At 41.1% G+C, this 72089-nt stretch overlaps 3 protein-coding genes, 1 long non-coding RNA gene and 1 pseudogene across 5 annotated transcripts in view; 3 read left to right on the top strand and 2 right to left on the bottom strand.

Annotated features, from left to right (window-relative positions):
• LOC137094826 (potassium-transporting ATPase alpha chain 1) overlaps positions 1-21811 on the top strand; it is a 34943-nt gene extending 13132 nt beyond the window's left edge. Inside the window, exons 7-23 of the mRNA XM_067460704.1 lie at positions 404-521; positions 1085-1353; positions 1870-2068; positions 4188-4297; positions 4867-5001; positions 6665-6857; positions 8398-8573; positions 9355-9491; positions 10415-10565; positions 13304-13472; positions 14503-14657; positions 16745-16868; positions 17363-17508; positions 17683-17816; positions 19545-19646; positions 21267-21358; positions 21783-21811. Coding sequence (XP_067316805.1) covers positions 404-521; positions 1085-1353; positions 1870-2068; positions 4188-4297; positions 4867-5001; positions 6665-6857; positions 8398-8573; positions 9355-9491; positions 10415-10565; positions 13304-13472; positions 14503-14657; positions 16745-16868; positions 17363-17508; positions 17683-17816; positions 19545-19646; positions 21267-21358; positions 21783-21811 — 2439 coding nt within the window. The remainder of the gene's footprint in view (positions 1-403; positions 522-1084; positions 1354-1869; positions 2069-4187; positions 4298-4866; positions 5002-6664; positions 6858-8397; positions 8574-9354; positions 9492-10414; positions 10566-13303; positions 13473-14502; positions 14658-16744; positions 16869-17362; positions 17509-17682; positions 17817-19544; positions 19647-21266; positions 21359-21782) is intronic.
• Positions 20680-20786, top strand: LOC132782207 (U5 spliceosomal RNA; annotated as a pseudogene).
• A 3532-nt stretch (positions 21812-25343) lies between the features above and the next one.
• LOC137094687 (BOS complex subunit TMEM147) lies at positions 25344-36727 on the bottom strand. 2 transcript variants are annotated; one of them, XM_067460702.1, is made up of 8 exons: positions 36640-36727; positions 32893-33050; positions 31971-32040; positions 31364-31429; positions 29964-30100; positions 28098-28182; positions 27094-27215; positions 25344-25650 (listed from the first exon to the last, which is right to left on the bottom strand). In XM_067460702.1, exons 2-8 carry the CDS (start codon positions 32967-32969, stop codon positions 25530-25532), a joined length of 678 nt encoding a protein of 225 aa, XP_067316803.1. In that variant the 5' UTR covers positions 32970-33050; positions 36640-36727; the 3' UTR covers positions 25344-25529. The 2 variants fall into 2 exon arrangements, with proteins under 2 accessions (XP_067316803.1, XP_067316804.1); XM_067460703.1 differs by having other exon boundaries at positions 36552-36640.
• Positions 36728-36783: 56 nt separating this feature from the next.
• LOC137094825 (uncharacterized) lies at positions 36784-43458 on the top strand. The gene is made up of 2 exons (XR_010908730.1): positions 36784-36868; positions 43020-43458. It is a non-coding gene; the product is annotated as an uncharacterized lncRNA (long non-coding RNA).
• Positions 43459-48631: 5173 nt separating this feature from the next.
• LOC132780242 (glyceraldehyde-3-phosphate dehydrogenase 2) lies at positions 48632-69488 on the bottom strand. The gene is made up of 11 exons (XM_060783841.2): positions 69401-69488; positions 60769-60972; positions 59199-59295; positions 56948-57054; positions 54690-54780; positions 54350-54468; positions 53629-53710; positions 52328-52479; positions 51383-51545; positions 50875-50972; positions 48632-49049 (listed from the first exon to the last, which is right to left on the bottom strand). The coding sequence occupies exons 2-11, from the start codon at positions 60795-60797 to the stop codon at positions 48974-48976; spliced, it is 1014 nt and encodes a 337-aa protein (XP_060639824.1). The 5' UTR covers positions 60798-60972; positions 69401-69488; the 3' UTR covers positions 48632-48973.
• Positions 69489-72089: the final 2601 nt, after the last annotated feature.

The following is a 72089-nucleotide window of genomic DNA, read 5'->3' as shown; positions in this document are numbered from 1 at the left end:
CTCTCACACCAGAAGTGACTTGCAGTTTCTCAAGTTGCTCCTGACCCAAAAAATATAATAATATTCAACAGTGAGGGGGAACAAGTAGTACTCCAGGTATTATTGAACTCTTCATCTATTATAGTTAGTGGTGAGGATGATGAAAACCGTATTCCAACAACATCTAGAGGGCTTTACAGTCACCCATTCATAATACACAGTATACGTCAGATTGAGTCCTGATCTAGTTATATGTAGAATGACTTCAATTGTTCCCTATCAAGGGAGTGTATTTTGTTTGAGAATGAAAACCAAAGCCATATGCAAAACTCTTCTATATGAAGGGATGTGTGTGCACGATTCCATTGGTTGCACATGAATTTGGCTTTAATGTATGTCTCCTTTGGGTTATTTCTTTCCCCAGGTAGATAATTCCTCTTTGACAGGAGAATCAGAACCCCAAACAAGAGCCCCAGAATGCACCCATGAGAGTCCCTTGGAAACCAGGAACATTGCCTTCTTCTCGACCATGTGCTTAGAAGGTAAGAAGGAGTGATTTCTGTAGAGAGAACGCTGGATTCATGTGGGAAGCTGGTTCATGGTCACCCCCAGTCCCTGTGGATCCACAGACAAAGTTTGCAGGGGAGAAAATATGGAGACTTAAGGTGCAAAGAATTTGGAAGGTACCATTTTCCCCTTTGGCAGGAAAGCATTTCTTTGTGGGGGTGATGAATAATGAATATTCTTCATGTTCCTAAGATGGAAATCCTCCAGCCTTGTGGACCAAACTACACAAGACACCTATTTTTTATTTGGATTTGCCATTTACAAATGCACCTGGGTGTCCTCCAACTTTGCCAAAAGTGAAGCAAAGGCCCACAATAATCACCAGAACTCAATGAATGATGTGGAGACATCCAGCAGTAAATTCAAGATGAGTCCAAGTTGTCCTGCCCATGTTGACTTGCCCTTGGTTATGTTTTGTATGAAACTCACCCCATGCTTTGAAATGTAGTTCCCCAAAGCAAAATGTGAAAAATTATCCTGCATATTTACTATTTTTGTGCAGAATTAGGCAACCAATATCCTTTTTTTCCACCCTTAGGCACAGCTACAGGCATCATCATTAGCACTGGTGATCGCACCATCATTGGACGTATTGCTAGCTTGGCTTCAGGAGTAGAGAATGAGAAAACGCCCATTGCCATTGAGATCGAGCACTTTGTGGATATTATCGCTGGCTTGGCCATCTTTTTTGGTGCCACCTTCTTTGTTGTCGCTATGGTGATCGGCTACCCCTTCCTCAAAGCCATGGTGTTCTTCATGGCCATTGTGGTGGCTTATGTCCCTGAGGGTCTTCTGGCAACGGTCACAGTAAGTATTCCTCTCCATCCAGGTGACAAAAACATCATGTGCTAGATCAGTGGTTCTCAACTTGTGGGTCCCCAGATGTTTTGGCCTTCAACTCCCAGAAATCCTAACAGCTCGTAGACTGTGTTGTTGAAGGCTTTCATTGCCAGAATCACTAGGTTGCTGTAAATTTTTCAGACTGTATGTCCATGTTTCAGAAGCATTCTCTCCTGACATTTCACCTGCATCTATGGCAATCTCTGAAGATGCCTACCACAGATGCAGGTGAAACGTCTGGAGAGAATGCTTCTGGAACATGGCCATACAGCCCCAAAAACATACAGTAACCCAGCTGGAAAACTGGCTGGGATTTCTGGGAGTTGTGTGCCAAAACACCTGGGGACTCACAGGTTGAGAACCATTGTACTAGATGGACAAGTGACCTCAAAAGACAGCTTCATTCACTCATAATATCATATGATATTTTCATCCCAAGTTACCTTCCCCCCCCCCTTTTTTTTTCTTCTTCTTCTTCTTCAGGTGTGTCTTTCCCTCACAGCCAAGCGTCTGGCCAGGAAAAACTGCGTGGTAAAGAACCTGGAGGCTGTAGAGACGCTGGGCTCGACTTCCGTCATTTGCTCTGATAAAACTGGAACCCTTACACAGAACCGTATGACAGTCTCCCATCTTTGGTTCGACAACCACATCCATACAGCAGACACGACAGAAGACCAGTCAGGTATAGAGCTATATTTAGCAAAGAGAGTCATGCCACAAGGACACAAGACAGAGCTGGCTGTTGAGGCAACATAAATCTTACTTACTTACTTACTTACTTACTTACTTACTTAGGTTATTCCTTGTTGTACGAGTAGGATAGTCTTCCAAGATCAATGTACTGGTGGGTCCGCAGGTGACTGTGGAGTCCTATCCTTAATCTGCATCTTCGCCTGCAGTGAGGGCATTGTTTCCAGGTGGAAAGCGATCTCGTTCAGGGTTGGCTTGATGCGCCTTCCTCTTGGCACGTTTCTCTCTTTTGCCCTCCATTTGTGCCTCTTCAAATTCTACAGCACTGCTGATCACAACTGACCTCCAGCTGGAGCGCTCAAGGGCCAGGGCTTCCCAGTTCTCAGTGTCTATGCCAGGGTTTTTAAGGTTGGCTTTGAGCCCATCTTTAAATCTCTTTTCCTTCTCACCAACAATCCGTTTTCCATTCTTGAGTTTGGAGTAGAGCGACTGCTTTGGGAGACGGTGGTCGGGTGTCTGCACAACGTGGCTGGTCCAGCGGAGTTGATGCCGGAGGACCATCACTTCAATGCTGGTGGTCTTTGCTTCTTCCAGCACACTGATATTTTTCTGCTTGTCTTCCCAAAAGATTTGCTGGATTTTCCGGAAGCAGTGCTTATCTAATCGTTCCAGGAGTTGCATGTGACGTCTGTAGACAGTCCACGTCTCGCAGGCATATAGCAGAGTTGGGAGGACAATAGAATCATAAACAACATAAATCTATCTAAACTGGAAAAGGAGGGAGGCTTTTTATTTTACCCTAATACTCTAAAATAGTGGTTCTCAAACTGGGGTCTCCAGATGTTTGTGACCCACACCTCCCAGAAATCCCAGCCAATTTACCAGCTGTTAGGAATTCTGGGAATTGAAAACCAAAATCATCTGGGGAACAGAAGTTGACAAACTCTGCTCTAAAAGCACCAGATCCTCCCTGATCTTGGAAGATAAATAAGGTCAACTCTGGTTAGTACCTGGATGCTAAGGAAGTAACTGGAGAAGCCACCTCTTGAGTATTCCTTACCTTTAAAAAAAACCTTATAAAATTAGTGAGGTTGCCATGAGGAGTGGCTTAAAGAGCTGGTCATGTTTAGCCTGCAGAAGAGAAGGTTGAGATGAGACATGATGAGGACCATGGATAAACATGTGAGGGGAAGTCATAGTTAGGAAGGAGCAGGCTTGTTTTTTGCTGCCCTGGAGACTAGGACGCAGAACAATGGCTTCAAACTACAGGAAAGGAGATTCCACCTGAACATTAGTAAGAACTTCCTAACTGTGAGGGCTGTTCAGGAGTGGAACTCTCTGCCCCGTAGTGTGATGGAGGCTCCTTCTTTGGAGGCTTTTAAACAGAGGCTGGATGACCATCTGTTGAGGGTGCTTTGAATGTGTTTTTCCTGCTTCTAGGCAGAGGGTTGGACTGGATGGTCCGCGAGGTCTCTCCAACTTTATGATTTTACGATTCTATATGTTGACAGGTGACATGAAGGTGTGTACACACATACTTTGATTCAGAGCCTTATTCCCTGAAGTATATAATGTATAACCTCAGAAATCACACACGGGCCATAGGCGGAACAAGACTTAGTGAGGATTTGAGCCACTTCTTTCTCTCTCATATTTTTGCCACCCCCTATCTCTCTGTTTCTGTATCTGTCTTTGTCTGTCTCTCTCTCACTCCCCCCACCCCAACACTCTATTCATTCTCTTCACTAAAACTTGGGAGGAATATCTTGGTATTGAAAGCCCCCCCCCCCCTCTTGTTGGAGATTTTTGAATTTTTAATTTTTTGAGGTTGGGGGACTGCATTTCCCTGAAGTGGTGTTTGCATAGGAGCTACCCAAGCAGTCCAAGCTCTGTGAATACCCAGCACTATTCACAGCTAATATACAAAAACTTGTGCAGAAATAATATGGCCCTCCAGATGTTGCTGGACTGCTGTTCTTGGCATTTTTCACCACTGACTATATTCAGCAGGGATAAAAGGACTTAGTGTCCAATAAGTCTGGAGGGCTGTATGATTCTAAGCTCTTTCATAGAACCTTGTTAGATACCACAATTCTCTCTTTCTCTTCCAGGACAGAGTTTTGACCAGTCATCAGAGACATGGCGAGCACTCTGCAAAGTGGTGAGCCTTTGTAATCGGGCCTTCTTCAAGTCAGGCCAGGATGATGTACCCATTCCAAAGGTAAGGAATATCCAAGGCAAGTGAATATGGGTCTTCAGATAATGCCTTTAGCTCCTTCTTTGGAGGCTTTTAAGCAGATGCTGGATGGCCATCTGTCAGGGGTGCCTTGAAAGTGATCGTCCTACTTCTTGGCAGGGGGTTGGACTGGATGGCCCATGAGGTCTCTTCCAAATTGATGACTCTATGATTCTATACTTCCATGCTTTGGCTGAAGCTATTTAGACATGGATCTAGTCAACATCTATCTGGGAGACCAAGGCCCTCAACCTTGACTTCTGCTACCCATCCTGCCTGATGACCTAAATTGTGTCAGGTCTAAGACGCCTCTTATTATTACCCCCCCCCCCCAAAAAAAAACAGACATCATGTCAATATATTTTGTGGTGCTTTCTAACATTTAGAGGTCCTTCATGAACAGAAAAGCTTTGTTTGGTGTATCTATGTGGCACTGCTTGGAGGCAGAAGTCTAGAAATCATGATGTGTTTACCCCATTCATGCAAAATGCAAAAGGTCAGAATTTCAAGAGTAATCACCAGTGTCTTTGTTGTTGTCCTTTTCCAACCCACAGAGGATTGTGATTGGAGATGCCTCTGAGACTGCCCTCCTGAAATTTTCTGAAATCACCCTTGGCAATGTGATGGAGTACAGGGAGCGCTACAAAAAAGCCTGTGAGATCCCTTTCAACTCTACCAACAAGTTCCAGGTTAGCAGCTGCCACTCCCTTCCCTGGGTTCCATGAGCTGGACCAACTTCTGAGACCAATTGAAAGCCCTTTCACTGTAGCTCATAATTCATTGGAAAGGCAAAGAAAGGACAACTTGGGTCTTCTGAAGCAATTGCATCTGAACCATTGGCAGGGGTGCTTGAGGAATTTGACACTGGTCAATTCGCATACAAGCAAAGCCAATCTGCAGCTCACCATCTGGAATATAAGGCCTGGATTTTATTGCTACTCCGACCTGAATAACTGCATTGAATCAGTCAAATTTACATTAGCATGTGGTCACTATTGAGTAGTTGGCACAGTGTGCCTATTCCAGTTGGGAAAAAGACCAGAAAGAATTGAACAAAATTTTCTAAATTTCTCAGAGCTAAACTAAAAAAAAAAAAAAAAAAAAGGTCCAGAGATAAAGTACATTTTAATATGTATTTTAGGATGAAATACATATATGGAAATGTACAGTAGAACATACCAACTGAAGAACACTTTGAGTTAAGAGCTGTCACTCGGCCTGAGTTTCACTTTGACAGAAGAGTTGCATTTTGAGTTAAGAGCTAGCACCAGAGGGAGCGCCAGTACAAGAGTACAGGGCTTTAGGGCTTCAAGGGAGCAGCCTCTGTGCCTCGTGTCCATTTTGGGAAATTTCTTTCTGCTTTACTCTTCTCCGCTTTGAGGAACTTTGGGTTAGGTGATTTTGTGTGGTTTTTATTCCTGGTATAGTTATTTTGTGTGGGTTTTTTTCCTTCATGAAGAGGGAGAGAGAGCAAGAGAGGGAAGGAGGGAGGCTGGAATGAGTACAGTATGAAGAAAATGATGCTTCTGCCTCTTCACTTTGTGCTTCATTGCCACAACATTGTGCTTCTACCATTTTAAAATTGGTCTTTCTTTTTTATTGTTTCATGTGAATGTACATTTATTCATTATTGGGAATTTATAAAAAATGTTATAACAAAATTGGGGGGGGGGGATTTGGGGATCAAAATAGATTAATACCATTTCAATGGGAAAATCCACTTTGAGATATGAGTAATTTGAGTTAGTAGCTCAGTGATAGAGCAACTTGAACTCTTAAGTCAAGGTATCACTGTACTCTATGAGATAAAAAGGTTTTTGCTAGAAATCATGCTAAAAACTATTTGTTTAATAGCAATTACACTGATAAATAATAGTAACCAAACAATCATATGGAAATGTTTTTGGCATTGGGAGTGGTAGCATTTATTCATGTGGAAATGGGATGGAATAGACCTGAATGGATACATGCAGTACTGTCAGAGAACAGAGGACAGAATGTCAGTGGAAAGTCATATCTTTGAACATTTTTATGAATTATTTTTTGAAAGAATTCTTTGTAAATTGAAATTTAGTATAACAAGAAAAAGACTGTTTCTTTCCTCATTTTGCACTGCGAGTATTAGTATAACAAGAAAAAGACTGTTTCTTTCCTCATTTTGCACTGCGGGTATGTTTTGGCTTTATGTTTTGAATAGAGTGGGTAACCAAAAAATGTATGTAGAGTCCTATCAGGTTGGGATTTTACCCTATCCCTGGGCTTCAGTTTTGCACCACTCAGATGGCCATTAACACAAATTACCTATTTTTCTAATGACTTCTCATGCACACCCATGTTTTCATTTTATTGCAGCTCTCCATCCATGAGTTAGAAGACCCTCGAGACCAACGCTACTTGCTGGTGATGAAAGGTGCTCCTGAGCGCATTTTGGAACGCTGTTCCACCATCATGATCAAGGGCCAAGAGTTGCCCCTTGATGAGCAATGGAAGGAAGCTTTCCAAACAGCTTACATGGACCTTGGTGGACTGGGAGAGCGTGTGCTTGGTAAGTGGAGCAGGGCCATGGCAAGGAGTGAACTGAGGACTCCACAGAGGGAAGTCTGTGTTCTGTCAGGACTGGCTCAAGACTCGAAAGAGCTCTTGCTAAAGAAAGGAGCCCTCCTTTATTGAGTTGCCTTCTGGGCCTATTTGGGAACAGCAATACTCTTGTGAATAGCACTGAGCCAGCTTTTCAAATACTTCATAATTCTTGGAAGGGAGGCTAACATCAGTAGCATTATAGGAAAATCTAAGAGACAGCCTCAAGTTCCCTTGCCCTTGTCCTGATGGTTAGTACAGTATGACTCCCATAACTTCAGGACTGATACTTGTAGTGTCACCTACACACATCTAACAGACTAAAACTTTCTAGATCTTTCAGGTATGGTATGGTTTTGCTAGATGTAACCTTTCTAGCAAGACTCTACAGTAACTTCCAGCAGAAGTAGTTTCAATACAGCTTGTTATTATCCATGGTTTCCTATTTCATGATAAGTTCAGGTACATATTCCTCATGGATATGGAAGTCATACTATACTATAACTGGTCCAGGGAATCAGCCACCAGGATTTCACAAGATGATGCCATTAAGCACCCACCATGTTTGTTTAGAGCATACCATTCAGGTAAAAAAAACCATGCACAATACATGTGTCAAATAACACTTTGTTGGGCAAATGGGATTATTAAAAAAAAAATCTTCCCCATCAATGTATAGCAGCATGACCCAGCACCAGTAGCCCAAAATGATAAAAAGAACAAAAACACACAGACCAATTTTATTTTCTTTGTAGTAAAATAATATGGTCACACTATTTTCAATAACAAGATTTCCATAACACAAATAAAGTTCTTTATACTTCCTTCTTTACTTCCACACTGGGCTACGTTCTCATGCAGATAAACAGCTTCACTCTCACAGAGCTTCTTCTCAAACTTATGGTGTGAGAAGAAGCTGGAGCTTCACACATGAGGCCTTCCACTTGGGGCTTCTTTCACCAAAGCTTCTCACACCAGGCCTTCTCAAATTGAGGCTTACTAACACTGAGACCTACCTCATACTGAGGCCTTTCTCCCACTGGGACCTGCTCAAACTACCTCAGACTGACACCTCTCACACACTGAGGCAAACTAACACAGAGGCCTACTAAGCTAGAGGCACACCTGTTTATATTGAACTGCATCTTTTGCTGAGTCGTTGCATCCATTTAATTCGTTCAGTGCTTATCTCACATTTTTGTAATTAAAATACCTAATTAATTTTTAATATTTCTGACACACTTCTCATGGTAATTATCTTGGTTTGAGATTTGCCTATGAACTGGAGACAGGGGGCAGATCCTAATATTCACATCCAGGTCCTGAGATCTGGTGACCCTAAGCAAGGGTGGCTGGGAACCCAGGGAGCTTGAGAGGAAAGGATACTAACACATAGCAGCACAAGTTCAATGGTGTACTATAGCAGCAACTCTGAATAGTAGCAGAAGAGTCATGGTGGGATTTATGGCAAGGAGTAGGTCTCACCCCGTTCTCTCTTTTGCCCACAGGATTCTGCCACATTTACCTTCCTCAAAATGAGTTCCCTCGTGGCTACAACTTTGACTGCGATGAAATGAACTTCCCCACCAGTGGGTTGTGCTTTGCAGGCCTCATCTCCATGATCGATCCACCTAGAGCCACGGTGCCGGATGCCGTCATGAAATGCCGCACCGCCGGGATCCGGGTATGCTGGTGTCTGTTCTGAGAAACTTAAATTTCTAAGGCAATCCCTCCACAGGAAACTCATTAAGAAAAACTACCACAAAGGCCTAAAAACACCTGGGGGGGGGGGGGAAGAGTTGTTCCCACTTCATTTCACTATGTGTTGCATTAGGAATGGAAGCCTTTATAAAAACCTGGTTGAGACTGACTGGACTCATTTTAAAATTCTCAGAGGAACCAAGTATGTTGCTGTAAGTTTTCTAGGCTGCATGGCCATGTTCCAGAAGTATTATTTCCTGATATTTCATTTGCATGTATGGCAGACATCCTCAGAGGTTGAAAGGTCTGTTGGAAACTAGGAAAAAATTGGGTTTACATATATGTGGAATATTCAGGGTGGGAGAAAGATGCAGGCAAAATGCCAGGAAAGAATGCTTCTGGAACATGACCATACAGCCCAGTAAACTCACAGCAACCCAGTGATTCTGACCATGAAAGCCTTCGACAACACATGGAACTAATTGTGTTCACCTCTTAAATTTTAAAGGGAATTTTGCTCAACCATATCCTCACATTTGCTCCTAAGTGACTACTTTTTGCTACAATTGTAATGTGAAAGATCAGCTTCTTGGGCCAACAGTCTGATTACTAAATTATATTAACTATTTAGTCAGGCTTATTATATATATATGCAGGCTACACACACACACACACACATATGAATTGATAACTAAAAGTAGCATCCTACCCAGCTTTAAGAAAGATTCTTAATCCTCTTGCATCCTTCCACCTTCCATTCCTAGGTCATCATGGTGACAGGAGACCATCCCATCACTGCCAAGGCCATTGCTGCCAGTGTGGGCATCATCTCAGAGGGCAGTGAAACAGTTGAAGATATTGCTACTCGGCTACGTATTCCTGTGGAACAAGTCAATAAGAGGTAAGCATCTAAACATGTAGTCATCAAGTTTTAATACAGTATCCAACTGCAATGTCACGGCTGTCATTAGAGTCCAAGTACCAGGGCTTTTTTTAATCAACTGGGGTGGCATGCCGTCCAATTGTCTATATTTGGCAGGGAAACTTAGATACCCTAAAGACACCAGGTCTCTTCTGATCTTGAAACTAAGCAATGTTCACCTTGGTGCTGCTTTGGACTATGCCCTCATAAACCTTTAGTGTTGGTCATAGTGGCTGTGAATTCCAGGAAATGAAGTCCAAAATGTTTGAAGAGACAAAATTTATTTACCCCTCTGCTGTCTATCCACATACACACACACACACACTTTATTTATATTCTGCCCTATTTCCCCAAGGGGACTCAGGGCGGATTACAATACACATATATGGCAAACATTCAGTGTTCTACAATTAACAAAAACAGACAGTACATAAACAGAGGTAAAGGCTTCCCATCTTTTTCTGTCTCAGGCATCTGGAGCTGTGCTCGACTCTAGTCACAGGGAGTTGTTGTTGCTCCATCTTCCATGTTGTCCTTAGACGTTCTCCTGATCGAATCTCCAGCATGTGCACATGGGCACCTTTTATTACCTCCCCGCCAAAGCAGTACCCATTTATCTACTCACATTGCTGTTTTCGAACTGCTAGGTGAGCAGAAGCTGGGCTGACAGGAGGAGCTCACTCCAACCCGGGCTTGAACTGTCGACCTTTTGATCGGCAAGATTTTCTGGTTAAAGATATTAACTATCTTTCTGGATTGTTAATAGCCCTCACATATGTTACCAGAGAACATGGTACAACCAAGAGAAAGAGGGATAGCACTATATGCGTAAGAGTGTCATAGCAAGGTTACCATTTAATATATGAGCCTGAGGTTCTCACTTTCTCTGCTTCCATATCTAGGGATGCCCGGGCATGTGTGGTCAATGGGGGTCAGCTGAAAGACATGGAGACTGAGGAGCTGGTGGAGATCCTGAAGATGCATCCGGAGATGGTCTTTGCTCGTACCTCTCCTCAGCAAAAACTCATCATTGTTGAAAGCTGTCAGAAATTGGTAAAACTGGAGGGAGAGCTGCGTGTGTTGTTTATTTTATCAGTTCCTTCTTTCTCATACTTTTTTAGTCAATTGATTTTTCCAAAAAATATTAGAATGCATGACCCACAGTTTTATCCTTATGACACTTTACCAGAGTAAAATGCCAGCAGAATCACTAAAATTTTAGATTTTCAAAAATGCTTTGAAAAATTAAATGATAATGAGGATGGATGGATAGTGACCAAAATGTCTCAGTAAGAACCAAGCATCCTTAATGGGCATGGATTGATAATAGGGCTGGGCAATTCGTTTCGTTAATTCGTAATTCGTTAAAAAATTCGTTAATTTTTGAATTACAAAACGATTACAAAACTTATTTTTAAACCTGGAAGTGTTTTTAAATATCAAAACGGCAGGCGCCAAAAAATTTTGTATTTCCGTCCATTTCGGAAATACGTAAGATGGCCGCCTGGCTTGCTGGGAGCTCTCCTCTCTCGGCGCCGGCTGAGCAAGCGAGCGAGAGGGCGAGCGAGAGGGCGAGCGGCGAGCGAGAGGGCAAGGGCGAGCGGCGAGCGAGAGGGCGAGCGAGAGGGCGAGAGGCGAGCGAGAGGGCGAGCGAGAGGGCGAGCGGCGAGCGAGAGGGCGAGCGAGAGGGCGAGCGGCGAGCGAGAGGGCGAGCGAGAGGGCGAGCGAGAGGGCGAGAGGGAGGTCTCCTTCTCTTTCTTTCCTTTTCTCTTCTTTCTCTCTCTCTCACCTTTCGCAGGGGGGTTCTGAGCTCTCTTCCAAAGAAGGCTCACTTGCTTCCTCTTCTCTCTCTCTCTCTCTCTCAATTCGAGGCAGGAAACCCCTCCATCCTGCAGCCATCTACACTGCAGCCTGGTTGAGGTTTGGCACCACATTGGCTCAATGCTGTAGAATCCTGGGAGTTGTAGTTTGGCAGCCTGGGAAAAAGAGCCCCTCCTGGAAGGAACCCATCCTAGCGAGAGGGCGAGAGGGCGAGCGAGAGGGCGAGCTGCGAGCGAGCGGCGAGCGAGAGGGCCCGCCAGAGTGAGTGCCTGCCTTCCCTCAATAATAATTTCTCCTCCCTATTCTACTAAATTAATAATTAAATTTTAAAAATATTTTAAAAATATTGAAAAAAAAGGCGCCATCTTTACAAAATGTTTTGTAAATATTTATGAAATTTCGTAAATACCGAACTTTTTTTTTGGAAAATTTTGTAATTATTTTAAATATCGAAACAAAAAAACACCCCAATTACAAATCGATTTTAGAAACAAATTTTTGCGTTGTTACCCAGGCCTAATTGATAACTGAATGTTAGTGAAGAAAAATGAAGGAGGAAATGGCGCATCTTGAAAGGAAGGAATGGGTGAGTGGGTGAATAGATTACAAGTACCCTTTGGCATTCTATAGAGCAGTGGTTCCCAATCTGTGGTCCGTGCACCACCAGTGGTCCACAAGAACGAAAATATGGTCTGTGGCCTCGCCATTACTACAGTGTTGCCTCGAAACCATGCAGCAATGAAAATAACTGGTCTTGCAAAACCTTCTTATAGTGCCAAGACAACGGGGATGTCAGAAAGGAAGAGGCTGGCTATCCATGGAAGATTACTACCACATCAGCTCTAGATTATTAAATATAGTTTTCTGTGGGCAAACAGATGGCGACTACTGGATGGCATATGTTCTGTATCAGAAACTAGAGCTGATGTGGTCTATCCGATGCAATTTTCTGAATCAGCACCCCAAATGACCAAACTGAAGTTGACCAAAAACTGATTTGTAACCCTTTTGGTACTAATGTTGGAGAGTGGTCCCTGGTCAAGTGGTCACTGGTCAAGGTGGTCCTTGTTCAAAGTGGTCTCTGGTCAAAAAAAGGTTGGGAACCACTGCTATAGAGGTATTCCTTAGATAAGAAAGATATGTTCTCAGTTATTATTTCTTGGGACCAGAAGCAGCAATAATAAGGCAAGGGAAAGGAAGGGTTCCTACATAACCAAAAGAAGAGCGGTTTAATAAGCTTCAGTAAAGTTTTTTTATCAAAGTAACAATATGGATGTATGACATGGAACAATCAGCTCATGTCTTGCATAAGTAACAAAAACCTTTTTATCCATCTAGAGGCCATTTGAAAGTTTCCTCTAAATGCCCCTAGGGACGTTTTTTTTTTTCTTCATCAGCTTCCACCTTTCTTCTGATTTTCATGTTGGTGGCCAGATTTCTAGATCTGTGCTGGGAAAGGGAGTTAACGTGCTGCAGTAATTCCCAATCTGTGGTCCGTGGACCACCAGTGGTCCACAAAAACTAACATATGGTCTGCGGCCTCACCGTTACTACACCGTTGCAACAAGAGCGACTGGTCTCACAAAACCTTCTTATAGTGCCAAGTCTTATTAAATATGGTTTTCTGTGGGTGAGCAGATGGTTACTACTGGAGGGCATATGGTCTGTATCAGAAACTAGAGCTCATGTGGTCCATCCAATGCATTTTTCTGAATCAGCACCCCAAATAGCCAAACTGAATCTAAAGTTGACCAAAATTGATTTGTAACCCTTTTGGTACTAATGTTGGAGAGTGGTCCCTGGTCAAAAAAGGTTGGGAACCACTTACATACTGGGAGGAGTTGATGACGCAGGCTTATCTATTCATGAAAGCTTAGTAAGGGATTCTGGAGGGAGCTGCTATTGACCATGCATGTATTTTCTTTTACATTTCACTTTGTATATCCTAAAATCCTTCTTCTTCTTTGCAGGGTGCAATTGTGGCTGTAACAGGAGATGGGGTCAATGATTCCCCAGCATTGAAGAAAGCCGATATCGGTGTGGCAATGGGCATTGCTGGCTCTGACGCAGCTAAGAACGCAGCTGACATGATCTTGCTGGATGACAATTTTGCCTCTATCGTCACTGGTGTTGAGCAGGGTCTGTTCTTATAATATAATATAATATAATATAATATAATATAATATAATATAAGGGGCAAGGAAGCTATGGGAAGTATTTTGTGTGTTCTGCTGACACAAAATGCATAAATGAAAAACATTGTGTAGTCTGAAAACTGATGATACAATTGAATAAATGAGAGGGGAAAAACACATGATTTTCTGACAGTCAATTTAAATGAGGCAGCAGGATGATTATGTTTATCATTATCATTGATTGATTGATTGATACAGTGCCATCAAGTATACTTGGCACTTACAATAACACAAGCAAAAATAATGGGTCCTATTAGAAGCATACAATCTAAAATATGTATGTGTACACATACATAAACAGAGGGAAGGAGGAATAATAGAACTATACAAGACAATTGAAAAATACATCCTCTAGATAAAATGTTAATTAAAAATACAAAAAGCACAGTGACAGTCATGTAATTATAATATACAAGATGACAACGGAAATTGTTCTTGCATTCAAATAAGTGTCACTGAATTGGGATCTACACTGGTACCTGAGCCATTGGTTGTTGCTGTGAGATGTTAAGAAACCAGGGCAGATCAATAAATGAATTCTTGCTGCATAATAAACAACAGCTATGAATGCTGTAAAGATTCTGAAATTGATATAAAACAGAAGCAAAGAATTGTGTTTGTCTATTACTCTATTTTTTTCATATCAGGAGTGACTTGAGAAAGTGCAAGTCGCTTCTGATGTGAGAGAATTGGCCATCTGCAAGGCTGTTGCCCAGGGGATGCCCGGATGTTTTGATGTTTTACCATCCTTGTGGGAGTCTTTTCTCATGTCCCCGCATGGGGAGCTGGAGCTGACAGAGGGAACTCATCCATGCTCTCCCTGAATTCGAACCTCTGATCTGTCATTCTTCAGTCCTGCTGGCACAAAGGTTTAACCCATTGTGCCACTGGGAGCTCCTATTACTCTGTTATCATGGTTTATCTTGGTAACCTGACATGTTCTGATTTTTTTCTATTTCTTTCTTTCTTCTTAGGACGTCTCATATTTGACAATCTCAAGAAATCCATTGCCTACACCTTGACCAAGAACATCCCAGAACTGACACCATACCTGATCTACATCACTGTCAGTGTGCCCCTTCCTCTTGGTTGCATCACCATCCTCTTCATTGAACTCTGCACAGACATTGTGAGTGAAAGTTTCATAACTCAGAACTTCAAAGAAGCAAGAAAGGGGAATAGGTCTTCTGACCCTTTCAGTTGAACCCAAATATCGTTTTTAAACTGAATGTTTCAGAGTGTTCCTCTCTCTTGGATCATCTCAAGTGTATTTACTATTTATTCAAACTATTTATGCTGCTTTTCAGCCATGTTGGCTCTCAGAGTAGCTCAAAAATTATTACTATGACAGTTCCATGTTTTCAAGCTTAAAACACAAAGGTGGGGCAGAGAAGGAAAAATAAGTGGTAGTAGGAAAAGGTATTTCTGCTGATGCTTCCCTCTCCTTGAAGCCAGAGCAGTGGCATTTGGGATGGGGGGGGGGGGGCTTTCATAAATTTCTGCCTTATGATCACACAGATAATATAATAAAGAAAATGAGAAATTATTTTGGAAAAACGGCATTGTGATGTTCACAAGCATTCATGTAATATCACACAGGTAAGGTAACTCAGCTGTTAAACTGATAAACCATGTCTTTGAACTGCCAGGGACAAAGACATGCCACTGCACAAAAAAACATATACTTAGCTAGCAGAGTTTTGAAAATGTTTCTTTGAAGTTGCAGTTGTGCCAAACATATACTCTCCCTTGAAACCTCTTAGTTTAAAAATATGCACCCAGAGACAAAAAAAAAAGGTCTTATCTTGTTTACTATCTTGTTTACTCATAAACATCTTATATTAATTCAGGATACAGGCACATTTATAAACAGGATGTAGTTTCTCTGTATTGAGAATACAGGGCATCATCGTTAATCAATAGTACATAGTCCAAAGTCTTTTAGTATACATGTTATCAAAGTCCAAACTGTATAACTGTAATCACTGCTTCTCAAAGCAAATGTATAGTAAACTGTTCCTGCATCAATCCAAAATGACGTCTGCTTCCATTGAAGTCCAAAAGGATACTGATAATAAAATGGAGTCTTGAGTCTGAACAGGCTCAGTACAATCACATGTCTGTAGCCCCTCCCACACCAAAGAGATCAGTCAAACTGGCAAATCTAGATAGATAGATAGATAGATAGATAGATAGATAGATAGATAGATAGACAGACAGACAGACAGACAGACAGTCAATACAGGTTAGCAAATACATATATTAACAAACAAATAATGAAGGCTTGAAAGGTTGCTATTTCCAACAAATTATGCAGAAAGCAAAGAAACTAGGAGCTTTTTGCTTCCAAACATGGGGAGCCTCCACAATCAAATCAATGGGCAGAAAATTAAACACAAATAAGTGAAGCTTCTTCATTCAACAATGCATAATTCATATATTAAATGTGTGGCCAACATAGTTGGGTGCATTGGTTAAATATAATTGAAGAAAGAGGTGGAAGCATAATTAGCTGAAATGAACAATTGGCTGGCAGAGAATTTGTCTAGTCTCTTAAAATCTATATAAATAAAAATGTAATGTTCGTTTGTGGGATTAACATAACTCAAAAACCATTGGACGAATTGACATGGAATTTGGACACAAGACACCTATCAGGCCAATGAGTGACCATCACATAAAATTATGGCAGAAGAGACTTAAAAAGTCAAAAAATAAAAATACCGTACATTACAATGCATGCACATAACCACATAAATATACATATCCAAATACACACAAAACACATATACACAGACTAGGCCACAGCAGTGCGTGGCAGGGGATGGCTCGTTTTGTAATAAAAATAATGAAAGATACATCTGATTTCTTTTTTTTTAAGTTACAGGACATTCAGGATCAGAACGGCTGTGAACATTTCCTCACATATAGATTCACTCACACCAGTCCATACACAGAAGCCTGTTACATGCCATGTATCAGCTGTGAATTGACTAGGGCTGTTCATTGAGGTAGCAATAAATGGCACGAAATGTTGATTGGTTTCTTTAATGGTTTCACCCCTGATTGTGGATTAATCTATGGAACTTCTATCCAAAGGTTTAGGGATCATTTGTGGTATGCAGTAGTCTCTGCGGGAACTGAAACCAGGATAACAAGGTTCTGCTGAGACGTCTGCATTATTTCTGATTTCTCCACTCCTGTTTCATTCCTCAGTTCCCTTCTGTGTCTTTGGCCTACGAGAAAGCAGAGAGTGACATAATGCACCTGAAGCCACGCAACCCGCGACGGGACCGCCTGGTCAATGAAGCCCTGGCTGTGTATTCCTACTTCCAGATTGGTATGTATAATTAAGAGTTGAAGGTAGAAGCTGGTACTTAGAGAAAAGAGAGGGAGGATACATTTCCTGGGATTTGTTCCTATTGCTGTAAGGAAACAGCAATGTAGGCTTAGTTTGGTTCTTCCTTTGGCATCAAGGAAATCATGGTGGTGTTTGAGGACCAGCAGCCCTCCAAATTTGGTTGGGCTATAACACCCATCCTCCCACATTAGTGCACACCATTGGTGTGATGTTATAGAGGTCATAGTACAACTATCTCTGGAACTACCCTTTAATGCTTGTTTCTCTTCTGTCGTCTCCCGTTCCTTAAGGCAGTGGTGCCATTAGGGTAAGACTTTTGAGTTCCTTTCAACAGAATGAGCAGCACAATAAAAGTCCCGAAATGCTGCAGCCTGCCAACTTTTGAATATGTGAAGTATAGCTTTAAAGACCCCACTTCATTTGGGATTGGCTAAACTCTGATCCAAATCCACCTGTGTTTTGCCACCAACCAGGAGCCATCCAGTCATTTGCAGGCTTCACGGACTACTTCACTGCCATGGCCCAAGAGGGGTGGTACCCACTGAAGTGTGTGGGCCTTCGCGCTGACTGGGAGAATGACCATCTCCAAGATGTCGAAGACAGCTATGGGCAACAGTGGGTGAGTAGAGAGGCCACTTCTGACCTCCAGACATGTGGTTCCCAAAAAGGAAACAGAAGATACCGCTTCTCCACTCCAAAAAGTAGTGCTGTCCCTAGATATGGCTCTTATGGGGAGAAGTAGAGAAACTGAGAAAGGATCGCTCAATGCATTGGCTGTTCTTCCCCCTTGCAGACATTTGGGCAGCGCTTGTACCAGGAGTATACGTGCTACACCGTCTTCTTCATTAGTATTGAGATGTGCCAGATTGCTGATGTCCTCATCCGTAAAACACGACGTCTTTCTGTCTTCCAGCAAGGATTCTTCCGGTAGGTGGGAGCACCATACGCCTCTGTCAAACCCTACTTGCTTCAGATGCCTGACCACCCAGATTTTACAAATTCATAAAATTACTGTATATACTCGAGTATAAGCCTAGTTTTTCAACCCTTGTTTTAGGCTGAAAAAGTCCACCTTGGCTTATACTCGAGTCAAGCTTATTTATTATTTTACTCTGTTGTTGTTGTTATTGTTGTTATTATTATTACATTTATTATTTTGTGTTATTTATTATTATTATTTTACTTTATTATTATTACATTTATTATTTTATTTTATAATTGTAAAATTAAATGGCTCGGCTTATATTCGAGTCAGCTTATACTCGAGTATATACGGTAACTGACTTTTTTCCTTTTTTGAAGTGAACTCTCTAGATAATAATATTATAATGTAATACAATATAATACTATTAATAATAATACAATATAGTAATTGTATATTATCCATTACATGTAATATTACTGATAATATTGCAGTATAGTGGTATAGCGGACTATAGTAATATATAATACTAATATTGTGCTATGCTAATAATATATTATATGTACATATAATATTGATCATAATATTATGTAATACAATATAATACTAATTATAACAATATAATAATTATATATTATATATTACATGTAATATTACTAATAATATTGCATTATAGTGGTATAGTACAATATAGTAATATATAATACTTATATTGTGCAATGCTAATGATATAATATATTGTATATACTTGTAAACCACTCTGAATCCTCTTTGAGGTGAAAGAGAGCAGGGTATAAAAATAGTAAATAAATAAATAAAATAGATCTAAAGTACACCTGACATGCTGACTATAGGACTCTGAGACTTTTAACTCATAAAATAACTTTCTTAAGCTTTTCCGTAACATAATCTCATTTAGACTTAAGTATTGGAAATCTTAATAAACACCTAAGATAAGAGGGGAAAATGAAAGATTAATGTAATTCTGTATCTCTTTTTTAGACAACTATAAATCCGACTGAGAAGACATGTGTAAGATCGTGCTGTTAATAGCCTCAATAATCCAATTCTCCAAGTCTTCTCAGAGTTAAGCTCAATTGAGTTCAGTTGCCATATATATTTGTATATAATTAAACCACGTGTTTAAGTTAAAGGAGTTTTGGGGGCCAGAAGTATGGATTTTGATATTTGTGGTTCTATTCTATGATTCTATGATCTGTCCAAATGTATCTCTCTCTATGAACCACCTTGGAGATTTAAGATCATCTGGGGAGGCCCTGCTCTTGGTCCCACCTTCTTCGCAGGCACGACTGTTGAGAATGAGAGATCGGGCCTTCTCAGTGGTGGCCACTCAGCTGTGGAATTCCCTCCCCATTGACATTAGATCTGCCCCCTCCCTCCTGGCCTTCAGAAGGAAAGTGAAAACATGGCTTTGGAATCAGGCCTTTGTTCAGTAAAGGGAGCACTGCAATAAGAGACTATGAATTAACATTGACGACTCTGACTGGCTCTGAATGATGACTTGGATTGTGTGATTTTAAGTTGTTTAATGTGATGTTTTTAATTGGTTGGTTTTTAATGTTTTAAAGTGTTGTTTATTTTTCGATGATATGTGCACATGCGGCATCAAATTGTTGCCTTTGTAAGCCTGCCCTGAATCCCCTTCGGGGTTGAGAAGGGCAAGATATAAGTGTGATAAATAAATAATAAATAAATTCCTTTCCTTTTTTCAGAAACAAAATCCTGGTGATTGCTATTGTGTTCCAAATTTGCCTGGGCTGCTTCCTCTGCTACTGCCCTGGTATGCCCAATATCTTCAACTTCATGCCCATACGGTAAGAATTGAATTTAATTGAGATTGCACTGGAAAAGACCCATCGGTACCTCCAAATCATTAATCTAGGACACTCCACAGAAAAGACTATGGCTGCTTCATCGGAAAAACCCAATTACTTCCTCTAGCATTGGTTCTCTGTAGGTCAGTCTGAGAAAATGGCAATGACCCAAGTTTGTTGAATTGGTTTCAGATCTTAATCAAGACTTGGATTTGGATGTTCTGCATCATAGTCAAATGTTCTAACCACACCACACTAGCTCTCATCTTTCTCTACCCTTGTTTCATGACATATCTTAGGAGCCACAGTGGCTCAATGGGTTAACTCTTCAGCTGACTGAACTGCTGACTTAAAAGTTGGTGGTTTGAGTCCGCAAGATAGGGTGAGCTCCTGTCTGTCAGCTCCAGCTTCCCGTGCAGGGACATGAGAGAAGAATAGCAATACATCCAGGTATCCCCTGAGTAACATCTCTGCAGACTGCCAATTCTTGCTTCTGACACGATAAAAAAACTGACTTATCTTTCTGCTGCCTTATCTCTGTCTTTGACCTTCATTCCTCCAACCTTCCTGTCTTCAGTAGTAAAAAAAAAACTTCCTTAAATGGATCTGCCTCTACACATTGTTTTATGTCTTCCTGCATTACATCTTTAAATCCTTCAAAACATAGCACATTTTATACCAAATCTTTCAAAAAACTCTTAGTTTGCAACTTAAACAGAAAAATCCTCTAATCACTAGATTTATTTCCATTTCCCATCTCCTGTTCGGTTGTCATCGCCTGTGAAATCTTGTATTCCAAACTTATTGAGAAAGGGATTTTGTCTCATACACCTTGTGAGACATTACATAATTATAAAATTATTACTATAGTCTTAAGATGTTTACTTTTGCTATGTAAACTTTTGCTATGTAATTATTATGTATAGTGATTGTGCTACAGCTTAGCCCTCCCTGTCCCTATCCAGTATCAACAATGTCTAAAGAGCTATATACTGCCCATATTTTTATCTAGTACGCCATCCAGTACAGCTTCATACACTGGTTTCTCTTCAGATCGTATAAATCTTTCGCTTTTTACTAAAGATTTCCGTGGAGCTTCAGAATTGTGTATCTTAGGCCTTACAAATATGCATTTTGTGGCCCTCTGGATGCTGTTGGATTGTAACTCCCATCATCCCTTACTTTTCATGTAAGGTACAGTCCAGCAACTTGTCTGATAGGCCTAATATTGCTCCAATATGTCATTCAGCACCATGGAGAGCAATCATAATAGCCTGGTGATCTAGAGACTAGAAGTGGTTCTCAACCTGTGGGTCCCCTGGAGTTCTGGCCTATAACTTCCAGAAATCCCAGTCAGTTTACCAGCTGTTAGGATTTCTGGGAGTTGAAGGCCAAAACAGCTGGGGGCCAAGAGGTTGAGAACCACTGGACTAGAAGAAAGCATTGGGCTGCCCATCTCAAGCATCCTAGACTACAATTTAAGATGAAAGCCTGGTTCTTGCATTAATGATACTCAAATATTTTCCATCTAACACAAAACAGTCATAATTGAACAATCACCCAGATTTTTATAGCAATGTGCATCAAACTAATTTTCTTCCATTACCTGGACCTTTCTAGATTCCAGTGGTGGCTAGTCCCCATGCCCTTCGGCATTCTCATCTTTGTCTATGATGAAATTAGAAAACTGGGAGTCCGAAGACATCCTGGAAGTAAGTTATTGGTGGAAATGGGAGGTGAAAAAACGAACAAAGGATTGGTCCCCCCATGTAGATATAACAACTGCTGCTTCAGTCCACCAGCACAACAGTGGCATCCAGCCTGGGCCCCTAAATGTTGTTGGGGGCCAGCTCTTATCCGGGGGCCATGATGGCAGTTAGAAGATGCAGAAGCAAAGGAAACCCAAATTAACTGATTAACTGAATAAGCAGGTCAATAATATAGGAAAATCCATCCTTCCAGCAAGTTCTCTGCCTTTGTCTTTTCTCAGCTTCAAACTGCCAAGCTAAGGTAAAAATGCACATATTTTCTAAGACACTAGATAGATGTTAAAGATGGCAGAGGCCTATTCACTCAAGAGTTCTTCACCACTTTCTATGGCTCTGAATTCACCCCATTCATTCTGTCTTCTTCCAGGTTGGTGGGACAAAGAACTCTACTACTAAAATGTTATGGACAGTCAATTTCTTCCTGGTGTCAACATTTCCCCAGGGCAAGAGGCAAGAAACAACAAGGAATCAAGGATGTGGCTCTGTCGTTGATTTTCGGCCGTGTCCAGCTTGCTTCATCTTTTACCTTTTTCAGAGATAGCTTTATTTAAAAAAACTGTTTGAGATTTTAGTGTGCAAAGGAGGAGGGGAAATTAACAGGATTCTGTGTCTGCTAATGTGGCAGCCAAGTTGGTCCTGACCACAGAATTCTGCATTATGAGAATGTCTATGACTTATAAAAATAATTATTAATAACCAAGTTAGTTAACTCAAGACAAAGATTTAAAAATTCAGCAAAATGGATGGGAGGGTGGACAAGACTGAGCCTTACATAACTGCATCCTTCCCTAGGAAGAGCAGAATTAAAAATAAAATTTCATGACACAAATGGTTGCTGTTTAGCCTCATTTATCACAGAATTTGAGAGTTGGAAAAGAGCACAAGGGCCATCCTTGCAGGAATACACAAAGCCTTCCTTAAAAATAGTCAGCTTTTGTTTACATACACCTTTGAGTCACAATTAATTTCACAGATGCAGTAATATAATGAAGTCGACTGAATGAAAATGAATCCATAAACAAGTCACTAGTGTTCAGCTGCTGAATTGCTGATCAAAAGGTTGGAGGTTCGAATCCAGGGAGCAGGGTGAGCTCCCACTGTTAGCCCCAGCTTCTGCCAACCTAGCAGTTTGAAAACATGCAAATGTGAGTAGATCAATAGGTACCGCTTCTGCGGGAAGGTAATGGCGCTCCTTGCAATCATGCCGGCCACATGACCTTGGAGGTATCTATGGACAACGCCGGCTCTTTAGCTTAGAAATAGAGATGAGCACCACCCCCAAGAGTCAGGCACAACCAGACTTAAAGGGGAAACGTTTTCTTTTAAGGCATGTGTAATCCATAAAAAATTGTTCTAAACTGTGTTCAAAAGTAGGGTTGCTAGCGCTTCATTTCTAAATTTTGGGGGTAAAAATTTCAGAACTCTAATGAAACTTATTTATTTGTCGTGTCAGAGCAACCAGTCCATTATATTACATTTCTAACAGAACAAAGCAAACAAATAGAAAAATACAAAACTTGTGAGTTTGTTAGTTGGTTAAATGTCCTTTGACCAGTATCTGGCCACTTGTAGTGCTTCCAGTGTTGCTGCAAGGTCCTCCCTTGTGCATGTAGCAGGGCTCAGGTTGCATTGCAGCAGGTGGTCAGTGATTTGCTCTTCTCCACACTCGCATGTCGAGGATTCCACTTTGTAGCCCCATTTCTGAAGGTTGGCTCTGAAACTTATGAATCTTCCTAAGTGCTTCGTTAATGGCCATCACGCACGTGCAATAGTGGAAACATCACTGTCAGTGGGGAAAATTGACGAGTTTTTCTCTCCCTCATTTACCACAGTTAACTCACCAGATCATTTGACTTATCCATGGAATTTTGGCAAATTTTCAAAGTTTTCATAAATAACATTTTTTTAAAAAAAGCTATTTCATCTACTTGAATTTTATATACAATGCACAAGATAACGAGGGCATCAATCCCTGGAAGTTTTATAAAGATTCACACATCTACAGATTTTTGGGGATTTTTAAAAGTTTAGACCAAAATAATTTATCCCCCCAAAAAACGACAACAGCAATCCCCTTGAATGTCTGTCTTAATGACATACAATCACAACTTAGCACAGATACTATTACTCACTTAAGTCCTTTTTGCAGATATTTATTTTATTTAGACTAACTCTAAACGGCAACAGGTGAGGCTAGCCCTCCTTGGGTCCTTCAGTCTCATTCGAGTTCTAAGCAGCTTTGCATTCTGGGAAGTGTCGTTTACGGCAGGGCCTTTTGCAATTCTCTATAATTGGGAGCCTGATCTTTTCAAACTACAGTTAAGGTGGCTGTGATTAGTCACGCCCACAGATCCCTTCTTTATGGCAGCGCCAACAAAGATGGGAGGGGGCAAAGAAATAAAATTTATGTTATTTTGGCTTTTCCAAAGCTGCTTAATGGTTATAGTGAAAATTAGACTGACCTTAGGAGACATCCGGACATTATAGAAAGCTGAAAGAGCAAGTAGAGAGATTTCGAGAGCAAGTAGTTGGTTTTAAAATCTATTTGCTCTATCTGCTTCCAGTTTAAAGACTAGGCATGACTTGGAGCAAACAATTCACTTTCTTGTTTTTGTCACTTTGTGGAATAGGGCTGACTGCTATCTGAAGCCATATTTTCCATGATCCCTGGGAGTAAGTCTGATTTGCAAAGAGCTGACCCCACAAAGTGTGCCAATGTGATTTTCTCTTGAAAGGGCAGCACTGAGCCCTACCGATCCTCCCCAGGGAAGCGCAATGGACATGTTAAGACAGAGGTCCTTAAACTAAGGCCCGAGGGCTAGATACAGCCCTCCAAGGTCATTTACCCGGCCCTCACTCAGGGTCAAGCTAAATCTGAAACAACTTGAAAGAACACAACAACCACAACAATCCTATCTCATCATCCAAAAGTAGGCCCACACCTCCCATTGAAATACTAAGTTTATATTTGTTTAAATTGTTCTTCATTTTAATTATTGTATTGTTTTAAGCAGTTTTTTGCACTACAAATTAGATATGTGAGTGTGCATAGGAATTCAATCATGCTTTTTTCAAATTATAATCCCGCCCTCCAACAGTTTGAGGGACTGTGACCTGGCTCTCTGTTTAAAAAGTTTGATGACCCCTGTGTTAAGACATTGGCCAAAGTAACTTTACATTTGGGAAGTCTGACTTGGCAACGGTGGTCCATGCTCTGGCTACATCCCGTATTGACTACTGCAATGCTCTCTACGTGGGATTGCCTCTGAAGACTGCCCGGAAGCTGCAATTAGTCCAATGTTCAGCAGCCAGATTACTAACGGGAGTGCACAATTCTTTTGTTGTGCCAGCTCCACTGGCTGCCAATTAGCTTCCGAGCACAATTCAAAGTGCTGGTTTTAACCTACAAAACCCTATATGGTTCCGGCCCAGTTTACCTGTCCGAATGTATTCCCCCCTATGAACCACCAAGATAATTAAGATCTTCTGGTGGGGCCCTGCTCTCGGTTCTGCCACTTTCACAATCACGTCTGGCGGGAACGAGAGACAGGGCCTTTTCTGTGGTGGTCCCTCGGCTATGGAACTCTCTCCCGATTGAGATCAGATCTGCCTCCTCCCTCCTGTCCTTCAGGAGGCTGGTGAAATCCTGGCTATGGAAGGAAGCATTCCCAGAGTAATGGTTGAAACCGGCTACAGAACAAAGTTATCGACCACACATATGGACTGAGTTGGACATGATTTTATCTTGGCGATTTGGCTTACTTGTAATTTTAATCGATATGTATTTTAACTCGTTATTATATGATGTTTTTAGATTGTACTATTAGCATTGAATCCTTACTGTAAGCCGGTCTGAGTCCCTCTACGGAGGTTGAGGAGATCAGGATATGAAAGTTTGAAATAAATAAATAAATACATTTGCAAACCATAAAAAAACAAACACTATTTTTATTGTCATCATTATTAATGCTGTGCTTGAGACTAAATGCCCCATTAGAATTGATCTCTCAGCAGGCAAGATGAAACTGTGTGTCCTCTTGGCAACCACGACTTGGTTGTGCAGCTCCAGGACACAGAGCTCTTGGAAAGAGGTGGAAAGAGGAAAGATCAACCCTCAGTTACTGTGCACCAGGGTGATAAAGAGAGTCAGGGAGCTCAAGGAAAGGAGGCCGGTGATCACAGCTTTAACTAAGAGGGCTGTCCAGCTGCCCAGGAGGAAGACATGGACAAAAGATCTGTAAAGAAAGAAGAGAAGGAGATGCTGATAAGGATGAATGCAATATTCCTGCTTCTTGGCAGGGGGTTGGACTGGATGGCCCATGAGGTCTCTTCCAACTCTTTGATTCTATGATTCTATGTTAGGGAAGAAGCAAAACAACAAAACTGGAGATGGAAAATCACCACATTTGAAAGGTTTGTGTCAAACCAGAAAGGCAATCTAAAATATTCAATATGGGTCAATATAGATCTCCCAAAAGTCAAAGCCAGCATGGCCAATGGTGAGGAATGGTGGAAGTTGACATTAGAAACATCTGAAGGGCCAGTGGCTCTCCCTCTTGCTTTAATGGGAGATCTGAATCTAGGCTATTTCACACAGAGATATTGCAATGTGCAGGGCCCCAATTTGGATTCCAGCCATCCAAATCCAGCTTTCCAACCTCAACATCCCAAAATATCTGACAGCATTCTAGAAACACCAAACACATGCTCATTCCTAAGCAGAAGCTTAAAAATTCAAAGAATATCTTGAACAGCAACAAATTTAGTGGAGCTTGAAAACTGTGGTTATAAGTGGGATTTTTCCTTTTCTCATGAGAAGAGGTGGCACAGTGGGTTAAACCTTTGTGCCAGCAGGACTGCTGACCAACAAGTCAGTGGTTCGAATCTGGGGAGAGTGGGTAGAGCTCCCCTCTGTCAGCTCCAGCTCCCCATGTGGGGACATGAGAGAAGCCTCCCAAAAGGATGGAAAACATCAAACATCCAGGCATCCCCTGGGCAATGTCCTTGCAGACAACTTGCAGTTTTTCAAGTCGCTCCTGACACATAGTAGTAGTAGTAGTAGTAGTAGTAGTAATAGTAGTAGTAGTAGTAGTAATAATAATAATAATAATAATGGATTGAAGAGAAACAACTGGAAAAGCTGACACGATATGAGGATTTAAAGATCAAACTGCAAAGACTCTGGCACAAGCCAGTAAAGGTGGTCCCAGTGGTGATTGGCACACTGGGTGCAGTGCCTAAAGACCTTGCTTTAATGGGAGATCTGAATCTAGCGATGACAAAATTACCATCTGCCAGCTGCAGAAGGCCACCTTGCTGGGATCTGCATGCATTATTTGACGATACATCACACAGTCCTAGACACTTTGAAGTGTCCGGCGTGTGATCCAATACAACAGCCAGCAAAGTGATCTTGTCTGCTGTGGACTCATCTTGTTGTGTTTCAAATACTACTACTACTACTAATAATAATAATAATAATAATAATACTCTATTTATAGACACACACCCCCATCCCCAAGGGGATACAGAGAGATTTACATAAAAAAAGGCAAATAATCAATGCCATAATCAAATTAAACTAATCCACTTGTTTTCCATATTTTAAGTGGGCAATGCCCATCATCTGACAAAAGCTACAGCTGCCCCCAGCTCCTTGTGCACTCCCAGTCACTCACTCCATGAAGAAAGCCTTGTAAACACTGATTCCCAAGAGGAAAGTGAGAGGCAGTCGGTAGTGTTTGGGCAGATCGTAGCGTGTGAACATCCACACCAAGGCAGCCATGGCAATATAGTGGACCTAGAGGCAGACAAGTAGCAGGAAGGAAGGGGGAAAGGGAGTAAACAGAAATGAATGATCTCTATGGTTTTTATGGCAATTCTATTGAGCAGTGTATTTTGGACTCTAGTCACAAGAGACCCCCTCACGAAAAAAAAACGTAAAATTGAGCATCCCTGTTCAAGATTACAAAGGCTCAACCAACTTCAATTTACTGGCCACCTTCTCTGGTTTTCTTCCCCATCTACTATCATTCTGTAGAAAACAACCATAGTTAACCTTTAGTGGTCTTTCTGGGGATTTTTCTCCTTATAAAAGCACAGCTTCCCACTTATTCCTCCTTGCCTCCTGTATGCTGTTTTGGCTCCACCCAGAACTAGGATTACAATTCCATTTTCTCACAAAACTCTCCCAAAAACCACTTTGAAAAAATATAGTGAACTGAAATAATAATAATAATAATAATAATAATAATAATAATAATAATAGACGAAAAGCAACTGGAAAAGCTTACACAATATGATGATTTAAAAAGAGAACAGCAAAGACTGGCACAAGCCAGTCAAGGTGGTCCCAGTGGTGATAGGCACACTGAGTGCAGTGTCTAAAGACCTTGGCCTCACTTAAAAACAATAAGCGCTAACAAAATTACCATCTGTCAGCTGCAAAAGACCACCCTACTAGGATCTGCACACATTATTCGCCGATACATCACACAGTCCTAGACACTTGGGAAGTGTCTGATGTGTGATCAAATACAAAAGCCAGCATAGTGATCTTGTTTGTTGTGTATTCGAAGGAGACCCCAAAGAAATAAAACTCATGCCTTTATTTGTTTTTTCCCCATCAGCTATGATCATACTTTAGGGAAGTTCACAATAAACAGTAAGAATTGGAACTTACCAGACTGATATTGGAGTCAATGCTCATCTGGATGTATTTCCAGTCAAATTCAATGCCACGAGCTCCTACCCACAGCGGGATACATCTGCCAGAGACATGAAGGTTATCAGGAACAGATCTTGCCAGGCAAACACATTCCCACATCCAAGAACCCCCCTCAGCAATCAGTATACTACAGGTAAACATCTTCCCCAATTCAAAAAGAAACACAGACCATTAATCATAAAGGCTCACTAAATTTTATTTATTTATTTATTTATTTATTTGATGCACTTATTAACCGCCATTCTCAGCCCTTACGGGCGACTCATGGCGGTGTACAGTACACATAAAAAGACAGTTACAAAGGCCAGTATCAACAACATATAACTATACAACAAATACAAACTACATAAAAATCCGCTTCGTCTCTTAGTAGAATCATAGCCAGTCTCATCTTCCTTATACCATTCCAGTTCTCATTACCGTAATGTTGTTGCTTAGCACTTAATTAAATGCCCTCTCGAACAGCCAGGTCTTAAGGCTTTTTCGAAAGGACATGAGGGAGGGCGCCTGTCTGATGTGTGCCGGGAGAGTGTTCCACAGCCGGGGGGCCACCACCGAGAAGGCCCTCTCCCTCGTCCCCGCCAGCCGTGCCTGTGATGCAGGTGGGATCGAGAGAAGGGCCTCCCCAGACGATCTCAAGGTCCCCGTGGGCTCGTAGGCCAAGATGCGGTCAGAAAGGTATTTTGGGCCGGAACCGTTTAGGGCTTTGTAGGCCAAGACCAGCACCTTGAATTGGGTCCGGTAGCAAATCGGCAGCCAGTGGAGCTGGGACAACAAGGGCGTTGTGTGCTCCCTGCTACCCGCTCCAGTTAGTAACATGGCTGCCGCACGCTGGACCAGCTGAAGCTTCCGGGCCGTCTTCAAGGGCAGCCCCACGTAGAGAGCGTTGCAGTAATCCAGTAATTTTAGCCATTTCTTTCTAATGTACAAGGTGCAGCTTGTGAGGTTGCAATATAGTGAAGTATCCCTGATGACGTGACCTTTCCCTCATCAATAAATGACTATAAGCCAAAATGTGTGGGGCATTCTGTGAAAACCTTGGTTTTCTAACACAGGACTGAATTCCAGCATTCAATCATCGAATCATAGAGTTGGAAGACGCCACAAGGGTCATCCAGTCCTGCCCCTTGTCATGCTGGAACATAGAATCAAAACTCCCACAACAGATGGCCATCCAGCCTCTGCCTAAAAACCTCCAGAGAAGGAGCCTCCACCATGCTCTGAGGCAACGTATTCCACTGCGAAACAGCTCTTACTGTCAGGAAGATCATTTGGATGCTGCTCTTGGCCGCTATCCCTCCCAATGTGGTGTCATCTGCAAATTTCATTATTATTTTTTTGTATCAGGAGTGATTTGAGAAACTGCAAGTTGCTTCTGGTGTGAGAGAATTGGCCATCTGCAAGGATGTTGCCCAGGGTATGCCCAGATGTTTTATCAGCTGTTAGAAATTATGGGAGTTGAAGTCCAAAACACCAAAGGCTGAAGTTTGCCCATGCCTGGTATAGGCCTATATCCACAGGGGATATGTTCCAAACCCCTATGTGGAAACATGAAAATGTGAATAATATCCAACTATATTTTGACCACACTTGGGCTGGAAGCATCCATGGAATTGCACTGGAAGACCTAGAAACCCCCAAACACTTCCTGGTTGGGGGTGGGGGAGGAATACTTTTTGGAAGCTAGATAGGGGAAAACATGGATTGTGAATCTATGGATAAGAAGATCATACTGTAGATGGCTAAGTATTGGTTAGTTCCATCCATACCACATTCTCAGGTGGCGCTATCTGAAAATCTCCATTGTTTCTGGCAACTCACCGAGACATAATGAGCTCTGCTGTGGCCCACCCCATGGCCGCCACCATGATCTTGTACTCCCCTTTGCCTGCATTCCGGGACATCACCAGGTGCAACCCCACCAGGTCAGCCAAATCCACAGTGGCCTTCATGAATTCCTGGCACAAGACAAAAAAGGTCAGGGCAGCAGCCCAAAAACTTTCCTTTATTTGCCATTCTCTATTGCCACCACCAACACCACCTACAAAACTTGTTGTTGTTATTGTCATTTGCTGCCAAGTCAGCTGTTAATGAGAGCCCTCCAAAGGATCCCGATTACTATAACAGTTCAGGTCTTGCAACCTCTGGGCCATGGTTTCCTTCACTGAATCAATCCATGGGCAAGGAAGTCCTTCCTCTTTTCTTACTGCCTTCTACTTTACTATGTATTAAAGTATTTTCCAATGAGTTATCTCCATTCTTTCATCATTCTTTAATCATTTCTAGTGAGAATTCAGGCTTGATCTGTTCTCAAATCCACTTATTTGGCTTTTTAAGTATCCATAAAAATTGCACAACATCACATTTTATATTCTTTGATTTTCTTCCTTGCAGCTTTTGTCACTGTCTGGTTTTCACATGCATACATAGAAATCAGAAATACTACAGTATGCATGATTCTCACTTTAGTTTTTAACAACTTCAAGAGATATTATATCCCCTAGTGTGCCAACATCAATGCTTCCATATCTTCTGCACTGTCAGTCAAAATGTAAAAGCTCTAGCAAAGTATCAGTATTACTTATTTAGACTAGTACATAATGATACATGTAGGAGAAATACATTAGGAGAATATTTTTTCTGGGGATGATCCAAGGGATATGTCTCCACTTTCAAAAAAACACCTTTCTCCCCAAGGTTCAACCCTTGAGTTGGTAAAGCAAATGGAGCAGTTATGAAATCACAGTGCTATCTGATTATGCTATTTAACCTGAAAAGGAATGGAGCTGCGGTGGCACAATGGGTTAAACCCTTGTGACGGCTGATCTGCTGACTTGAAGGTCAGTGGTTCAAATCTGCAAGTCAGGGTGAGCTCCTGTCTGTCAGCTCCAGCTACCCATGCAAGAACATGAGAGAACAACAACAATCTTTATTTATATTCTGCCCTATCTTCCCTGGGGGACTCAGAGTGGAAATGGATTGAAGGCATGCAACAATAAGACAAACTTACTGTTAGAATTTTCCATTACAATTTTCTAGGGTGTCCCTAAATTTTTGTTATTGGTCCCAACGGGACCGTCCTTTGAGTTCTTTAGACAGCAAAAAGGGAGTATGCCTATATCAAAATAATTCTCGGCACCCAATCTTTTGCACCCTTGTTCACACAGAAGGTGTAAACAAATGATTGCAGACAATTGAAATATTGGCAGAGTTGAACTTACCCCGACGAAGTCATAGGCACCTGCACCCCCCTCCCAGGTTGGAAAGAAGGTTGCTAAAAATAGCATCTGTAAAAGAGAAAGCGAGAGAGAAAGGCAATTACAACACTGCTTTAGAAAAGGTAACTTATCACATAAGCAAGATTGTGGTCACAAAGTGTTCTGGACTAGCCAAGTTTATATATCTGAAAGTTTCTGAAATTTGAGGGGAAATTAGTCTTGTATTTAAGCATTATGCAGATCACCACAGATGATCATGAACTCAATCCAGTTAAGTAGAGAAAAGGATGGATTGGAGGAGGGGCTGACCACTCTATTCACTCTGTACCATTGTATTTGATCTCCAGTCAAGCCTCTGAGGAAGAAGAACCTCTATGTTCCATGACAAGCATGGCTATCTGTTCAATTTCAGCAGTAACTCTCTCTTGATGTTTCACCCACATCAGACCCCTCAACCTCTGGGGATGCCTGGGCAAAACATCAGGAGATAATGCTTCTGGAACATGGCCATACAGCCCAGAAAACTCATAACAATTCAGGGATTCCAGCCATGAAATCCTTCGACAACACAGTACTGTCAATGTTCCAAAGACAGAAAAGAAGCCAATACCTTACAAAGCTGGACAAATAGATAAGTGGCTCCGGCTTGTACACATCTCCAGAAAGCATTATACTCTGACCTGAAAGAGATGAAAACACAGAGAGGTATATGTCAGAGAAGAAATACTCTTATAAAGTGCTATATAAAATTTCCCTTTTCACAGAGGCCAGGAATCGCTGCGTCTCTAGAATTTGTTGGACTCCAACACCCATCAATCACAGCAAGCATGATCACAGGTGAAATGTTTATTTATTTATTTATTTACAACATTTATATGTCGCCCTTCTAACCCCAAAGGGGACTCAGAGTGGCTTACAAGTAATATCTAAACACAATATTTTATGGTTCTTGTGGGTTTTTTCGGGCTATAGAGCCATGTTCTAGAGGCATTTCTCCTGACGTTTCGCCTGCATCTATGGCAAGCTTCCTCAGAGGTTGTGAGGTCTGTTGGAAGTAGGAAAAATGGGTTTCCTACTTCCAACAGACCTCACAACCTCTGAGGAAGCTTGCCATAGATGCAGGCGAAACGTCAGGAGAAATGCCTCTAGAACATGGCTCTATAGCCCGAAAAAACCCACAAGAACCTAGTGATTCCAGCCATGAAAGCCTTCGACAATACACAATATTTTATATTATTACATTATTAATATATTAATAATTATTAATATATTAATCTTAATATATTAAATATGACAGAGATGTTCACCCAACATCATCTGAAGTACCATGTGTTGCCAACTTTGGCTTTATTTGCGTTCCTATCCTCACTTTTCTTGAATTTTGCTAGTTACTGATAATGACGGTATCTCCAGGAGGATCATCATGTAGTTCTTCAGCTCAGGTCACAAAACATCTCTGATGAAATCAACAAGCAAGTCAAGCCTACATCAGTTGCAACATCCTTCTATCACAACACCACAAGAAAACTCACAGGCCACTGCATTTGTAGGTGATGAAATAAGGGAAATATGCCAGAGCAAAACAATTCCCAAAGTGGAAGAGGGTCATCGTGGTGCCAGCTTGAGGAATCGAGGCTCAGGACACGGAGAGGGAAGGTAATGGCTGCTTTCTTGCAAAGCCAGGATGTTCCTGGGGGAAAAGAAGAGCAGAAAACAGTAAAACAAAAGTATACCAACTCAAAGTATACCATAAATACTAGCTTTCCTGATAACTCGGACCAGCAGGACAAGGAATCTTATTTATTTATTACTTTACTTTATTTGTATACCGCCTCTCTCAGCCTTCCGGCGACTCGGGGCGGTTTACAAGGCAAAATTCAATGCCACAAAAAACACAGTACAATTTAAAAACATTAACAACAATAAAATCAAAACAACAGCAGTAAAAACATAAGTCAATAAATCTTCAATAAAAGACATTGTCCAATTCCCTTGTATAGTTGTTATGTTTTCCTAGGTCCTTTACTCAATATTTGCAAATGCTTGCTCGAACAGCCATGTCTTAAGTTTTTTCCGAAACGTTAGGAGCGAAGAAGCCGATTTCATCTCCTTAGGGAGGGCGTTCCATAGCTGAGGGGCCACTACTGAGAAGGCACTGTCTCTCATCTCCACCAAACGTACTTGTGACGTAGGTGGGACCGAGAGCAGGGCCTCCCCAGACGATCTTAATGTCCTCGATGGATCATAAGGGGTACTTTGGGCTAGAACCGTTTAGGGCTTTATAGGCCAAAGCCAGCACTTGACTCCCAATCCAATACTTGACTCCCAATCCAATACATGATTCCCTACCAACCTCTTGGCTACAAGTCTGTCTATCCATCTATCCATCCATCTATCTAACTAACTATCTATCTATATCAGTGGTTGCCAACACGACAATGAGAGCGACTGGTCTCACGAAACCCTCTTATATTACCGAAGCAACATCATTATTATTATTATTATTATTATTATTATTAGGGTTATTATTAAGGTATTTGGTCGTGTCAGGAGTGACTTGAGAAGCTGCAAGTCACTTCTGGTGTGAAAGAATTAGCCGTCTACAAGGACGTTGCCCAGGGAATGCCCGGAAGTTTTGATATGTTATAATCCTTGTGGGAGGCTTCTCTCATGTCCCTGCACGAGGAGCTGGAGCTGATAAGAGGGAGCTCATCCGTGCTCTCCCTAGATTCGAACCTGCGACCTGTCAGTCTTCAGTCCCTGGTCAAAAAAGGTTAGGAACCACTGGTATACATGGACATTTGTCTACCCCAACGTATTCTAACATAATGAAGGCATACAATGACATTAAATGTGCAATCAGTAGCTTGGATAAGGCCATCCAACCTCTCTGACCTTCACACATGAGAAACACAACAGCTTCAAAATGCAAAACACATTTGTATTTTATATGTTTTTATGTTGTAATGTGTCCTTGAATTATTGCCAATTTGGAAGCTGCTCTAAAGTCCCCTTCGGGGCTGAGTTAGAGCAGGGTAAAAATACAGTAAATAAATAAAAAAGAAGACCATCTCAACTATATTCGATTGTGAAACATTGGTGCAGATGGTCTTGTTTTGGGTCAATGGAACTGATACAGCACAGGGAATGCGGGAGTTGAAGTTCAAAAGACATGGTGGGCCGAAGTTTGCCCAGGTCTGGTATATCCTGATTACAGCTGCTGAACAAATCTGTAGAGCTATAGCACTGTTTTATCAGTGAGTCCCAAACCCTGGTGGTCCAGGTATTTTAGACTCCAACTACCATAATCCCCTAACCATTGGCCAAAGTGGTTGAGGTTGCTGTGAGTTGCAAAAACCTGAAGGTCAACAGCTTGGGAATCACTGGGATCCATTTCCTCTATATGGTTAGGGGATTCTGGGAGTTGGGAGTCTAAAATACCTGGACGACCAGATATTTGGGAATATATATATATTGTATTCCTAGGAATACAATCTATATGAATAAAAATGTAATGTTTGTTTGTGAGATTAACATAACTCAAAAAACACTGGACAAATTGACACGAAATTTGGAGACAATACACCTAACAGTGCAACGAGTGTCCATCACCCCTAAACACACACATACGCAAACCCCAGTGGAATAAACTTTAAAAAAAACCAAAATATATCATATATACAGATACACATACACACCTTCATACACACACACATATATATGCACAAACACACACAAATATACACATATACACACATACATATACATACACACATATATACATATACACATGCACCCAAAAATATACATATACACACATATATACACATGCACACATACATATATACATATACACATGCACACATATATACACAATGTGCATATACACATATAAACACACATATACACACACATATCTATACACACACAAACACACATATATACACAAATATATACACACACATAGACACATATAGACACACACAAAATACATGTACACAGACAGAGCCACAGCAATGTGTGATAGGGGACGGAGGGTGTGTATGTATGTGATGGATAGTGTATGTATGTATATGTGTGTGTGTGTGTGTGTATATATATATATACATACACACACACACACACTAGCCGTCCCCTGCCACACGTTGCTGTGGCCCTGTCTGTGTACATGTGTTTTGTGTGTGTGTGTGTATGTGTCTATGTGTGTGTGCATATATTTGTGTATATATGTGTGTTTGCATATATATACGTGTGGGTGTATATATGTGTGTATATATCTGAATATTTGTGTGTGTGTGTCTATATCTATATATACACACATACACTAGCCATCCCCTACCACATGTTGCTGTGGCCCTGTCTGTGTACATGTGTACATGTGTACATGTGTATGTGACCGCATCTCCGTTTATGAACCCACGCGCTCCCTTTGTTCATCTGGAGAGGCCCTGCTCACGATCCCACCTGCGTCGCAGGCGCGTTTGGTGGGGACGAGGGACAGGGCCTTTTTTGTGGTTGCCCACCCTCCCCAAAGACATTAGACTAGCACCTACGTTGGCAGTCTTTAGGAAGAGCTTGAAGACCTGGCTATTCTGATGTGCCTTTCTGGAGTAGGATAACCTCCAGCACTCTGTCCCAGAAGCACTTTATTAGAGTTTAAGACTCTCTGCACATTGCACTTGCCCAGAAATCCAACATACCACCTGCCACACCCAGCACTTTTTAACCTGTACCCATCACTGGCTCGGCCCTGGTTTTTATTCCGTATGGTGTAATGTTTTGTTATTGTTTATATTTTAATTGCTGCTTATGTTTTAATTTGTTTTGAATTGTTTTGCTATTGTTGTGTTGAGGCCTTGGCCTTTGTAAGTCACATCGAGTCCTTCGGGAGATGCTAGCGGGGTACAAAAAATGTTTAATAATAATAATAATAATAATAATAATAATATGTATGTATGTATTGATAGATAGATATACATAAACACATGTACACACACACACACACACACACACATATATATATATATATATATATATATATATATATATAATTTATCTATCTATCAATCACTGGGATCTATTTCCTATATATATATATATAGGAAATGGATCCCAGTGATTGATAGATAGATAAATAAAAACCCCAGTACTAGAACCCAGCCTCCTCCCAAGCGCCTCACTTTGACCTTACTCCTTCGAAACTCAGCGACATTTCCCTACTCCTCCTTCCCTCAGGCCAGAGCCCTTTGGCTTCAGGGCCATGTCTCCCTGGTACTCACTGGGCACACGGCTCCTTTTCCTGCTCCTTCTACGCATGCGCAAAGAGACAGTGTCTTTGCCTCGGCGTCCTGTTGCATCACGGGGCTTGTAGTTCTTTCCTTGGAGGCTCTCCCTCCACTCCCCTCGAGCGCGGGAGAGCCAAAGAATACAATCCCCACAGTGCTTCGCGGCGGAAGGTCCCTCGCCCGACGGGAGCCGTAGTCCTTCATTGAAAGAATGTCGGCTTTGGTGAGATTCGTCAGAGTGAAGGGGAGGAGAGAGGGAAGGTACTGGGAATTGTGTGTGGGAAGGCTTTCATGGCCGGAATCACTGGTTTGCTGTGACTTTCCGGACTGTCTGGCCATGTTCTAGAGGCACTCTCTCCTGACGTTTCGCCCACATCTATGGCAGGCACCCTCAGAGGTTGTGAGGTCTGTTGGAAACTAGGCAAGGGAGGCTTATATCTCTGTGGAATAATGTCCAGGGTGGGAGAAAGAGCTGCTTGCTGCTTGGGGGAAATCCTTTGTGGGGAGGTGTTAGCGGGCCCTGATTTATTCACCCAGGCAGCAACCAGTCAGGCTTTGAAGCTGCAGGGCCATTAAACGCTAATTAAAGTGGCCAGGCATGTAGCCGGGGGGGGGGGGGGGCTTGAGGGGCTTCAGCCCCCCCCCCCCCGCCCCCGAAATTCTCATGGTGGTTCGCGAAAAGGCCTTACTGGTGCATCATTTAAACTGTTATGTTTATTCCTATCATGATCTGATCACTATGCTCACGATAAATAAATAAATAAATAAATAAATGGGGGTATTGGGGTAGTGATACAAAAGGTTTGCTAGGGTAGACCCTCTTTCACTCAGACTCAGCCCCCCCCCCCGAAACTCAGCCCCCCCCCCAACCCCCCTGAAAAAAAAACTCACCCCCCCCCCAATCAAAATCCTGGCTACGGGCCTGAAAGTGGCCATTTGCAACATTCACACTTGCCTCCAACAGACACGAAGGTTTTTTCCCCACCGTGGACATTTATTTATTTACGGCATTTATATGCTGCTCTTCTCATCCCGAAGGGGACTCAGAGCGGCTTATAAGATATATGTTTTCATACAATATATTATATTATTAGCATAGTACAATATCAGTAATATATATTACTATATTGCACTATGCCATTATATTGTAATACTATTAGTATTATCACATGTAATATAAATATATAATTATAATACTGTATTATTATTACTAGTATATTGTATTACATTATAATATAAATATATGGATATACAATATACTATTAGTAAAGACAAGATGGAACTGTCTTCTGCTTATTATTCCACAGATATGTAAACCTCACTTACTTAGCTTCCAATAGAACCCTCAACCTCTGAGGATACCTGCCATAGATGTGGGTGAAACGTCAGGAGAGAATGCTTCTGGAACATGGCCATGCAGCCTGCAAAACTCACAGCAACTCTTCACGATTGCCCTGCAGTGTCTTTTCCCACTGCCCCCCCCCCCCCCCCCCCGCCCTTTGTTACTAGATTCCAAATCAACCAAACCTGGGATTCCACAATCCTTTCACACAATCTACACACATAACAAAATCATCCTTCTTGGTCCTATAGAAACACTCTAGACCAGGGGTCCTCAAACTAAGGCCCGAGGGCTGGATACGGCCCTCCAAGGTCATTTACCCGGCCCTTGCTCAGGGTCAACCTAAGTCTGAAACGACTTGAAAGCACACAACAATAACAACAACAATCCTATCTCATCAGCCAAAAGCAATGCGTGGCCTCTCTCCCTTCTGTTTGCCCGCAAGTCTTTCCAAAGTTAAAGGCAGCTCAATCCAGCCAGATGTTTTGCTGCCAAAGCCACTACAACCTGGATGGGATTCTCTCCCTCTTCCTTGGGCCTAATCCCATTACATAATGGGAGATTATCTCTGACCCTGTTATTAAGGAGGAGGAGGGTGGACCGAGGGGATTGGACATGGATTGGTATAAGGGCTGGTCCTTCTCCTCTATCTGCTTTTCCCAGCCACTCTCCATGCCTGCAGTTGAATCTCCAGACAATTCCACACAGAAGACCCCTTTCACATGGTTTTTAAAAAATATTTTAAAGAAAATACTTCCTTTCAACACCACCAGCCATGTGACAAAACAGCCAAGCAGGCGCTTTGTTTACAGAGACTATGAATTCAAAAAGGACTGATTTCATTTTAATTCCAAATTGTATTTGCTTTGAAGTGCATGGTCCTGCAAGAAACGCAGGATATAAATACAAATAATGATGGTGGTGATAATTATTATAATTGCTAAAGGACCCATTTACAGCAGGTGGCAGTGGTGAGATTTCCGAAACAATGACCATGTTATCAGACTGAAACACAGTATTTTCTGTTGGGTTCTGTGTGGGAAGTTTGGCCCAATTCTATCATTGGTGGGTTCAAGGGGCTCTTTGATTGTAGTTTGAACTATAAATCCCAGCAACTACAACTCCCAAATGTCAAGGTCTATTTTCCCCAAACTTCACCAGTGTTCACATTTGGGCATATTGAGTACTAATGCCAGGTTTGGTCCAGATCCATCATTGTTTAAGTCCACAGTGCTCTCTGGATGTAGGTGAACTACAACTCCAAAATGTAAGGTCAATGCCTACCAAAACCTTCCAGTATTTTCTTTGGTCATGGGAGTTTTGTATGCCAAATTTGGTTCAATTCCTTCATTGCTGGAGTTCAGAATACTCTGTGATGTTAACATTTGGGCATATTGAGTATTTGTACCAAGTTTGGTCCATATCCATCCTTGTTTGAGTCCACAGTACTCTCTGGATGTAGGTGAACTACAACTCCAAACTCAGTGCCCACCAAACCTTTCCAGTATTTTCTGTTGGTCATGGAAGTAATGGGTGCCAAGCTTGGTTCAATTCCATCGTTGGTGCTTCAGAATGTTCTTTGATTGTAGGTGAACTATAAATCCCAGCAACTATAACTCCCAAATGGCAAAATGAATCCCCCCTCAACCCCACCAGATTTGGGCCTATCGGGTATTTGTGCCAAATTTTTCCAGTGAATGAAAATACATCCTACATATCAGATATTTACATGACAATTCATAACAGTAGCAAAATTACAGTTATGAAGTAGCAACAAAAATAATGTTATGGTTGGGGGTCACCACAACATAAGGAACTGTATTAAGGGGTCGTGGCATTAGGAAGGTTGAGAAACACTGGACTAGAGGGTATTACAAAGGAGATCCTCGGATTGTTGTCCCTAGTGAATATACTTTCACTTTGTGACTATTTATATGATCTCTGGCCTCACAGGGCCTTGCCTTTAGAGGAATAAAGTATAATTAGGTTGCTAATCACCTAATCTGCTCCATCAGCCAAACAGGATGGTCAGCTGAGGATGCCTTTGTCTAGTTCACTGGTTGCAATGTTCACACACATGGATCACGAGCATATTCTGCTCGTAAAATCAGCTGCTCCACTTTCGTGCATTTATCTCCCTGCTAAAGGATCCTGTCCTGCTGACGTAATCTCCTAAGTGGATCATGTACTACCGCCACCACACTCCTACATAGAGCCCTAAGATGCTGCACTGCGACCTTGAGGAGGTAGATAGCTTCATCTGTATGTGATGATAATGCCAGCCTCTATATCGGCACTATGGGGAACGTTTGGGTGCTATGATCTAGCCACAGATGACGGGAAGGCTGTAATGGACTCATGGGCAATTGCAATTAGTACAGAAGGAAACACAGGAGGAAAGTGTGTATGCTTGTATAGAAGAGAGAAAGAAACTGATTTATTAATTCTTCATTTCTTCTTAGACAAATACGGAATTGTGTTGTTGAAGGCTTTCATGGCTGGAATCACTGGGTTGGGTATTTACTAGAGCTAGGTTTTTCTAGGTTTCTAGGTTTACTAGGTTTTTCAGGCTATATGGCCGTGTTCTAGAAGCATTCTCTCTTGATGTTTTGCCTGCATCTATGGCTAGCATCCTCAGAGGTTGTGAGGTCTCACAACCTCTGAGGATGCTTGCCATACATGCAGGCAAAACATCAAGAGAGAATGCTTCTAGAACACGGCCATATAGCCTGAAAAACCTACAGCAACCCTATGGAATTGTGATTGTACAGCTTTTCAAATGTTGTGTTGCCAAGTCCCAACAGCCATAGCCACATCTGAGGGTCAGGAGTGCTGGGCATTGCAGTTCAACAGCATCTGAAAGCTTGTATGAACCCAACACATGCTCTAAATTTGGTCTCCAAATTATCTTGCTTCCCACTTCTGCTGATCAGACCATCATAACTCTAGCATAGTGTTCCTCAGTCCTTGGAACTCTCGGCGATGAAATGTTGGACATCCTCTCCCAGAGTCCCAAACTGGCTAGAGCTCTAGTAAATACCCAACTCTATGTTCAGAGTTGTAGCACACATGGAGGGAATTGCCCTTCAACTGTGTCTTTTTCCCACTTTACAATGACTAACCGTTGTCAGAATAGAGACCCCGTGTACCTTTAGATCAGTGGTTCCCAACCACCAATGGTCTCCAAGAACAAAAACATGGTCTGCGGCCTCACCATTACTACGCTGTTGCAATTAGAGTGTCTGGTCTCGTGAAACCCTCTTATAGTGCTGAGGCAATGGGGATGTTGGGAGGGGAGAGACTGACTGCCAAGCTATTCCGCCCGGAAGTGGGGACACCTTGGTGTTTTTGTTTTTAGGTCTATTCCTGGGGTTATTTGGGGTGCTGATACAGAAAATTGCATTGGATAGACCACATTATTAAATATGATTTTCTGTGGGTGAGCAGATGGTGACTGCTGGATGGCATATGTTCTGTATCAGAAACTAGAGCTGATGTGGTCTATCCAATGCAATTTTCTGAATCAGCACCCCAAATAACCAAACCGAAACTGACCAAAAACTGATTCATAACCCTTTTGGTAATAATGTTTTATATGCCAACCTTAAAAACTGTGTCATAGACACCGAGAACTGGGAAGCCCTGGCCCTTGAGCACTCTAGCTGGAGGTCAACTGTGACCAGCAGTGCTGTAGAATTTGAAGAGGCACAAATGGATGGCGAAAGAGAGAAATGTGCCAAGAGAAAGGTGCGTCAAGCCAACCACAACCGGGACCACCTTCCACCTGGAAAGTGATGTGCTCGCTGTGGTAGAACACTCAGGTTAAGAATAGGGTCCCACAGTCACCTGCGTACCCACCGCTAGGACACCGAACTTGGAGGACAATCTTACTTGGACAATGAGGATCACCTAAGTAAAGTAAGTAAAGGTAATAATGTTGGAGAGTGGCCCCTGGTCAAAGTGGTCCCTTGTCAAAAGAAGGTTGGAAACCACTCCTTTTGATGCTACTGAATTACAGCTCCCAACATATATTGCTTTTACCTATGCTAACTAACTCTTATGAGCAGTTCATTCCAACAACATCTGAAAATTCATGCGGTCCTACAACTACTCTAATGGCAACTCAAACTAAGAGTTTCAGATTGGGAACTTTCCCAATCCTACTTCGATGAGCCACAGTTGAGCCAAGACCTACCACTTGAAAAGAATGTTATCAGCCACCGAGTCTTATCATCAACTTCATTCTGTTATCTGTATATTGTATTGCTTGCTATATTAACACTGTATTTATATAATTTAATATTCTACTCTTGTTCTCTTATCTGTGTATCATACAGTCATGTTATTTCATACTACATATTATGAACTGCATACTGTTGGAAGGCATATAGTACAGGCACAAACAGCAACCTCCTTTGCCCCTTCTTTTCTGCCTCATCTGACCTGGTCAGCTAATTCCTTCCTTGCCTTCCTTTAAGCAGACTCCCATCTGAGCTTATCCTTCTTGGACATGATAATCTAATAGAGTTTTTTACTCTTGAATTCTCTCATTTGTCAGCAGAGTTCTTTTTAATAAGAAAAATATTCTGTAAGAGATGAGAATATGTTAGGCTGCTATAACAGTTCAGGAAGGGAGGTGGGATTCCAAACCACCCAGGTCCTTTGTTCCTTCAGTGCAGACCCACCCTGGATTCTTTGAAGTCTTGGTGTTAAGACAACACCCTTTCCTTTGAATAACGGTTCCAGGCCTGTAATATGTGCTAGTGTTTGTTTGTAGTCCAGGAAATCTAGGCAAAGGATATAATAAACTGCAAGAAAAGCAGTCAGGTTGTTTTTTTAAAAAAAATGCTGCTAAAATACATACTTTGCAAAGTTTGGGATTACAACTTCTAGTATGAGGGTTGAATTAAAAGTAATGCCTCCACCTTTGTTACTTGAATTTGGATGGGATATTTTAATAAATCAAATGCAGAAATAATCCTTAGAATGTGCTCTTTACCTACCACTATTCACTTTTCCACATAATCACCAGACAATTGGATACATTTCTGCCAACAATGGACAAGTTTTCTGAAGCCCTCACATAAGAGGGACCGCCTCACCTCCTACCAACCCCAGAGATCCCTCCGTTCTGAGGACCAAGATCTATTAGAAATTCCCAGTGTCAAGACCTTGCGTCTAACAGCAACCAGACACAGAGCCTTTACAGCAGTGGCACCATCGCTCTGGAATACTCTGCCACCTGAAGTCTGTGCCTTGCAGGACTTATCAGCTTTCCGCAGAGATTGTAAGACATACCTGTTTTGACAGGCCTTTGATTTGTGATATTGCTGTTTTTAAATTGTTTAAAATTGTTTTTAAATTGTGTTAGATTTTAGCCGTTCTTGTAAGCCACTCCGAGCACCAGGGGAGTGGCGGAATATAAGTTCGAATAATAAATAAATAAATAAAAGTTGACACTGTTTCCGCAACCAGCGTCTCACAGTTCTGTCTCCGCAGATTTCATTATCGGGAACAGATGGAAGTCATACAGTACTAAATCTGGAATGTATGGAGGATGTCATACAATGGTGAGATCCAGTCTCTGAAGTTTCAAGTCTGTTAATTTTCATTTCAGGCATCAGCATCCTGGGTACCCATCATGCACAGATCTTCCGATAGTCAAGCAAAGCAATAATGTGACTCACACGTCCTTGTGAATTGCCAATTATGCTTGAAATTTCTCTCTGATTGATACGACAATTGTCTTAAATCAATCTGTCAACCTTTTGCTTGTGAAACTCGGTGGTTGCTTTTGCAGGACGTCCAACTCTTTGTCACACAAGTCAGATATTCCCACCTCGACACCTTTAAACTTACTCGTCCAATGACACACAATACTCACAACAACACAATCACTATAAACAGCTTGCATTCTCTGACGAATCTCCTTTGGGGTGACACCTTCTGCTGTCAAGAATTCAATGACTGCATGTTGCTTAAGTCGCATTGACCACCGTCTGCGCAGGGTTCCATACGTCACACTTTAACAACACAATCGTTCAATGCTAAGGCTTCCTGCCAAAATGAAAGTGTAAAGGAGAGTCTACTGAACAATCCAGTACCTGCCGCATACCAGTACTGCTATCTATTGAGGAGTTATGAAGGTGGAGGCATTACTTTTCATTTAACCCTCATATTTTCAATTGCCATGCCCAGTGGCCATACTGATTTGCTGAGATGTAGCCTCAAAAGTAAGTTTCCATGCTCCATTACAATATAGCAGAGGTGGGACTCATGCCACTTTCCATAGACATTGGACTGCAACTTTCATAATTCTTTGCCTTTGGCAAGGCTGGCTGGAATTGTGGGGACTCCAGTCCAAAATCACCTTGGGGAAACAGTTGTTTCTCACTCCAGACTGAGCCATAAAGCAGTTTGATCTTAGTAGAAGAAATTTTATCAGGTTACTTAGCAAATGTACAGTAAACTATACAATGATCCCAATAATACAATGGATTCTGTCCTACCCATAAACCAGTGCCTATCAGCTGTAATGGATTGGATGGGGGCTAATCAGTTGAAATTAAATCCAGACAAGACTGAAGTACTCCTGGTCAGTCGGAAGGCAAATCAAGGTATGGGGTTACAGCAGCGCCCATACCTCGAGATGCCACATCTGGCCATAGTAGTCCATGCCTTAGTCACACCCTGCTTGGACTACTGCAATGCTCTCTATGTAAGGCTCCCTTTGAAGATGGTTCATAAGCTTCAATTGGTTCAGAGATTGGCAGCCAGATTGCTAACAGGAGCTCCATACAGGGAGAGATCCACAAACTATGAACCAAGTTGTAGATTAAGATCTTCCAGGGAGGTCCTGCTCTCAGCCCCACCAGCCTCACAGGTGTGGCTGGTGGGGACGAGGGACAGGGCCTTCTCGGTGATGGCCCCATGGTTGTGAAACTCCCTCCCGAGTGAGATCAGATTGGCCCCCTCCCTCCTGACCTTTAGGAGACAGCTAAAGACCTGGTTGTGGAACCAAGTGTTCAGCCCATCATAGGAATATTTAAAGTGAAAGTTGAAAATGCAGTGACCCAGGACTGTTTACAACAACGGCTATGTCTCAGTGTGATAGGTGATGCTATTTTATGTGATGTTTAATAATGTTTAATGTTTTATTATGGGTGGGTCGATTTTAATGTTTTATACTGTTTTTATAGATGGCATTGAATTGTTGCCAACACTGTGAACTGCCCTGAGTCCCCTTCAGGGTTGAGGACAGTATACAAATATTGTAAATAAATAAATAGTGTTGTAGCAGCTCCACTGGCTGCCAGTCTGCTTCCGGACTAAAGTGCTCGCCATTACCTTTAAAGCCTTTGAGTCCAAGCTATTTGAGTGATCGCATCTTCTCTTACAAACCTGCCTGGGCATTGCAGTCATCGGAGGAGGCCCTGCTCTTGGTCCCACCCCAATCCCAAGAACGGCTGGTGGGAACGAGAGGGAGGACCTTCTCCATGGTCACCCCCCACCTCTGGAACGCCTTCACTAAAGAAATAAAGCTGGTCCCCTCTCTCCTCTCCTTTAAAAACGACTGAAGACCCGATTTTGCTCACTGGAATATGGAGAGTAGGAGGATTAGATGGTTGAGAGATAAGTACCAGGCATCTGGTTGAGAACTATTCATATTGGGCTTTCCTGGTCCACACCAGCCCAATGACCTCATTGGACTACATAGCCAACCCACACCATTTTGTGAACCCTTGCTGACTGTTGTACACTTATGGTTATGTTTTGTTTAGATTTTATGTTATTATAGAATTTTGTCTGATTACATGTAGCTTAATTTATTGATGTCAGGTTTAATTTACTGGTGTAAGGTCTTAATTTGACATTATGCTTTAATGTTATTTTTATATGTGGGGGATTTCTGGGATTTTATGTTAGTACTGTGTGTTTTATGTAGGCATTGAATGCTTGCCATTGTTATACTGGAATCCGCCCCGAGTCCCCTCGGGGAGATAGTGTGGTATACATACATACATACATACATACATACATACATACATACATATATATATATATATAGAGAGAGAGAGAGTTGTTTTGGTGGTCAAGTTGCCTCGCATACTTAATTCAGCATCAGAAGCTGTAAGAGGCAACCTTTCTCAATAAACATTTTCCCAAACTTTCAGATTCTGTTAGAGAGCAATGCCAATGATAGAACTGCATCCTTCTGACAAGAAAACCATTTTTGAGTTATTGCTCCTTTCTGGAATATTGTTAAATGCCAAGTTCACGTTCTTAATAGGATTTACAACTGAGATCTGAAGTCAGCATAGGATGCCTGAAAGCCAACCATATGGTCCTCAGGACTATTCAAGTGTAAGTGTTCCTATTCCTACCCAAGTACAGCCAAAGCTTGGTGAAGGAGATAATTCTAAGTGTAAATCCATTGTTGCCATTTTGTTCAATTCATGCATTTGAATGGCATTGTCAAATTCCAAAGACTTTATTAAAGCCCCAGGGAAATAGGTCTTGTACCACTGCTTCAAAACGCTTTTTATAGTCTGACATAGCTAGAAGCTGCTTCCTAAAGTTTTAGACGGTTCAACACCAATTCACCTGATGTTTTGAACTTTTTTTTCATGTCAGGAGCAACTTGAGAAACTGCAAGTTGCTTCTGGTGTGAGAGAATTGGCCGTCTGCAAGAACGTTGCCCAGGGGACACCTGGGTGTTTTGATGTTTTACCATCCTGTGGGAAGGTTCTCTCATGTCCCTGCATGGGGAGCTGGAACTGACAGAAGGAGCTCATATACAACTTCAAGGTCTATCTGCTGAAAATCTTGGACATTCTGTTTTTCATACTGTTACAGCCATACTTGTGCAAGCAGTCTCATTATATAAGGGTCAAGTTTCCAGAAAGTATTCCTTCCCGTATCAGAGGCATTTGCCAGAAGCATCAACTCCTGAAGCGATAGAAGAGCTCAACAATGGATTCTATTGAGGAAATGACAAAGGAAATGGTTCTGGCCAAACTAAGAATTTGAGATCCTCTGAGGCTGAAATGTCTTACCACTTTCAGATAACTCAAACTTCTGTAGATGTAAGGCAGTTAGACACATGTTTGGTCAAGTTTAGTTGACTCAGTGCTTCCATTTTCGGGGTTTGGGGCTTTTTGAGGCTCAAAATGGGGTGCTAAGGAACACATACACCACACTTTTCCTACCCTGTTGCACAACTTGAGTTTGGTGTTCAAACTTGTAACCTATAACAAAACTATTTATGTGCCTTGTGCCTTGACTTAGATCAGTTTTATAAATAGATAAATGTTCAGAAAGGGGTTTCTTGTGGATCAAAAGCACTTTAAATCAGCTGGGTTTGGGTTGTCAATGACAAGCTCCCTTTTGGAGTTATCCAGCCCAGTTGTACATGAAGATATATGAATAAAGGATATTATGATTTCTCCCTGCCATGGGAAACATACCTCAGGCAGCTGTTCTGCAGACTTTCAAGATCAAGGATTCCTCTAGTCTCAATAAAAACTGTATCCAGTTTTTTACCCCATTAAAAAACATTCTGCAGAGTGAGAAACCCAATTTTGCTAATTCCTCCCTACTCCCTGCACTTCAAAGGTCCTCCAAACTTTGAAGACCTTTTCAAATGGTATGGAGCACAGCAATGGATCTGCAAAGATTAATAGCGTCTCCTTGCTCAAGCATTAGGTGCATTCTGTTTGCAAAAAGAAGCAGTTGGATACAACCAATTTCTTCCAATAAGAAACAGTCCTCCAATTAGATCAGTGGTTCTCCGGGTGTTTTGGCCTACAACTCCCAGAAATCCCATCCAGTTTACCAGCTGTTAGGAATTCTGGGAGTTGAAGGCCAAAACATCTGGGGACCCACAGATTGAGAACCGTTGAATTAGATCATGTCATGTCTCCATAATTAGTACTCAATGAACATACTAAAGCTTAGCAAATAGAAATCCTATGTTTCTCTGTGTCACGGCAACTCATTAAAGGAAACACTTTTTCATGTCTTGTGATACAATTGGTCTAGACCAGGATAAAGGTAAAGGTTACCCTGACATTAAGTCTAGTCGTGGTGCTCATCTCCATTTAAGTCTAGTCTGGGGGGTGATGCTCATCTCAATTTCTAAGCCAAAGAGCCGTCGTTGTCTGTAGACACCTCCAAGGTCATGTGGCCAGCATGACTGCATGGAGTGCTGTTACTTTCCCACAGAAGCGGTACCTATTGATCTACTGACATTTGCATGTTTTCAAACTGCTAGTTTGGCAGAAGCAGGGGCTAACAGTGGGTGCTCACTCCGCTCCCTGGATTCGAACCACCAACTTTTCAGTCAGCAATTTCAGTAGCTCAGCGGTTTAACCCACTGTGCCATCAGGGGGCCCAGTTACTAATCTTCAGTTCCTTGGGTACTTACAGCAGTAAACATTTTACTTAAAGCTCTAATATTTTCATCTTCTTTTTTCCCATAACATGGAGCACTGAGATTCAAAAGTTGTTGGGGAACAGCATTTTGCAAGGCATATGGCATTTCAGAAAGATATCAACACTGACTTGTCATAGAAAGAGACATATTTGATATAATAAAAATGTGAATTTCAGGTTTTTTCGCAGGTTAAGAGACTCAGAAGTGCATTTCTTGTTCACATAACTTCAGTGGTTTTATTTTAACACTTAGAAGATCTCCTGGACACTACAGCCACACAAACCAACGCGCAACCCCAGAGGATAAACTCTCTTTTCTCCAGGGGAAATTTGGTGTAATTTGTCTTCACTACAATTTTTAAGCTCATACAAGCTGCTGTGGAAAGCAGGAGTCACACTCACATGTACACACAAAAAGCTTTACAGTGACACATAAGGTGCAGTGTTCAGGGTCCTGTGGTTGAAGCAAAGAACGGGGCCAGGAGATCAAACCTATTGACTAAAGGAGGTGAGGCCACTCTGTTAGCCTGGAATGTGAGGTGTGGGCAGTGTTCAGTGTTCCTCCCTGGTGTACATGTGCTTCAGGAGGTCTGCTACACGGCAGCTGTAGCCATATTCATTATCATACCTATAAGACAAAAATAAAAAGTTAAGCCATTTTCTCATTCATACACGCAAAACGTGCCTTAGCAGCCCCCAGCACAGTGATTCTCCACCTTCCTAATTCTGCGACCCCTTAATACAGTTCCTCATGTTGTGGTGACCCCCAACCATAACATTATTTTCATTGCAACTTCATAACTGTAATTTTGCTACTGTTATGAATTGTAATGCAAATATCTGATATGCAGGATGCCTTTTCATTCACTGGACCAAATTTGGCACAAATATCCAATACGCCCAAATTTGATTTTGTTATGTGGGAGTTGTAGTTGCTGGGATTTATAGTTCACCTACAATCAAAGAGCATCCTGAACTCCAGCAATGAAGGAATTGAACCAAATTTGGCATACAGAACTCCCATGACCAACAGAAAATACTGGAAGGTTTTGGTGAGCATTGATCTTGCATTTTGGAGTTGTAGTTCACCTACATCCAGAGAGCACTGTGGACTCAAACAATGATGGATCTGGACCAAACTTGGCATGAGTACTCAATATGCCCAAATGTGAACACTGGGGAAGTTTCGGGGAAAATAGACCTTGACATTTGGGAGTTGTAGTTGCTGGGATTTATAGTTGACCTACAATCAGAGCCCCTTGAACCCACCAACAATAGAATTGGGCCAAATTTCCCACACAGAACCCCCACGACTAAATGAAAATACTGGAGGGATTTGGGAAGAATCAATGGTAATTTAGGGGAGAGCATGCCTGCTCTTCCCTCCCCTTGGCTGAGAGGCCAGCTGAGAGATCAGCCAATCACAGCAGGAGGACGGCTTTTGGTGGGAGGATTCACTGTCTGCTTCCAAAAAGGAAGAGAAGGACAGGCAGAGAGATCTTCAGCCTTCTCTGTCAAAGGGGCTCCTAAAACCATCAGAAATATGCGTTTTCTGATTATCTTTGGCAACACCTCTGAAAGCCCCTTTGCAACTCCCCCTCAGGGGTCCCAACAACCAGGTTGAGAAAAACCGCTCTAACACAAGGTACTTTGTAGGTTTGGTGGGAATCTAGATCAGACTCCTAAATGATGGCAAATTCATTGAATAATGTGTCTCTCTCTCCCTCTGACCTGTAGCCAGACTTTCTTATTTTAGTAGTTTTTTTTTGCAATCAAATTACTCAGCCACTTGATCAAAAAGAATGACAGGCCATCTTTTCACTGAGGTAACACTGCTACTCAGAAAAACAATTGTAGTTTGTTTCCAAAAGGAATTAAATTAAAAAAAAAAAAACCCTGAAGAATGAGTTTTCTGGATAGAAGTAGACTATTATGTAAAGATCTAAATTATCAGAATGTATCGAATCACTGAGGCAGAGCATTTGGAACAATGGCTTCAAACTACAAGAGAAGAGATTCCATCTGAACATGAGGAAGAACTTCCTGACTGAGAGAGCCGTTCAGCAGTGGAACTCTCTGCCCCAGAGTGTGGTGGAGGCTCCTTCTTTGGAATCTTTTAAACAGGGGCTGGATGGCCATCTGTTAGGGGTGATTTGAATGCAATATTCCTGCTTCTTGGCAGAAGGGGGTTGGACTGGATGGCCCATGAGGTCTCTTCCAACTCTTTGATTCTATGATTCTATGATTTTATAGCCAAAGAATGCATATCCTTAGCACATTTTTCTTCAGTTCCTGTAAAATCTGTTCAGATGGATTTGATACCTTTTGGAGACAAGCCCCACAATTGTATGGATTCCCAAGTCTCCTCTTGGAGAAGGATTTTTGGGTAAGATGCCAACAATGTTTCAGTGTTGAAGAAGTGAGACAAAGGAAATAACCTTGTTCATTCTTACCAAGAAATGAGCTTCACAAAGTTATCATTCAGGGAGATCCCTGCTCCAGCATCAAAGATGGAGGAACGATTGTCACCAAGGAAATCAGTAGAAACAACCTGAAAGAAAGCCGATAGATTTCACTGCATATAAAGGAAAATTAAAAAAAACTTCCATATGTGTGTCAAGTCATCACTCCACAATTCCAAGGTCAAGAATTTGCCAAAATTATTTTATACACACACATCAATCACAAAAGGTAATTGACAATGCTATGGAGATTATGATATTCTGTGTTTTAAAGCATCTGTAAACATTTGGTTTCAAACAAAAAAAGCCTTTGCTAAGTTAAGAACACAGATCAATTTAGAAACATCAATTATGTTCCTCAAAAACGAAAAATAAAAGGCTGCATCCCTTGTTTCTGATAAACTATAAGTCAGCTGAATTCTACATACAAGTTCACTGGTGTGCTTTGGGTGTTTACCATTCAACTCATCATGTCCACCTGAGAATATCACCCACTTACCTCATCTTCTGTATATCCCAGGATTCCTGCCATCGGCCCCTTAGATGCCTTCTTGACAGCTTCTTTGATCTGAGCATAGGTGGCTGGCCTGGAGAGGCGGCATGTCAGGTCAACAACTGAGACATCACATACTGGCACACGGAATGCCATGCCAGTGAGCTTCCTGTTAAAAAATAAATTTAGTTATTAAGGAAATTGGACCCGTATATTAAACTCACCCTTCAAGACAACTGAATACAGTGGGCAATACATCTTCTTAAGGGCCTCAGCACACTAGAGAAAAAATCCACTTAAAATGCAGTTCTTGCCTTCTGCAGATTTCTGGGGACCGTAGCTTAGGGAGGAGCCTTTAACAACCTCACTAAACTACAAACTCCAGAATTCTGCAGGAGACATAAACCGGATTTAAGTGGATTTTTTCTCTAGTGTAATGAAGTAGTTAGTAAACTTGGACATCATGCCAGAAGTACCGTTAGCTGTCCTACATAAATGCATTTTTATGTCAGACAATGAAGTAAACTCCAGTGCTTACTCAATTCTCCAGAGCTCTTGTCAGAAAGGCAATGGAGGAAAAATAGAGAACAAAACGCTCTGCATATTTAGTGTAAATGTCTTAAATATGCCTAGGTGTGGAATCCATGGCAATACGTTGCTTCCCAATAACAGGAAAGCACTACTAGAGATAGCTTACAACTTGTAAAGGTGTTTCTGCGATATCAAACAACTAGGGCCCCTTCCACACAGCTGAATAAAATCCCATATTATCTGCTTTGAACTGGACTACATGGCAATGAGGACTCAGATAACCCAGTTCAAAGCAGATATTATGGGTTATTCTGCCTTGATATTCTGGGTTAAATGGCTGTGTGGAAAGGCCTGGGATGACTTAAAGACCAAAGCAGACAGCCTCCTTGGTGATGACCAAAGATAAGCCATGTTGCATACCCATTAAGCTCAGGGATGACCTTGCCCACTGCTTTGGCAGCACCAGTAGAAGCTGGGATAATGTTCTGGTGGGCCCCTCTCCCATCACGCCAGGCCTTGGCAGAGGGACCATCTACAGTCTTCTGAGTGGCAGTATAAGCATGAACAGTGGTCTGCAACACAAAAAGCAAGCTTGCTCAGAAATAAGCATAGACATTTTGTAGAAGTGTTGTTTCTAATTTAAGAAGACATGTCTCAGGTTTCTATGGAAATCTGACAGTTTTCCATTGCACGTAAAGATCGATAGAATTTATAAACAAGAGTTAACATGTTTTGATTAAAATTAAGTCATATTTTGGCTGATATGAAACCAGAAAACTGATTTATATGCTAAAGTACTAGTAAAGGTGCCTGCTTTGTCTTTTTGGATATTTCAGTAGACAAAATGCAGAAACAATACACATAAACCCCACTTGCCTAGTTTCCAACAGACCTCACAACCTCTGAGGATGCCTGCCATAGATGTGGACAAAACGTCAGGAGAGAATGCTTCTGGAACATGGCCATACAGCCTGGAAAACTCACAGCAACCCAATACACAAAACATTCCCAATCTGTTGCTCTCAAAATGTTTTAGACTCATATCATCTCCAGACAACAACATCTAAATCGTAGTAGCATATAGCCACACAATAAGACTTAATCCCATGTTATCTTCATGTACAAGGTTGGCATTTAAGGACTGAAGACAGTTCTAACTGTGTTGCTCTGAAGGGTTCAATCATTATTTATGTCTATATTGGTTAAGGAAAAGTGGGGATATGCCCCATTGTTTAAGATGTTCAGCATCCTCTTATTTAAATGGAAGCCCAGGAAAGAGAGAACCCAGGGTTTTTCAGGAAACAAAAGGCCCACTCCTGGATGCAAACTCTGCTCCCACAGGAAATCTTAGCTAGATGATGATGATGATAATGATGATGATGATGATGATTATTATTATTATTATTATTATTATTATTATTTTAACCCACCCTCTCTCCCTGAAGGCACTCAGAGCGGCTTACAAAGACAAAAACAACATAGAAATAAACAACAGTAAAAAAAACCCAATTAAAACAAGCAATTAAAATTCACAAATAATAATTGTTAAAGCCAGTAATAAGTTCCAGAAATAGCATAGTGAATTAATAGAGTCAACATGAGAAATGGAAACATGGCTGTGCAATGAGTTAGGGCAATATGTTCTCAGTCAGCCTCATCAGGCAGAATGGAAACATAAGAAGTTAATAAAAGCTAATCATCCTCCTCTACGAAGTTCTTACCATAAGGCCCTCCACAATGCCAAAGTTCTCATGAATGACTTTGGCCAAAGGTGCCAGGCAGTTAGTAGTGCAGGAAGCATTGCTGAAAAACAATTAGTGCACATTATAACTTTATTTCTTGAACAGTCTTTCATAAAGCGGCACTTGCAATACAGGAATAACTCACCCAGCTAGCCAACATGAAGACTGGAACTTTGGTTTTATGCTAATCCACACACAAATATAAATGAAACTTGCAACATAAATATCTATGTTTATCACTGCTTATAAACATAGATAAATATGAACAGAATTTTTATAGGCTAAACTATGTTGTCAATGTTTGTTCCATGAACAACTTTGGTTTATAGTCCTCTCTTCTGGACTTCGACTTTTAAGTGCCTGGTTTGAAAACTTTCTCGGAACCCAGCCGAATTTCAATTTTCTACATAATCAAGACTTCCCCAGCCATTTGGAGGGCAGCTACAGCTGACTGTTGTATATTCTGGACCCATATACACAGCTTTTTGCTTTGTATAAGAATAGTTTGTGGAGCAAAAATAATAAAAAGGAAGACTTTGCTCTCGTGTAGCATTACTTTCTCCACTATCATATGCTATGTCACAAACAGGTTGAGATGACCTGCATCCATGTTGTGTGCATGACCCATTTCAAATGAAATGGGTCCCCTGGAGTCTGACCTTAAAGTGATATTAAAGTAAAGCATTTCATTAACTCTTACCTCACAATATTCATGGAGGATGGATCATACTTCTCATGATTGACTCCCATAACAAACATAGGAGCATCAGGAGATGGTGCGGTCACCACTACTCTCCTGGCTCCACCAGACAGATGAGCCTACAGAAGAAGAAAAGCTTTAAGTCAGTCATGTTCTGAAGATCAAACTATGCTACAAAAAAATAGACATTAAGAGTAAGATGGAAATATACTGCATGGTCAGAGAGCCTATAATAGACTGCACTCTCTGATGCAGCAGACATCTCAGCCCATTCATTTAAAAATCAATTGTTTTAAGAATTTCTGGGTAAACTACATAGGTGAAACTTCCAAATACTTACTGAAGCTTTGTCAACACTGAGGAAGACTCCAGTAGACTCCACTACATACAGAGCTCCTGCATCTCCCCAAGGGATCTCAGTTGGTTTCATGCTGTGAAATATAAGATCGTAGCACTATAAGGATAAGCTATGCAATTGATTTCTACTGAAGCAAATTTACTATAAGGCAGTGAATCTCCCAGAAATGACTGCAATTAAAATACACATGCTGCTATAAACATCTAGTACAATGTACCATATATGCTCAAGTATAAGCCAGCCCGAAAATAAGCTGAGACATCTAATTTTACCACAAAAACCTGGGAAAACATGTTGACTCGAGTATAAGCCAAAGATGGGAAACACTGCAGCTACTGGTAAATTTCAAAATAAAAATAAGATACTGATAAAATTACATTAATTGAGGCATTAGTAGGTTAAGTGTTTCCGAATATTTACATAAAACTATAATTTAATTTAAGACAGTCCAACTCTGATTAAATTGTTATTCTAACCATCTTCAATGTAAATGTGCTTACATGTCCTTCCAATAATAATAGAGTAAAATAATAAATGTTATAAAAATAATAGAGAAAAATAATGTAAATGTAATAATAATAATAATAATAGCGTAAAATAATGTAATATAAATAATAATAATAATAATAATAATAATAATAGAGTAAAATAATACATGTAATAATAATAACAATAACAGAGTAAAATAATAAATAACCTTGACTCGAGTATAAGCCAAGGGGGGCTTTTTCAGCCTAAAAAAGGCTGAAAAACTTGACTTATACTCACGTATATATGGAAAGTAGAATCAGAATCAGAACAACAGAGTTGGGAAAATAAATTTAAGATTTTTCTTCCACTTTATATCCAGCAAATTTTTTACTTCTGCTTACTCTAGAGACAGCATTTTATGTCTCCAGACCAGTACATAAAGTCTTTCCCTTTCTCTTAAATTTATATTGATAAAATGGTTTCCATTCTTCTAAGAATCTGTCCAATGACTTATCCTTCAATGACATTGGTAATTTGTCAATTTCTATTATTTCCTACATCTTTACTATCCAGTCTTCTGCAGCTAGTATCTCTCCCATTTTCCACTTTTCAGCATATGATATTCTTGCCACTGTGACAAAACTTACATTAGTGAGGGAATTGATATACCCAGTGAGAACAAAATGATAACACTCCAGCTTAACAATCTCTGGTACATCAGCAAGTTCACATCAAACTAGACAAAAGCCAAATTACCACTGATTTATTTCTATGACAACGAGGAGTCTATTCACTGCATTTTTATCCTGTTCTTCCTCCAAAGGTCAATTTGTCTTTTCTTCTAATGCAGTGATTCTCAACCTTCCTAATGCCGTGACCCCTTAATACAGTTTCACATGTTGTGGTGACCCCCAACCATAAAATTATTTTCATTGCTACTTCATGTAATTTTGCTCCTGTTATGAATCATAATGTAAATATCTGATATGCAGGATGTATTTTCATTCACTAGACCAAATTTGGTACAAATACCCAATACACCCAAATTTGAATACTGGTGGGGGGGGGGGCATTGGTTTTGTAATGACATGGGAGTTGGAGTTGCTGGGATTTATAGATAACCTATAATCAAAGAGCATTCTGAACTCCACCAATGATGGAATTGAAGCACTCTTGGCACATAGAACTCCCATGACCAACAGAAAATACTGGAAGGGTTTGATGGTGATTGACCTTGAGTTTTGGAGTTGTAGTTTACCTACATCCAGAGAGCACTGGGGACTTAAACAATGATGGATCTGGACCAAACTTGTCACGAATACTCAATATGCCCAAATGTGAACACTGGTGGTGTTTCAGGAAAATAGACCTTGACATTTGGGAGTTGTAGTTGCTGGGATTTATAGTTCAAACTACAATCAAAGAGCATTCTGAACTACATCAACACTGGAATTGGGCCAAACTTCCCACACAGAATCCCCATGACCAACAAAAAAATAGTTGTTTCCTGATGGGCTTTTCTGATAACCTCTCGCAACCCCCCCCCCCCCCGGGGTCCCGACCCCCAGGTTGAGAAACACTGTTCTAATGGTTCTGTGAGGAATCACAATATAAGTTTCTACTCTATGCTGGCTGCTCTATCTTTCACATGTACAAATTCAATGCTCTCTTGTGGTCAGTTGAGAATTAGTGACACAGTACTAGCTAAAAATCTCAGGGAATTTCTACTCAGGTTCGATCAATACTGTGCCCTTTTTATCTCCACTTACCATTGGAATACAGATATTTTTGAGCCATTCACTACTAATTTGCCACCATCAGCCTTCACCTCTCCTTTGAAACGTCCATGAGTGGAATCATACTTGAACATGTAGACCTAAGCAGAAAAACAGGAATCATAAAAACATATTAAACTAGATATTTTTATTGTGTTGTCAAAGGCTTTAATGGCTAGAATCACTGGGTTCCTGTGAGTTTTCCAGGCTTTATGGCCATGTTCCAGAAGCATTCTCTCCTGATGTTTCGCCAATATCTATGGCAGGCATCCTCAGAGGTTGTGAGGTTTGTTGAAAACTAGACAAGGGAGGTTTATATATCTGTTGAAGACCAAGGGTGGGAGAAACAGACAATGGGCAAGAGTTCTCCCACCTTTGACCTTCAACAGATATATAAACCTCCCTTGTGTAGTTTCCAATATACCTCACAACCTCTGAGGATGCCTGCCATAGATGTGCGTGAAACGTCAGGAGAGAATGCTTCTGGAACATGGCCATACAGCCCAAAAAACTCACAGCAACCCACTGTTTTTATATTATTTATTTATTTGATGCATGTGTCTGGCTTCATTTCAAAAAGGGGCATTATCTCTTGAACTTTTTAACTAGAAACAAGAAGTCTATGCAGACAGTATTGGGACTGTACTAGTCACCCTACAACAAGAGGTTCTCAACTTGTGGGTTCCCAGGTGTTTTGGCCTACAACCCCCAGAAATTCCAGCCAGTTTTCCAGCTGTTAGGATTTCTGGGAGTTGAGGGCCAAAACATTTGGGGACCCACATGTTGAGAACCCTACAACACTATGAATCGGATATCCATGCACTGGCATAATATTTCCATAGGGCTTTATACCTATTGAATCCAATTTGTACTTTGTTATTTTGAATCCAATTTCATATGCTTCATACTAGGGGTAGGAAATCACTTCAGATACTGGTAATTGCACTGGTTTTCTGCTTGGTGACAAAAGGACAATGCCTCACATCACATATCTGTGCTTCACCCATTTTCCCCCAGTAGATTATGTATTGGTGGAAAATTGCACACGCACATGAGGGAATCATGATAGATTTCTGCCATTTTGTAAGGTGTCTCTGACCTACTTTTGCCCAAGAGATGCATATTGTTTTTCAAACAGAAACTTTATTTATTTCTTTACAGCATTTATATTTCACCCTTCTCATCCCGAAGGAGACTCAGGGCGGATCACAGAAGACACACATGATAAACATTAAACAGACAGATAGATGTATTATGTGGGCATTTTCCCAACTTCAACATCCTGGAGGTTATGCTCAATTCCGGCCACAGGGGGGTGCTGTTGCTCCATATCTATGGCAAAGAGCCTTGATCACAGACTTCCTCCTTCCTTTGTACACCAGCATTTTTCTGGGATTTTCTTTATGGTGCCATAAAATACCTCCCCACTTAAGCGGTGCCTAAGTTCTCTACTCACAGCTCACAGCTGTTTTTGAACTGCTTAGGTGGAATGTAAGCTGGGCTGAAGGTCAAGTACTCACCCCGACCCGGACTTCAAACTGGAAACCTTTTGATTGATAAGATCTATTGCTGCTGGTGATTTACCAGCTGTGCTAAAGCCCAGCCCTTTAGCACAAAGTGGTTCTTGTTTAGAGGAGGAGGCCCTCCCTTGTTCCAGAACACCTTGAGAGGCAAAAAAATTGGCAAAATCCCCACCACCCCAATGGCTAACAGATTCACAAAGGTTTTTTAACTTTTTTTTAACTTAAGCAATAAAAAGGACCTGTAGCTTCTCCCACATTAAGGTGCTGACATAAAATAAAGACAAGGAGATAGGCAGGAATGAACTAGAGGGGATTCTTGGGTGTCTGGAATGTAAGTTCAGTCCTGATACTTTAAATAATTTTTACTGTCTGTGAGTTCAGTCCCTTGTTCATTTATTCTAAGAGTATGATCTCCTGCCTTTCCAAATCGATTATTATGCACCTGTCTCTGACTGGAGAGAGAACCTTGCAATTCTAGTAAAAACCAAAGTGAATTCCATAGGCCTAAAGTGTGCCTATTGCTGTCTCTATCTTTTTCCATTAGTTCATCTCTATGTCATGATGTTGGTGTAAGACAGTTTGGTTTGCTTGTATAAGAACAAGCTCGCAGGAAGGACATGTTACAATGACTAGGCTGTTAAGTATTGTATACCCAGAGATAAAGAAAGTACTTTATTATCAGATGTACTATGATCAATGCAACTCTGAATTCTGGACATTACCATATAGTTGAGGTCAATGAAAGGGTCATTGATTGCTACCACTTTGATTCCCTTCTCGACGCAGGCTCGGAGCACCAAGCGCCCAATGCGTCCAAATCTGCAGAAAAAAGGAAGTCAATCTACCAAAACAGAAAATGTCACAACAAACTCCTTCTACATAATTATGAAAAACAGAAAAAGATTACTTCAACATGTCTTAGCCAAGAAATTATGAATGGTAAAATCAAGGTTTGCTTTTTGTATTTTTAAATATATATTTTCCAAACCATGAATAGTAGAATCCGTGGATACAGAACCCATGGATTCAAAACGCTGATTGTATTTTTATGGCTCCCTTTTCCATTCCCAGAATTAGGTATAGAAGAAAAATGTCTATTGGTAGAGAACAGGATGATAGAGGATGTACACTGTTAAGGTGTTTAAAAGGAGAAACAAAATGTCTCACTCATTATCCATCCCAAATTAGATTTTCTGATTTGCAGGAATTCAAATATAGACCTCTGTTTGTCTAACAAGGTAAATGTAATGGTTTCCCCTGACATTAAGTCTAGTCATATCCGCCTCTGGGGGGTGGTGCTCATCTCCATTTCTAAGCAGAAGGGCTGGTGTTGTCCACAGATACCTCCAAGGTCATGTTGCCAGCATGACTGTATGGAGCGCCATTACCTTCCCGCTGAAGCGGTACCTATTGATCTACTCGTATTTGCATGTTTTGAACTGCTAGGTTGGCAGAAGCTGGGCCTAACAGTGGAAGCTCATCCCGCTCCCCAAATTCAAACAGCCAACCTTTTGGTCAGCAATTTCAGCAGCTTGGCGTTTAAACCGCTGCACCAGGGGGGTTTTGTTTGTCTAACTAATTTATCCTAAAGTCTTGTTAATGAGTTATAAGAGGAAATGGGCCATCCCTCCAAGCTACTATTTGGAACTTAGTTCTAACTGGTAGACTTCATAATCCCGGTGCAAAAAAAAAACAAAAAAAAACCTTTAAGCTTCAGTAACAGTGTTTACATGCATGGGCAAGTCTTGTCCTCTAGAAGTTGCTGGACTGCAACTACATTTTGCCATTAGCTATCTTCATTAAGGTCATGGGAAGTTGCAAGCCAAACACATCCTGAAGATCCCAAGTTGCCCACTCTAATAAGGGTTCCATTAGGGGCTTGGGTTAGGGTTAGAGTGGGGCTCTTCAATACGAGACAGCACAAAAAAATATTCCTTGATGGCTAAAGAACTCAACGTTCAGCACATATGCTTTCAGCCATGTCCATTTACAGCTTGCCAACTTCGCACTGGTGCTTAATATGATTTCAGCCATAAGTTTCTGGTTGCAGAGTCTCTTCTGATTTAAGTCAGCTAGCTATATTCCAACTACAGGTTTGGAGAACAGGTTCCATTCCGTCTTATACAGCTTTGTGATAAAAAAAGTAATAAAGACATTCTTTTTATTTTGATAAGTGAGGTGACATCATCAGTAAGAACCCAGAATGGGTTTCAGAGACTATTTGTTAGCCAAGAAGCATATTTTAAAAAAATACACATCCAGCTCAAGCAATAGAGAAAAAAATAACCTTACCCATTGATTCCAACCGCGAATTCAGCCATTCGTTTTGGAGGTGGTGGTGGAGGTGGAGGAGGTGGTGGTGGTGGCGGAGGAGGAGGAGGAGGTGCTTCTGGTTCGGGCTCTGGGGTGGGTGGTTGTGGTTCTGGCTCTGCTTCTGGGGTTGGTGGCACAGGCTGAGGAGAGATCTTTGGAGGAGAGCCTTCACTGATCTGGAGCCTGCAAGAAGTGAGAAAATAAGCACCTGGCATGGGCAGATATAGTTACAGAGCATACTATTCAACATATTTAAATTGGTTTAATAAATTCCTCTTCCCCAGGAAACTTCGACAAATCAAGGGACTTGGGATTTCTTTATTTTTAACACCTTCCCTTTATGCTTTTCAAGGTGGAAAAAGTATCATGAAAATGATATGAGTGTCACATAGACTATTCCACATATGATCTTGCCATTATTTTCTCAAGTATTTTCAATCTGTCCCAAGTACACCAACTGCTGAAGTACATTCTGTATTCTCAAGATTTTAATAAGTTATTTTTGTCTATTCTAGATGTGTTCATATCTCTTCCCCAGAAATGTACAAGAGACCTGACTGTTATTTGGAACATCTTAGAAAGTACAATGAAACAGGGGAAACATTGCACTTTATGTCTTAAGAGCATAGTCAACTGATGCAACAATGGCGCTTGGGGTTTTTTTTGGTGAATTGGAAAGAAATGAAACAAAAAGTTGCATGGTTGACATAACTTTATTTGTAAAATTGTTTTTAAATTGTGTGTTATCCATTATTTTAACTGTATTTTATTTGGAATATATAGTGGGAGACAGATATAAATTCATTTCAAATTAAATAAAGTGGTCACTCTAGAAGCATATTCTTCCGCAGGGACCTCAAAACATGAATGTTCAAATGCGCATTTGAAAATGTTTAGGCCCCTGCCTATGATTGCTTGGCCCTAATTGGCCATCAAATTGAATCTCAGCACTACCCCAGCCCTGGCCCTATAATCTGTGTTTGCACAAGCCATGCCCAGCCCTCTCTAATTTTGATCTGCCCACCATAGTCCTGGTTCTGGTTATTCAGATTGGCTTTAATTTATTCGAATGATGTTTTTATATTTTAATTGTGTAATTAGATTGTCATATGTTTATTGTGTTATTAATGTGCTTTACTTGTCTAACTTTGTTATTGGGCTTGTAAGGGGAGGTCCTCTCTCCTTCGGGGAGATGGTGATGGGATATAAAAATAAAGTAACTATTATCAAAACTGTATTAAATCGACTTGCTATCATCACAAATTCAGATCAAAGCAGCTAGCCACTGAGACTTCCTTTTCCTCTATTCAATCCCCAAGGCATTATTAATTGGGAGTCAATTAGAGGAAGCAGATTGGCAGCTACTGCTATATTCACATCAATGCGCTATGGATTTCACTGTTCCAAGCAACAATATACCAGTAGTAACCGTCTGGATGTTTCGTTTTACACTTCAGCATAAGAACATTGTAACCCTTGAAGCAAGGTGTTCCTATTTTTCCTTGTTAATTCCATGGTTACTAAATAAAATTCTTCAATGTATGTCCACGGATCTGTCAAAGATCTGGATGGCTACAAGATTCCCACCCCAAATTACAAAATGCTTAAAGGTCAAAGTAAAGGTTTCCCCTGACATTAAGTCTAGTCGTATCTGACTCTGGGGGTGGTGCTCATCTCCATTTCTAAGCCGAAGAGCTGGCATTGTCCATAGACACCTCCAAGGTCATGCGGCCGCCATGACTGCATGGAGTGCCATTATCTTCCCACTAAGGCGATGCCTACTGATCTACTCACCGCATGTTTTCGAACTGCTAAGTTGGCAGAAGCTGGGCCTAACAGCGAGAGCTCACCCCACTCCTCGGATTTGAACCACCAACTTTTTGGTCACCAAGTTCTGTAGTTTAACCCGCTGCGCCACCAGAGAGCCCTTACATACTAAAAAATGTACTTTAAAAAATCTGAATAACTATCCTTATCCGGGGAACTACTATCAGGAAGATGGTGTGTAATCTACATAAGGGGCTTGGATTTCTCCAGTAGAAATACAGCTCCTGGAAAAGCAGTTTGTAAATACTGTAATGAAAGGCTTTTAATGTAAGCCACTGAGTCTCCTTATTGGAGAGAAAAGCAGGGTATAAATAAACATAATAAGGATAATAAATATACAAGGAATAGGATATTTCTGAATTGCTACACTGTGAATATGCAGGCCTAATATTATGCTTGTATAGTACATCAATGAAAAGATCTTACCAGCACTTGCATTAACTATACTGACTCAGAGAGAAGATAGATATCTTTAAAATCCATCAGAAGCCCTTTGAGAGGTTTGCTTACCTGAAAACTTTGACACTAACTGATGTGCTACCACCTTGCTCCATTGGTGGAGAGCCATCGCGTGGGTTCATTTTGCTGGCTGACCTATCTACCGTTTCTCTACCTAGAAATACTGAAATGGGATTTCAAGAAACTTGTTAACTTTATCCAAGGAATTTGTTTTCTATTCAACTAAACTTACTGTAACCATTCTCACAGACCCTTTTCTGTGTCTTTTTTGTTGTTGTTGTTGACGTCCCTTCAAAGATGGTTCTTATGTTGCTCTGATTTAAGACAGTGTAGTCAAGAACATATTTGATATCATAAATATCCAAACATGTTCTACATGTTTTACTGTACTAAACATATGAATATGTTAATTACTTTCGAGGCTAAACATAAATTCCAGTAGCACCAGTAGAAAAAATGGAATAGGAATGAAGGTCAAAATGAATTGGCAGATATTAAATTGGGCTATAATTTGATTCTGAAGAGATAAAGACAGCTTTGTCAAAGGCATCTCTGTAGGGGTTACAAAAATTAGTAGTGTAATATTTTATTGCATATCTGAAATAGTTCATTATTATTTTACATACCTTCAGTAATGATATCTAACAGAGAACATACTACATGAACTGCCATGTTCCCCTATTGTCCCCTATTGTCAAACTTGTGTTTCAACTGTCCACACATGTGCATGAAGTAATGGTGTTTTTGCGCTATGGGATGCAGCAGAATGCTTGACAAGTCTTCTGCTCTGACTCAGAAGCAGTTGTTGAGGTCACACATCAAGAAAGCACATCGTCACTGTTTTCAAAGTAGTTATATAATGATGATCTTTTCATTTTGGATTTCTAAAACTTCTCTGCACTTAACTTTGCTTTATATATTGCTGGTTTCACCTGTGTTCAATTTAAGCTACAGGAATTAATAATGGAAAATATGTGGACTCTTATAGGCAGGTATTTTACAACAGGAGGGCAAAATGGGGCCCTCCAGATGTTAGAAGTCCATGATCTTCTGTAGCACTTGACACTGGTAGTGCCGCTGGGAATTGTAGTTCAACATTACCCAGTAGAAGGGGCTTTGCCCCACTTTACAAGTTTAACTATGCATCATTGTACAATACCACGGTAAGATTATTTCACTGTGTTTACTATGACAGCTTCAAAATTTGCTCTTCGGGATTCTAGTTTGCCACCAGATACAATCTACGTCAATAGCCCCAATTATAATTGAGACACCCCACTAAGCTATGAATACCTAATTTACTTCACACCATGTTTCTCTTATGAGGCAAACAAATCTATGTGGTCTATGTGAAGACAGTAAGAAATAACCAAGAAATAACAATTAGGGAAGGTATATCTGTGAAAACAATTTAAGACCTGTTTAATTCCCCTCCCCTGAAATCAGGTAACTTGGTGAAAAACTGGTATCCGATACCTCCCATCCATCATATCTTGCTTTTTGACCTTGAACAAGATCACCTTGCTGTCATTGATCAGCAGCCATTAGCAGACAGCATGCAACTCCAAAATCTCTAGGTCTCATGATGCTCTGCTCCAGTATCATGCCAACTGTTTAGCTTTCTGCCCAAAGTTATAGTGGGTTACTGAAGATCCTAGCTCTAGTAATTTCACAAAGAATTAGCATACCAAACTGTTGCAGTCACATTGTTCCAAACAAAGAGATACAAAGATAAATCAAATCAAAAGACTTTAAAATATTTCAAGGTTTAGTCAAGAGGCTCTTACTTGGTGCTAAAACACTTATTTTCCTCTAATATGGAACATGATACAGTCACTACTGGATGAAGCAGAAGCCATTTTATTTCAATGCAGCCAACTCATCTTCACAATACTGCAGAAATATTTCTAACTAATTTTATTCAAGCACAGTTTTAAGACCCATGGCATACTACATAATTCTGGACCTTAGTTTACAGATGTGGTAACACCATCCCATAGCAATCCACAATGAAATATAATGTGTACCCATCTTATATTAAATCAAATCAAATAATTATTTCGGTCATAGACCAGCACAGGAAATAGAAATCACATTTTCATACAAACTTGGTATGTTTAGTATATTAAATATATATATATATATAACTACTGAAGCACAATGTGGGTGAGGGTTATAAGAAAGTCTTCTGCTCTGACCCATCTTATAAGAAAGTAAAATATCTCTTGCAACAATAATTTTACTTTACAAAACATCTATAACATATGTTGATGTGTGTGTGTGTGTATTCCTCTTGTTTTTCTTGCAGCCTAGGTCTTCAGGATATGTATGTATGTGTATATAATATAATATATACATACACACACACACACACACACACACACACACACACATTCCTCTTGCAGCCTAGATCTTCAGATTTAAGAAGCATTAATGATGGTAATCAAATACTCTGTGTGCAACTGCTTGGGGGCAAACAATAGCCATAGTAGACGGGAAAAACAATGACTTAATACTGACTGCTGCTTCATCGTCATACTAACTGTGAAAACATGTAATGGGAAACACTTGTTCATTACCAACAAGACAATGTCCCCATCTTACTGCAAGCATCCAGTTACTGCAGTGACACTTGGTGGCCAGGAGCAGAGTGCCATGTCCACCAAGAGCGCATTAAGCAGACAGACACCACAGTCCAATGTAGCCTCTGCACGTACTCCCATCCTCTGAGCATTTTACAGCCACCACATCCTAGCTGCAGTGGCTATGACCTTGAGAGAAAGAGTGGCCTATTCTAGTCTTTTTTTCCGTTTAGTTGTATCTAGGTTTAGGCAGGTTTAGAGCCAGCAAAATATGCTCCAATTGGAAATTTCTCAGCATTTGCCATCTATAACCATAGTAACAATCAGCATCCAGATTTTCCCTAACAGAACAGGTTTCTTTCTCTCTTTTTCTACTAGGAAAACAAGGACATTTCATTACTCACTTCCCACAAAGCCAAACAAGAAGTATATTCAATTTATGCTCGAGCTCAAATTGCATATTTTCCTCCTCCTTGTTGCTCGTGGCCATCTAGAGCAAAATAAATAGCTATCTGCTCACAGAAGCAGGACAAAATCCCTTTTTAGTCCCATCTAGAACAGACCCATTGAAATCAATGGCATTTACTGAGGTATGACCAGTAATCATCTCGATGGCTCTACCTTTGAGATTGAAACTGGAGGGCTTTAACTGGAGTAGGAGAGCTTTAACCAGATATTATATACATTGAGAGCTGAAGCAACAGTTCCAAGAAAGGGCAACACAACATGAATTGTGTCGTATATTCTGTGTGTGACCTTCTTTACAAGATGGGGAGGAAATTACTTTATGATGGTACAATGTAGCTGTAGTAGGGGCTCATTCTCCCCAAAAATGCACACTTACAGAACCTGGTCCTTATGGGATAGAGATTGCTACCCCTCCCCATGACGGTATTTCTTGTGAGGAAGTGCCTTTTCTATTACTCAAATCCCTGAGGAGGAATCTTGGACATCTTTCAGATGCTGCTCCTTGGAGCGTGCCTGGCTGCACGCAGCACATCTCTGCCTCCTAATCTCACCGATGCGACAGTCACATGAACAGGACGGATCCCTATAATTGCCAGCTGATCTGAAAGCAAGCAGCTCCCTCACAGGCAAAAGGGCTCTTGCTTTCCCGTCTGCGCAAAAGTAATCCAACTAGACTGAATGCAATTCATGTAAATACCATTGCTTCTTCCTCGCTTGAAACTGATACTGCTAGACTGAGTCCTTTTGCATTTCAGATCGGGGTTATTTTGATTTGTGTAATGTATCTGTGTTGAAATCTATGCCATATCCTTAAATTAGCTTTTATCTCCAGAACCCTGAGATAAAAAGCCTGGGAAATTATATTAAAAATCAACAAAAGAAAATCCTTGGCAATCATGAGTTTAGATCTGTTGGAGTCAAATATAAATATCTGCTGTCTTTAAATCCCTGTAAACAATGGTAAAAAAGGAGGCTCCCTCCCTTATTCAAGAGAGAGAAGGATGAGGTTAGAAACAGAGCATCCAGGCCTTCTATAAAATGGAGATGTTCCGGTCTAGCTCTTGTTTTTTGACGCAGTTGCACTTCTAGAAAAATCCAGGATACTGGAAAGGAAATTCATCAGCTCAATGAGCATCGTCATCGCTTCGCAATTCCAGGCCTTCTCTACCCTTTACGAAAGAGGAATATTCAATGCCAATGGCAAGCACTCTTTGCAATTGTGTTGTTGAAGGCTTTCGTGGCCAGAATCACTGGGTTGCTGTGACTTTTCTGGACTGTATGGCCATGTTCCAGAAGCATTCTCTCATGACATTTTGCCCACTACTATGGCAGGAATCCTTAGAGGAATGCCCGGAAAACTCACAGCAACTCTTCACAATTGTCCTGCAGTTCCTTTTGCCACTGTCTCCCCCCACCCCTTTTTTGTTACTGGATTCCAAATCAACCAAACCGGGGATTCCACAATCCTTTCACACCATCCGCACACAACAAAATCATCCTGCTTGGTCCTACAGAAGCCCCCACTTTCCAATGTCCATGTAGTATAACACAGAAATCCGTCTAGAGTAGGCATGGGCCAACTTGAGCCCTCCAGGTGTTTTGGACTTCAACCCCCACCATTCCTAATAGCCTCAGACCCCTTCCTTTCCCCCCACATCCGCTTAAGCGGGAAAAGGAAAGGGCCTGAGGCTGTTAGGAATGGTGGGAGTTGAAGTCCAAAACATCCGGAGGGCGCAAGCCTGCTCTAGAAGCCCAAAACCCAGATTCCTATCATCCTTCTGGAATACAAAGCCTATATTCGATGAGTCTTCAATGGGTGTCTCATTCCTCTGGACTTGTTAAATCCTTCATCCTGTTTTGGAGGAAAACTAACAACAATAAAAACAATAGCAACTATAAGTGAAGAGAGGGGGCCAGGGGACAGTTCCATCTTGTCTCCTGCATATATCATCAGTTGGGGATCCCTCCCCCCAGCACCAAGTGCTGCTCTGAGCCAGAGTGAGGGGGGGTGGGGCAGAAGACAGTTCCACCTTGTCTCCTGTGCTATGCTAATAATATAATATAATGTAAAATAATATACTGCATATACATATAATATTTATAATATTGTAATGTAGTATAATACTACTACTAATATATTATAGTTTTATAATTATATTACATGTAATATTACTAATAATATTACATGTAATATTACTAATAATATTACAATATAATGGTATAATACAATATAATAATATATAATACTGATATTGTACTATGCTAATAATATAATATATTGTATGTATATATATATATATATATATATATCGTGTAAGCCGCTCTGAGTCCCCCTCTAAGGAATATAAATGTCTTAAATAAATAAATATGCCTTCTCACCAACAACAACAATAATAAATATGCCTAACCCTAAATATTTATAATATTATAATGTACTACAATATAATACAACTAATAATAATATATTATAATTATGTATTTATATTACATGTAATATTGCTAATTATATTACAATATAATGGTATAATACAATACAGTAATATATAATACTGATATTGTACTAAGCTAATAATATATATTTTATGTATATATATCTTGTAAGCCGCTCTGAGTCCCCCTCTAAGGCATATAAATGTCGTAAATAAATAAATATGCCTTCTCACCACCAACAACAATAATAAATATGCCTAACCCTAAATATTTATATTATAATGTACTGCAATATAATACTACTAATAATATATTATAATTACATATTTATATTACATGTAATATTACTAATAATATTGCAATATAATGGTATAACACAATATAGTAATATATAATACTGATATTGTACTTTACTAATAATATAATATATTGTATGTATATATATTCTTGTAAGCTGCTTTGAGTCCCCCTCTAAGGCATATAAATGTAGTAAATAAATAAATATGCTTTCTCACCACCAAAAACAATAATAAATATGCCTTCTCACCAAGAGCATCATCCCTTTTTCAGGTTGCCCACCGACCCACCTTGCCTCCTTTCCTTGCTGGAGAAAATTACTAGACACCACCATATCACAGCATCATCTGTAGTCTATATTGGGGCCTCTTTGTGCCCATTGGGCCCCCCTGTATAAATATACACACAGATAGCATACAGACACACAGATATATACAGATAATATAAACACAGCCATTTTTTTCCACTAGCCCAGCCTCCACCTAAATGTATCTCTTCCCCCTGCCCCCAGTTGGAGGCCTGCACCATCATCATTTTCGGCCGCTGACCTGAGAGACTTCCTTCCCAAACGACAGACGGAGCGAACGGAATGAGAGGAGCAACGGCCGCGCTGCCGCTTTATATACTCGCCGCTCCGCTGCTAGGCAACGCTTCACTCCCCCTCCCTCCCCGTCTCCGAATTGGCCACGCCCCCGCTTCTCCTCGGGCGCGAGCGTTCGTCACCTGTCTCGGGCTGGCTTCTGACGCGCGTGCGCAGTCCGAGCCTCTACCGTCCGCCAAGGTTAAAGAGCCTCCTCGCCTGCTTCGGCGACGGGCGACGCGTGACCACAGGCGCAGAGACAGAGAGAGTGGTACCCAATGCCGCTGGTTCCCAACAACGGCCACAGGGGGCGCGCGTGCGCTCTCTCGCTCTCTGCCAATCTCTCATACGTACGCATGCGCAGTTCTCGTATTTGAGCATCTTATGGCTGAATGCACCTGCTGCTGCTGCTGAGGGAAGAGGGAAGAAAGAAGACTGGGGGGGGGGGGGGATAATTTTCGGTTCTATTTTCCAGTGGGGCATCATTAAGACACCTTCATTCTTGTAAGGGGCCCATATCTATCAGAAGAGATGTATACTCTGAAGGAGCTGGCTGTGCACATTGGGCCGTCTTCCCTGAAGCCCACTCCTCAGGGCCCTTCCACACAGCCCTATATCCCAAAATATCAAGATAGAAAATCCCACAATATCTGCTTTGAACTGGAATATATAGCAATGTGGACTGAGGGCCCTTCCACACAGCCCTATATCCCAGAATATCAAGGCAAAAAAAACCCATATTATCTAAGTGTGGACTCAGATAACCCAGATCAAAGCAGATATTGTGCGATTTTCTGCCTTGAATTCTGGAATATAGGGCTGTGTGGAAGGGCCCTCAGTCCACACTGCTATATATCCCAATTCAAAGCAGATATTGTGGGATTTTCTGCCTTGAATTCTGGAATATAGGGCTGTGTGGAAGGGCCCTCAGTCCACACTGCTATATATCCCAATTCAAAGCATATATTGCGGGATTTTCTGCCTTGAATTCTGAAACTTAGGGCTGTGTGGAAGGGCCCTCAGTCCACACTGCTATATATCCCAATTCAAAGCAGATATTGTGGGATTTTCTGCCTTGAATTCTGGAATATAGGGCTGCGTGGAAGTGCCCTCAGTCCACACTGCTATATATCCCAATTCAAAGCAGATATTGTGGGATTTTCTGCATTGCTAACCTGGGAGCTCTTCCACACAGCCCTTAACCCAGAATATCTGCTTTGAGCTGGGTTATTTGAGGGCCCTTCCATATAACCCTAGATCCCAGAATATCAAGGCAAAAAATCCCACAATATTTGCTTTGAACTGGGTTATCTGACTCCACACTCAGGTAATGTGGGATTTTCAGCCTTGGGATATAGGGCTGTGTGGAAGGGCCCTTGCTACAAGATTACAGCATTATGGATTCACCTTAAGGACTTGGAAAGGGTATGATTTCTCAGCCAGAGATTTGCAGAGGCCCACTGAACTACAAATCCCACAAGATGCAGTCACAGCAGTTAAAGTGGAACTATGAGCCCTTCCACATAGCCCTATATTCCAGAATATCAAGGCAGAAAATCCCATATTATCTAAGTGTGGACTCAGATAACCCAGTTCAAAGCAGATATTGTGGGATTTTTTGCCTTGATATTCTGGAATATAGGGCTGTGTGGAAGGGCCCTAAAACACTGCGTAACAAAATTTGAAAGATTTTCTGCTCCTGGTTTGAAAGTGTTACTCCTGTTGAATTGTGCAATACTTAGTGTGAAAGTAGTTGTTATTCTCCAGAAACTTCACTTTTGTGGTTGCCACAAACTAGGTTGAATTGGGTTCCAGGCTGTATGGCCATGTTTCATAAGCATTCCCTCCTGATGTTTGACCCACATCTACAGCAGGCATCCTCAGAGGATGTGAGGTCTAATCTCAAACAATATGCTGTGTCCAGGTTGGATCATCAAGTGCTCTGCTATGGCTGACTTCTCCGGCTGAATTAGTCTGCAGTGCCTTTCGTGTTCTTTGATTCATGTTTGGGCAGTGCTGTGCTTGGTGGTCCTGCACTGTAGACTAATTCAACCTGAGAAGTCAGCCATAGCAGAGCATTTGATAAACCAACCTGGACACAAGATATTATGTGAGAACACAGAAATGCTGGACCACTCTAACAACTTCCATGGCAGACAACACAGAGAAAGCATTGAAATCCACAAACATGTGGATATCAAGACAGGTAATCCACAATATCTGCTTTGAACTGAATTATCTAAATCTACAATGCCATATAATCCAGTTCAGTGTGCATTTTATGCAGCAGTGTGGAAGGGCCCCCAGAGTCCTAGTGCAGCACTCGAGGCATAAACATCATCCTGGCTTTCCTACCTTAAATTTGCATTTTATACAGATATGTAAAAGGCATTGTGCATGCATGCATACTTGATCATGATCATGGCACACTATTAAAGTTTCAACCTATATATGATGGGGAGGGATCAATGAAAAAAATACTACTTGCAAATGTACAAAAAATGCAAGCAGCAACAGCAACAAAGGAAAGGAAGTTAAGATATAAATACAAAAAAGCAGGAGTTGTACAGTAATTAAAGAGAGAGATGGCTAAAAAAAAAACAGAAGGATATACTCAAGAAGAGGGAGAAGGAAGAGGGCAAATAAATGGGTGGAAG

This window comes from Anolis sagrei, chromosome X (genome assembly GCF_037176765.1).
Source record: "Anolis sagrei isolate rAnoSag1 chromosome X, rAnoSag1.mat, whole genome shotgun sequence".
In the NCBI taxonomy this organism is placed as follows: domain Eukaryota; kingdom Metazoa; phylum Chordata; class Lepidosauria; order Squamata; family Dactyloidae; genus Anolis; species Anolis sagrei.
This window is presented reverse-complemented; position numbering and strand designations above follow the sequence as displayed.

Coding starts and splice junctions, on each gene's coding strand:
- LOC137094687 (XM_067460702.1), bottom strand. CDS start 32,969: ATGACCCTCTTCCACTTTGGGAATTGTTTTGCTCTGGCATATTTCCCT. Junction 30,101..31,363: donor GTGCCTATGACTTCGTCGGG/GTAAGTTCAACT, acceptor GTCTTGTGCCAG/GAATTCATGAAGGCCACTGT. Junction 28,183..29,963: donor GCAGAGCTCATTATGTCTCG/GTGAGTTGCCAG, acceptor TGTCTCTGGCAG/ATGTATCCCGCTGTGGGTAG.
- LOC132780242 (XM_060783841.2), bottom strand. CDS start 60,797: ATGGCTGAATTCGCGGTTGGAATCAATGG. Junction 53,711..54,349: donor TCCTCCATGAATATTGTGAG/GTAAGAGTTAAT, acceptor ATTGTTTTTCAG/CAATGCTTCCTGCACTACTA. Junction 52,480..53,628: donor GCATTGTGGAGGGCCTTATG/GTAAGAACTTCG, acceptor TTTGTGTTGCAG/ACCACTGTTCATGCTTATAC.